Below are 71130 nucleotides of genomic sequence, written 5' to 3' on the forward strand. Positions count from 1 at the left end.
AACCTTCTCCTTTGGAGTACAATGCAGCGGGTGCTGTATTTCAGCAGGGCCAAACTGCAGCGGGATGGGTGTCAAGTGCAGTGGGTATTGGGAGTCCACACTGCTGGATTATGAGGAGGGAGGAGTGGAATGCTGCGAGTACAGACTGGAGCCAGGAGGTTGATAAGAGTGTGTTGGCGGCGGGGGAGGGGCACATGGGAAAGAGTTTTGTGACAGCAGCTGCAGGGGAGGGCGGGCACAGAGCTGCTCGGTTTGAAGTGCTAGTATCGCCTGGAGCGTGTCCGCTTGGCGCTCCATAACGTTTAAGAGCTGCTCCGTGGCTTCTTTCTGGTGTGCCACGTTCTCCTTTTGGTCCCTCTTCTCACTTTCCCGCCACTCCTTCAATTCTTTTTCTCAGCCACGGAGTGCATCATAACCTCATGCATGAAGTCCTCCTTAGTTCTTCTTGGACACTTTCTAATTCTGCGCAGCCGTTCTGCTGCCAATAACAAAGAGGGAGGCTGTGCTCCCAAGGTCATCTCTGTGAAGTTTAAATGCAACATTTTACAGAAGCAGTATTGTTTGCAACACAGATAACACTGTTTCAGTGCTTTAAAACACAGCCAGTACTCACAAACCTGTCACTAACTGGCTCACTCCAAGCAAGCACACATGAGCCACAAGACCCCCAAAATGGTGAGTAGCTCCAGGGGCAGGGTAAATCACTGTTCCTGGACCCTGCTGTACACTGGGCACGTGGCTCTTGGGCACTTGGGGAGAGCCAGGTAGGGTGGGCCTGATAATCATTCCTGTTCCCACACTTTCCACAGGAGATGATCATTATGGAAGATATCTCACTGCTGAGGGTGAGCAGGGAATCAAGGGAGGGTCTTCTCCAAGCCTGCAGCTTCCGCCCTGGCCCCTATGCGGCTAGCCTGTGTGCAGCAATGGTCCCCTCACCCATCACGGCAAAGTGGCGCAGGAAAGTTACTGTTAATGGGGCAAGAAACAAAGGAGCTCTGCCGAGGAACCTGCAGCAGTGGATTGCCCAGTATCTCCACGAGAGTTTCCTGGAGATCTCTGAGGGAGATTCCTGTGAAGTGAGGGAGTGTATCAACAGCCTGTTCCACCACTCAGGCTAGGCATGAGGTAGGAGACAAGCCTGCTTCCTCCAACCCTCCTGCCCCCAACAACTGCTTCAGCAATTCCCAAAATCAGATCCACTTACCAGGGGCCTCCTCTCCTGTTTGCGCTTCGCCAACTCCGACTGCTGTGACTGGCTAGGCTCCTCTGGGGTAGAAAAGAGCTCCTGACTGCATGCATCTCTGGCCTCCGAGTCGTCCTCTGCCTCTGGATCCCCATGCCCCTCTTCATCCAAGATTGCCTCCTCCTGGCTCGGTCCACTCTCGACTGGCACACAAGCCAACAAAGTATCCACAAGGGTCTTCGCAGTGGAGGTGGGTTCGCCACCGAGTATCGCGTCCAGCTCTTTGTAGAACCGGCAGCTCGCGGGCGCAGCACTTTAGCAGCGGTTTGCCTCCCGAGCCTTGTGGTAGGCGTTCTGCAGCTCCTTCACTTTGACCCTGCACTGCAATGTGTCCCGGCCATGGCCCCTCTCTATCATGCATCTAGAAATCTGTCTGTAGGTACCATAATTCCTATGGCTGGAGCGCAGCTGGGACTGCACAGCCTCCTCTCCCCAAATGCCGATGAGGTCCAGCAGCTCGGCATTGCTCCAAGCGGGGGATCGCTGCGTGGAGCAGGTATGGCCACCTGGAAAGATGCGCTGAGACCACTGCACACATCGCCGAGCAAACAGGAAAGGGACTTTCAAATTTGCAAAGGAATGTACGGGTTGGGGCTGACAGTTGGTCACCTGAGGGCAGGGCAGTAGAGTTAAAACCGATGGCCAGAGAGGTGAGAACAAGCATTGTGGGACACCTCCCGGAGGCCAATCACAACACTGTAAACGCCACGGTGTCTACACTGGCACTGCAGTGCTGTAGCCCCAGCGCAGAAAGCTCTACGCCTCTCGTCGGGGTGGTTTTTTTAGAACGCTGCATCTGCGCAGTTTCTGTGCACTAAGTGGCTTGGCAGGGTGTACACCTCGGTAGTTACAGCACTCAAAGCTGCTTTACTGCGCACAAACTTGCCAGTGTAGACGGGCCATAGAGAAATCAAAAGAGAAAAGGCCCTTTGGATTCAGACTTCCTGTTTCTTCTGCAGGAGCAGCATTGCACAGCGGGGCATGAAAATTTTGACGACATCTGACTGCTCGCTCACTGAATGCTGGTAGTTCAGTGTATTGTGTGGGTAGGGATATTTCCCCTGACATCTTATGGATTTGAGGATCCTGCCACTTGTCTATTCCTTTATTTAGTGACCTTCTCTGTTAGGCCCACATTCAAAAAAGTGTCCCTCGTCATGGCAGCACTAAAAGCGGGTGCTTATGTCCCATTGGTATCAATGGAACATAAGCACATGCCTGAACTTAAGCATATGCTTTTGTGCTGTCATGAATCAGGCCTTGATTTTTTGTCATCATCCCCCTAAACTCTGCAGAGAGAGAGAGAGTCCAACCTGTAGAGCTGATATTTCTTCCAGATGAGATGGACCATTCATGAATACTGTTCTCATCAGCAAAGGAAGTTGCAGGTTAATTGTGGGTAACATGGATAGATTTGGTGGCTACCACTTCTGGAAATTTTGGCAGCACATTCTCCATGGCATTGACCTAAAAACTTACCTGACTGTCCCACTGGAGAGTTCTCTATCCACATCCTTTCCACCCAGAGTCTTTTTTCTACCTTCCAAAGGGTTAATGCCCTGCTCTCTCGCTCTCTCTCACTCTCCACAAAGCCTCACAACATTTTTCGTGCTGCGTAAGGCTGTAGACAGCAGGGAGCAGCTTCTCTAAGTAACGAGCTACCCACACTGGTTCTGCAGACAGAAGGGACAGCGTTGAGCTCATGTCTGCCACTCTGTTCTGGAATCTGCCCATTCTTGCCAGCACCAACAGGCGGAGGGATGAGCTAATCATTTCCAAGCCCAGTGTCTAAAAGGGGTGGGGGTGTAGGACATGGGAGGGCTAAACAAGTTCATTGAACTGCTTTAGTCTTTATTTTCAGCCCCTGCAGAGACTCTTTCACACCAACCCATTCACATTCAGACCCTGCTGGCAGAAGAACTGGGATGCAGCTTGGACTAGCCACCAAGCGACATCTGGACATAGGTAGTCATATATATGGGCAGAGACAAGTCATTACCCATATAAGGCTTGATTTTCAAGGGTGTTGAGCACCTGCAGCTCCTATTGATGTCAGCTGGAGTTATGACTGCTTGGCTTCTCTGATAATAAGGCCCAAGGTCTATCTGTAGGTTACCAGGTCTCTATCTTCTTTCTTGGAACCTAGACGGCTCTCCCAGATGCCACAATGCTAGGTCCCTTCCATATTACATCCCTCTATGCTTGTAGCCTGGCTTGGAATGAAACTGGTTCATTCCATTGTGCTCTCAACCTGTCTGCCCTACTAACAGGGTAAAACAGCCCTGTCTGAAATGGACTAGCTCTGCCGAAGAGTCTAAGAGGATACACCCTTAAATTAAATACAGTTAAAAATCCTATAATTACAACAATTATTAACGCTATTTACTAGGCCAAGTTCACAGAGCATTGGAAACATAAACATGGAATATACAGAAACCACATCGTTGTAAAGTACCCAATGGATTTGCTTGTGTTTGAGGGAAACTTTGTTACAGAGAAAGAGAGAGATGAAGTTAAAAGATCTTTTGCATGTCTGTTCTGAGGCCTGTAATTAAAAAAATTACACTGGTTAACTGTCTGGCCATCCCTCATGCTTCATTTAAAAGGACATCAGCCTTTCCATGGGTATAGGCTGATGTGACCCATCAGTAACTGATTTGGGCATGAACATACGTGTTACATCACTGCCATTCCATGCTGCCATGCGTGCACACACACATGCGCACATACACAGACATGCACACACACAGAGCTGCCAGTGGTCCAAAGTCCCAGCTTGTGGTTGTATTCTTTCTGTTGTGCTTGGAGCAACTGTATTTACAAGTCTGGAGGCAAGTAATTAAAAGCAAGAACTGATTGTGTTCACCATAAGATAAATTTAGCTGAGCTTCATTGAAACTGCAAGAGCAAGGAGGGCAGTTGTCTGACTCCTCAGAAACCCCTCCTAACTAATTCTCCCCAGTAGGAGCAGACTACATCATCAGGAAGAACTCTTATTGGCTGATCATGCCCTAAGGGTGTGACACTTGTGTGCTGTTTTCACATAACTGCTCCACAGCAAGGCGTAGCTCTGTCTAAATCAAGACCTCTTCACCAAGTCCAGATGGCCCATAAGTATCGCACAGGACCCCTTTTTAGTTCTGGGGCAGTTAACTTATATAGATTCATCCTTCCACTCCCTAACTCCAAATTATTTCCATCTCTTTAAAAGCAAATAAAATTAAGGAAAATAACAGTGAAATTTCTAGCATATGTTAGCAGCAATTTCAAGTGTACCTGCTATAACATCCCTGTGGACTCCGTGCCATTTCCTTATTGGATCTTGTACAACATTCATTCTTTGGACCCTGCACAACCAGCAGCAAAAGAAATGTAACTTTTGCTCCAACACACCTTTCCTTAACAGAGTGTGGCCTCTGCAGTGATGGACACTTCAGAATTAAATAGACAGGTTGCAGGGATCTATTGAGCAAAGGGCCCTATCCAGCTTCCACTTCAGTGGGAATTTTACCATTTACTTCAGTGGGAATAGAACTGGGCCCTGATTTCTCTTTCCCTGGAGCGGGAGGCTATTGGCACTCACCGGGTTAAGAGACACAAGCAAGGTTGATGTCTCATGCTGCAACTAGCGGATGATGCGTGTGAGAATTAGAGGGGAAGGTTGCTGTCCGAGGGGAAGTGTGCTTCAGATTTTTTCAGGGGTCCATTAGTTATTTTTCCTAAAATACAATAAAAACACTCTGCCACTTCCCCAGGTCTAGCCCACTGCTTGGGACCAGCTTGCTTGATATGGTGGTCATAGGTGAAATCCACTCCAATGTAGAGACCGAGGCCTGGCCTAAGTGAAGTCCCACTTCAGCCACGTGTTCCTTACATCCTTTCCCCATGCAACACGGCCACAATAGCAGTCAGCGGGCCGGAGCCACTCCCATTAGAGCGCCCTCTGTGCAGCAATGACAGGTTGTTCTCCAGGAAGTGGAATCCACATCCCTTCCCCTTAATCAGAAACAGCTGGAATTTTCAGCACAAATCCCAGAGGGCATGTGGTGGGATAATCCAGATGAGGTGTGAGAGTCTGGGGGCCTCTGTGAGGCCAAGCCCCTTCGGGGCCTCTGAGATGGAAAGGGTTGATGTTACCGATATGACGCTGTGTTTAGGGAGAGGCAGGCTGTTGCTGTTCTGGTTGTTCTCCTGGGTGGTACTTTTGGATAGGCGTCTTTTTAGGTGATCAAGCAGCAATAAACAGTGATGCACATGTAATACAAACAGACCCCTGTGGTGGGCGGGCGGAATCAAACCTGGGATCTCTAGAGCTTAGTGCATGAGCCTCTACTGCATGAGCTAAAAGCCATATGGCCCTTAGCTAAGGCTGTGTGGCAGACTCATTAATCTCTTTCTCTAAGTGGTCTCGGTTCCACTAGATGGGACAGAACACCACACGCAGGAGGTGTGTGGGTTACACACACAATGCCCTGGGAGTAGTCAGGAGGAGCAGAGAATCCCCTTTGTACTGTGTGGTTTGTCCGGTAGAAGTTGGGTGGGGTTCATCACATAGGGATAGGTGAATCTCAATTGTTCAGAGGTTTGACTCAGATAAGCACCCAAGATGCACATCTAAACGAGCCGGCCCCCCTCCATTGGTTCAGCTGGACAAGAGTCTTGTGAGAGTAAAGATTCCTTCTAACCTATGTTCTATGGTCCTACTAAAGGGAGGGAGTGTGAACTCTACATAGCGCATGGATTCTGTCTGGAAAAGAGACCTGCTTGCAAAGGAAAATTATTTGTTCTTTCATTTTTGGTTGTCTTTGTATTACATTTTTACAAAGTTAACAACTCTTTCTCTCCCCCCACAAAAAAAACTCTTTCCCCTTCCCTGTATCACCCCAACCAACAGCAATATAGTACACAAAACCAATCCTTCAGCTAAGCACAGCATACAAATCCAAACCACTATAATATATAGGTTTCAGAGTAGCAGCCGTGTTAGTCTGTATCCGCAAAAATAACAGGAGTACTTGTGGCACCTTAGAGACTAACAAATTTATTAGAGCATAAGCTTTCGTGGGCTACAACCCACTTCTTCGGATGCATATAGAGTGAACCATATATTGAGGAGATATATATACACACACATACAGAGAGCATGAACAGGTGGGAGTTGTCTTACCAACTCTGAGAGGCCAATTAAGTAAATACTAAAGCAAATACTCACCAGCAACCACACATCACTGAACAAAAACACTGACCCAGGAACCTATCCTTGTAACAAAGCCCGATGCCAACTCTGTCCACATATCTATTCAAGTGACACCATCATAGGGCCTAATCACATCAGCCATACCATCAGTGGCTCGTTCACCTGCACATCTACCAATGTGATATATGCCATCATGTGCCAGCAATGCCCTTCTGCCATGTACATTGGCCAAACCGGACAGTCTCTACGCAAAAGAATTAATGGACACAAATCTGACATCAGGAATCATAATACTCAAAAACCAGTGGGAGAACACTTTAACCTGTCTGGCCATTCTTTGACAGACCTGCGGGTGGCTATCTTAAAACAGAAAAACTTCAAAAACAGACTCCAACGAGAGACTGCTGAGCTGGAATTGATATGCAAACTAGACACAATCAACTCAGGGCTAAATAGGGATTGGGAATGGCTGAGCCATTACAAACATTGAATCTATCTCCCCTTGTAAGTATTTTCACACTTGCTTCTTATCAAACTGTCTGTACTGAGCCATCTTGATTATCACTTCAAAAGTTTTTTTTTTTTTCCCCCCCCTCTTACTTAATTGGCCTCTCAGAGTTGGTAAGACAACTCCCACCTGTTCATGCTCTCTGTATGTGTGTGTATATATATCTCCTCAATATATGATTCACTCTATATGCATCCGAAGAAGTGGGTTGTAGCCCACGAAAGCTTATGCTCTAATAAATTTGTTAGTCTCTAAGGTGCCACAAGTACTCCTGTTATTTTTATAATATATATGCATCCTCAGAGTATTATCTTGACATAGCCTGCTAGACATGTCACACTCTTTATAACATTCACCCCTATTTGATTCTTAACCGATAAAGTGACCTGCATGGAAAATCTGTTAAAATTCAGCATCAACATTTCTCAGTTTGGCTATTGATTGCAAACTAAGTAGGATCAGACCCTTTCTCTGTGTCTGATCCACTAATAAAAACACTTATTCACATAACAGATGACTTACTTGTGAAGGACCCAGTCCTAAAGTATCTACTAAGGGAAAACGTGCATTGAAATCAAAGACGGGCTTTGCTGACATAAAACGTGAGTAAAGATACAGAATCTGGTCCAGAAAGAGAGAAATCCCCAAATTCCAATGATATCCCATAGTCCAAGATTAAAAGGATCTGTAAATCCCAGCCATTTTATACATGTTGATCACGTGTTAGAGAGGAGGAAAGACATTTTTACTCTGCTAACGAGGCATCTAGGTAATGACTTTTAGAGGTGAATAACAAGTTATAATGTAGCAGTTTGTGAAGGATTAAAGGAGGCTAAGAAAGACAAACAACGATTAATCTTAAAGTAATTACTATTTTTGTCTCCGTATAAGTAAAAATTGGTGTTTGTCCATGTCTTCCTGACATACACATAAAGAAATTAGATAGAAATATAAATACTCTTGCTAGAAGGTTACAACGTAACACTACTTTATTTCTTAAACTTTAGAACAATAACATACATAAACCCCAAAACAGAGAGACAAAACAGGCTGCTCCCTAAAAACACTTTACTCCCAACCACTTTACTCTAGGCTGGCTTTCAGCAGAGCAAATGGACTGTGATCACATGCTTCCATACAGAGCCCCTTAGCCTGCAAGCAGAACCAAGAACCCGCCCCCCTCCTCCTCCCCACACACCCAGAGATGGCCCCTACCCTGAAGAGCTTACAATCTAAATGGACAAGACAGTACAAGAGTGGGACTAAAGAAGTATTATTATCCCCATTTCACAGGTGGGGAACTGAGGTGCAGAACAATGAAGTGACTTGCTCACAGTCACACAGAGCAGGGAACTGATCCAGCACTCCTAATTCACAGTCCTGTGTGTTAACCAAAAGACCATCTTCCCTCTCTTATCTTTTTTTTTTTTTAAAAAAAGAAATCACTTACTTAGCTGCCAAGTCCAGAATTCAGTTGTCCTTGTTTCACCCGCATGTCACTGATGAAACTTCCACCTATATGTCCATCACTTTAAGAAGATGTGTTTTCAGGAGTTACAAGGGAACACTCAGTATTTCCAGCGCTTGCGATTTTATTGTGAGTCTTGCAATATTTGGTGTTTTCTTAAAGCCCCAGCTCCTGGAGTCATGATGTTATGTGAAAACCTTGGCTTTCGTTTAAATCAAAGTAAGTTTCTAACCCTTTGGTTGGAGAGAAAAGCTTGCAAATGTGAATCCAAAAGGCTCAATAAACAGAAGGCAAAAAAAAAATTCTTCACAATTTATTTTTTTCTTAGTAATCCCTTGATTTTAAGCCAATCTCCTGATTTTTGGGCCTGACTCATGATTTTTTTTGATGGCTTGGGGTTGGTAATACTGGAACACAAAATCCAGAGCTCAGGACTTGCCAGGTAAGCAAAGGAGAAGCTGATTCTCAGAGCAAATTGCCTGCATATGTAACTCTGTTTATAATTGCTAAGCATGCCCATATCGGACAAGCTGTGGGGTACAAAAAGACATTCTGATCACTAGCTCTGATTGCAGAGAAGAGTAAGAAAAATCCTTTTGAGATGTCTCCATCATAAAAAGGAACAGTTCATCCTAACTAGTTTGGGACATGGCCCTGCAGTCCTCAGTCAACCCACACTGGCTTCCCCTGAATGTCTGATGCAGAAAAAGGCTGCCTAACTCAGCTTGGCCATTTGAAAATATTGGAAACCTGAGTGCTTCAGAGTTGTTTGGAAGGTAACAGTTGTTTTAAAGATGCTCAGTTAATTTCCCAGGGTATTAAATCAACTCTTAAGTGCAATAACGAGCCTAGTTCACAATGACTTTTAAATGTCCCGGTCTGTGTTTTCTAACAGCAAAACAAATTCTTTCGCTCCCCTTCTGTATCATCAAAGTTGGCCCTTGCTTAGGCTGCGTTTATACTACAGATTTCTGCTGGCATAGCTACATCAGTCCTTGTGCAAAGGGTTCTGATCACTGACTGTGCTGGCAGAAGTCCCTTGTGTAGATGCAGCTATATTAGTTGTGCTTTTAGCATTATAGGTTGTTTTGCTTATTGGGGGCAGTTTTATTATATAGAACTAAGTGCAGCTTTGCCAGTATAGCAGCGTTCACACTAGGAGCGCTTTGCCAGTGTAGTATACCAGTACTCCTATACTGGCAGAGCACTCCTAGTGTAGACATGGCCTTAGAAGTCTCATTAGAAGTGTTAGCTCCCAGTGAGAGGCTAGAATAATGACAAGTATTTCCAAACACTATTGAGAAAAACACTCTATTCTACAAGCAGTTTCACTGATGATTTCTGTAGAACTTTACAGACAAAGGCTCTCCTCAGGTTGAGTGAAAGTGGCACAGTTGGGTCCTTGCTACTTACCTAGCTACAAAGTCTAAGGTCACTGGAGTTTTCCTTGAATGATTTGGGATCTTTGCAATCCCTTAAGTTTTATTGTATAAAAGCTTTCATCTTGACTGAATGAGAGATGAAGGGGTAACTGAGCACAAACCCCTTTTGCCGGGCTTTTCAGTAAATCCCATATTTTGCACATGCAACTGCATGCATGTGCATTCTCAATTTTCAGCTGTCAGATTGCTCCAGTGAAAATATTCCAGTGTATTTGCCCATGTGCTTGCACCTAAGTACATGCGCTTGTGCCTGCCCTCTCTCCGGGTCTGTACGCAGATGATTAGCCCGAGCCAGTGCCCAGGCCACAACATCCATTTTGCTGTTTGTAGTGCACTAACTCGAGCCGAGCTAATACATGTCTGTCTATCCGGGTCGGGAGGCTCCCTCCCTGATGCATTGGAGACAGACCCTTCTAGACCTCAACCAGTTCAGCTTCTGTTGCATTTCTAGTACTAACTTCTACTGCAGTTAGAGGAACCATGATCACCAGCAGAAGATTAGACATTAGACGCTGCAGCACCTTGGAGTTAAAGGGAGGGATGGGCAGATAAAAATTACTCAGACTTCCTATACTTTTATATAACTTTTTCTTTTAAAAAAAAATCTTTTAATCTTCACTTTTCTCAGCCTCTCTGGGTTCTGACCATACAGGAAAGTTGTGGAAATCTGGCACAAAATCTCACCCTATTTGTTAGTCCAGTTTAGCATTCTAGATGTTTTAATAGGAATCCAAACTTCTGGATGCTTATTTGCATGGAATCTTGGAGCATTTATTCCCACCCCTCCCAAATTATTGGTTAAAACCTTTGCAAATTTCATGGACTTCCAATTGAAATGAAATTGGTGAACTTCTGTTCCGTTTAAATTCTTCCATGTGAGTGGAAACAACTAGTCAGGAAAAAACGTGTCTTTTTGGATGTGGTGGTTTTAATTTGAGATCCTTTATTGTTTCATTTTCAAAAACCAAGTGATGCAATACAAATTAATTTTAAAAGCAGAAATTAATTAGGGTCTATTAAAACTTAGCTCACTATAACTCATTTGTCTATCTTGGGCCTGATTCTCCTCTTCCTCAGTGGTGTAAATCAGGAGTGACTCCAATTAAGTCAATGGAGCTACACTAGTGTAAACAGAAGGGAAATCAGGTTGCGTGTTCTCAAACTTGACCATATTTGACAGAAAAGGTCTAGATAGGTAAATAAATCACTGTAAATAGATGGATTCTCAGTGGATGGGTTTTTAGAAGTGCACAGCACTGGGCTAACTTCTTCTCTCTTTGAAGACAGAGCAGATTTAGACCAACACTGAGTGCTTTTGAAAATCCCACCCTAATACTGAAGGATGGGCTTGTGATCCAGGTGCTGGACGAGGACCCAGGAGATCTAGATCCAATTCCAGGCTCTGCCACAACCTTACTATGTGACCTTGAGTAATCTGTCTGCATCCCATGTTTGTGGGAGGAGGCCTGTGGCCGAGCGATGACTCACTGGCACGGCGCCTCCTGCTGGTCTTCCTGGGAATTAGCGCTTTCCCCTGCAATTTGGGCCTCCCTACCCTGGGGAACCCCCAACCCTTTATCCCCACCTTGCCTCAGTGGCTACTGCTAGTCACCATCTAGCCCCTGCTCACTGGGGCAGACTGCAGTCTGTAAACCTCTCATCATCGACAAGGGGAGTTAGGACCTGCTGCCTTTGCCTATCTCTGGGCTGTCCCTCTGCAGCCCTAGTACTCTTTTGTGGGCCTGTAACTCGGTCTGCAGCCTGGGGCCTTGCTAGGCTGGAGCTCCCCAGCTCCTTCTGCCCTTCCCCAGCACTGCTGCACCCTAGGTACCCTCCTCAGCTTCCCAGGCAGCCAGGTCCTTCTCTCTCTCTAAGAGACTGGAGAGAGAGTCTCTCTGTCCTTCTGGCCCACCGCCCTCTTATAAGGGCCAGCTGGGCCCTGATTGCACTGGCTGCAGCTGTGGCTGCTTTCCCAATCAGACCGGCCTTTCCCCTGCCACAACCCTCTCCCAGGGCTGTTTTAAGCCCTTCAGGGCAGGCGCGGGGTAACCACCCCACTACAAGGCCAATACTTCCCCATGGTGTTATATAGGTTCATGGGTGCAGGTGAGGCTCCCAGAAGCTGTGATGATGAGGCCAACATAGACCCACCGACATTCCTGGTAGTGTTTACAGGCCAGATTTCTGCCAGCTGCTGCTCCTACATTGTGCATCATTATCTCGCTCTCACTTGTTCCTCCATTTGCCAGGTCTTCCTTGCCTAAGATGACGCAGCAGATGCGGGACATTCAGCTGGCCCAGGCCAGGAAGCCACCAGGACCCTCCTCCCCGAATGCCGCCAAGAGGCTTTACCGCAATCTCTCGGGGAAGTTCCGTGTTAACTACACTTCATTTGATGAGGGCAGCTTGCCAGGGAGGAGTGAGAAGGAGAAGCTACGCAAGACCTATCTTGTGAGTGCTCTGGGCTTGCGGGTGTTCATACCAAAACGCAGCCCTGTGGTAAAGCTGGGTGTACTCCGGTGTGACTCCATTGGTGGCAGAGACGAGCGGAGGTGGGTGGGCAGATCCCTGCCTATACCCCATCCTTCGTGCACACACCCCAGCAACAGAGCTGGCTGGATGTCGGGGGGGGGGGGGGGGGAGTGAGCCACAGTAAATTCTGTCCCTCCTGGAGCAGGTGAATCCAGTCCTGAATGGTTCCTCAGGATAGGGTCATTTGCACTTTCTTAAAACAAAGGATTAGTATTGTCAGCTCTTGGGGCAGGGACTGTCATTTGGTTCTGTTTGTACAGCGCCTAGCGCAGTAGGGTCCCAGTCCACAGCTGGGGCTCCTCGAGGCTACAGTAATACAAACCAATCAGTACAGGCCTAGGTGCCTGACAAATCTACTGGCATTCTGTACACTGTGTTAGGCATGGAACAGCTGTGGATAACGAGCCCCTTTGCCTAAGGGTGTTGTGAGTCAAGGATCAGCCCCTCTGGTAGAGACTGGCAATAGACCCCATTCCATACCTACTGCCCTTTCAGAGCCTGTTTTGTGGATAGGCGTGAGGCTCGGCACTCCATCCACCTGGCGCTAAATACACTGAGAACCCCGTGTAATGACTTGGAATAGAGCCTGGCCAAATCTCAGTGAGGAAAGCGGGGTGAGGCTGCAATGCCCAGCACCCCGGGCTCAGTGGGCCCCATTTCTTGTGTCATTGCAGTTTCAGAGCAATGCGGCTCTCTTTGAAGCTGTTGAGCTGCAGGATTTGGACAGAGTGCAGGAGCTGCTAAAACAGTACAGCCCAGAGGAGCTGGACCTTAACACCCCAAACAGCGAAGGGCTGCTGCCGCTGGATATCGCCATCATGACCAACAATGCCCCCATTGCCAGGATGCTGCTGCAGGCCGGAGCCAAGGAGAGTCCACACTGTAAGTCACCATTACAGGGTATTTTTCTCACCCCCTCCTGCTCTGCTGTGTCTCACGTGCTCTGTCTTAGATGCTAATGGAGCTCCGCTTACCGTAGCATCTAGGCACCCTAGTGCCTGGGCCAGTGTCTTCCTCTTTGAGAGTCCACTCTGCTCCACTGACCCAAAGGAAGAAGGCAGCGAGGACCTGGGGAAGGCTGACAGGAGGAGGCTTGTAGTGCAAGGAGTGGTGCAAAGGGAGACATGTGAGATCCTGAGGGTTAGCGGGAAGGTGGATGCATTGGGGTGACACAAGTCCCCAAACCCAGTGGCCTGATCTAAAACTAGGAGGGAACCAGACAGCAGGAGAGCTCAGGAGAGATTTCTGTAAGGCCTTCCTGTGGAATGGACAGCCACGGGCTGCAGGACAGGCTGAGCTGGGAGCATGTGTGTTTCTAAAGAGAGCACAGTAGGATAGGTAGGTGATGGCATTGGGGGAGGCCAAAGGAGGAGGCCTATGTGCCTCTTCTGTCATAGGTGATTGCCCTCCTGAGACTGGCAGCATGTGTTTCCTGAGGGAGGGGCAAGTGAATGTCTCTTTGCAGTGCCACTCCCAGAGCTTGCCACTTGCTACCCTTTGCTGGCCTCAAGGCACATTCAGCTGCTTGGTGAGGTGGAAGGGGACTGCTCTGTACAGCAGAGGGTGGGAAGATGGAGCTAGGAGATTATCCCAGCGTCTCCTGGACCTCTTGTGATCTCACAGTCTCTGCCAGATAAAGGAGCTGGTGGGTAAAGACCTCCTGTGTTGTTTGCTCAGCATAGAGGTGTGGGGATTGAGTGTCCCGTAAAGAGCCATGAACGGTTTGTCCAGTGCCATGGGAGAACGAGGTTCCCCTGTTTAAATGAAGTTGCTTAGTTTAATCTGTACAAGGGGGTGCCCTGTTAAGCATTTATCACTCTGCCTTCAGGGATAGAGGAATATTCTGTCCCCCAGCAACGAGGCTGTGCTGTATTGGGGACTGGGCTGGGAGTGGGCCCATTCAGACAGCATGTAGTGGGGATAGCTGGCAGAAGAGCAGACAGAGACCAGGAGTTCAGACAGGCGGGCTCCTTTGCCTCCAGTGGAGTCAGGAAAGCCTGCAGGCTCCCCTGGGAAGGGTGGACATGGCTTAGAGCAGCTGTGAATATCAGAAGGTATCATCCCATGTAGAAAGCCAAATCACTCTCACAGATGGGAGGGTTGAAGGCAGGTTGTGCTGCAGCTTGTTGACTCATCTGCTTGGCTTGATGGAGGTCTCATTTCATACAACGGCCTCTGTTCTGAGCAGGAGGAAATACCAGCTAGCGGCAGGGAAGGGGGTTGGCTTCATGTTTTAAGGGGATAATAGAAGAATGATCACAGTTGCTTTCTGCAGACAAACAGCACGACTTCCACTTTTCCTGGACTGTGGGGTATTCCAGAGCAGGCACATTGCATAGTGGTGGGTGAATCTCAGAAGGGTCAGAGACCATAGTCAGTCCTGATCAGCACCCAGCCATTCAGACGCTGATCCCAGTTCTCCAAGCCAGCTGAGTTTGAGTAATAGGGCCAGGGGAGCTGGTGGGAACAGGCTGTCTCAAGGGTGCTCACCCTGCCACTTGCCCTGGGAAGTGGCCAAGTGCCTGGGAATAGACAGCAACCCTTTACTCTCCAGAAAGCTTTAGTTTGGAGCCATAGGCCAGCTCCTGCAGCCTGCGGGAAGGACATGAGCGCTAGTCTGGGACACTACACCGAGGGGTGGGGACGGGGAGGCAGCCTGGCCAGTAGATCTGTGACTACATGGATCTCCTGGCTGGAGGGGCAGCACAGGGATCACCTCCTAAAGCCCTGTTCAAAGCCCACTCACTCCAGCTGTGTGAATGGGAGTGAGGATTTGAACCCAGGTAGCTCTGGGGCATTGGTCATGGCCATTGCCGATGACGCTGCCTGGAGGATGTGAATCAGGCCAAGTAGTTGATGGACATATCACAGTGTAGATAAGGGAGGAGCACAGGGCGCAGCGTAGAATCAAAGATGTGTTGGGGGCTTGCATGCAGTGGGCTGGACCTAACTGCCCTGTCTTCTTTCCCTCTCACTTCCCTGCCCCTGGCAGTCATGAGCCTGGAGAGCCGCACCTTGCATCTGGCGACGCTGGTGCGGGAGGCAGAGCAGCGAGTCAACGAGTTCACCGCACAGGTGGCAAATGAGACGCCCAACACTGACTGCTCAGAGAAGGAGAAGCAGCTGAAGTCCTGGGAGTGGCGCTACCGGCTTTACAAGCGCATGAAAGCTGGTTTTGAGCATGCCTGTGAGTGCCCCATGGGCCTGCACGGGGTGGGGATGACAAGCACCAGCACAAGGAGCAGGAGGGAAGTGGTGCATGGCTGGGGAGTGGGACTCTGGGAAGAAGGTTGCACGGAGCTGGGGGGATTGCCATGGGAGCTGCAGATTGATACTCTCCCGGATAGTCACAGCAGAGTGCACTCCGCCCTGAGCCTCCCCATGACTGGACACTTCTGTACCTACCCCTGTCCTTTCTGTTCCCAGGTGCGCCGGACCCACCCGCTAATGTGCACCTGTCTGTGGCCAGCAGCAGTTCTGTGCAGGTTACCTTCGGGGAGCCCCTAAGTATCAACTCAGCCGTTGTCACCAAATACAAAGGTGAGGCCATGGGAGAGCCGCGCGCCCGTGGCCCCTACAGGACGCCAGAACAGGGCAGGCCCAATGCTCCCGTGCTCAGGGGTAGAAGGCAGCATGGTCTGATAGTTAGGGCACCAGGCTAGGAGTCAGGAGAGCTGGGTTTTATTCCCAGCTCTGCCAGTGACTTTCAGTGACCTGGGGTGAGTCATTTTCCCCTCCCCATCTGTACAGTGATAGTGGTATTAAAGTGCTTGGGAACTATAGATGGAAAGAGCACCTGTGATATCCGAGCCTGTGTGATTTCACTGCGGACCAGTGATCTCTGCTATGGCTTGAGGCAAGGGGTTTTTTGCCTCCCTCCCCGCTTCTTCAACACAACTGTTGATAAGGAATAAAAATCCACAGGGTAGTCGCGTGGCAGCCTGGTTATTGCTGAATGATCCAGTCACTACTAACTGACACCGGACACTGGGCATTAATGGGCATTAATGTCCATAGGAATAACGTTTGTAATGACATTATTAAGCTTGTGTGAGGGAATCTCAAATTCCAACTCAGGATGGGCCCCTAGCAAAACCCTGGTCCAATAACCCTGGAAACGTCAGGAAGTTTGTCTGTATATTTGAACTTTGCAGCTGGCCCGAACCTACTCCGGGCTGAACCAGGATTCGTACACACCCAGACAGAGGAGAAGTTTGGGTCTGGAGCTGAACTTTGCAACCCTGTCTCTTCCTCGGGTTGATCTCTGGATCCCACAGGAACAAGGCCCATTTGGCGCTAGCACCTGCTCCTGCAGAGGGATTTCCGATCCCTCCTTTTCAATCTGGTGTGTCCTCTAATATCTTTGGCTTTCACAAGAGTTTTCTTTTACCAGGCACCACCAAATCCTGATGTTTAATCTACTTTATCTGTTCCTCCTCTATGCCTTTCTCTTGCCTTTGTCTGATCCATGTGTCTTTCTTTTTATCTCTGGGCTCGTCTGTCTGTCTGTCCATTTAGCCTGTCTGTCTCCTCTCCATCTCTTTCCCCAAATGCTCTATGCTCAGTCTCTGCTATGTCCAGAAATACAGTCGAGCCCGCGGGAGTGCCTGTATTGTGCCAAATGCCTGGGGGCTCTCCAGGCAGTTGGTTTCCGATCCATATCATACCTTCTCCCGTTCACTCCACTGTTCCTTTTCTCAGACATCTCTGCAGCATACGCAGCTGGCCTGGCTGTATCTAGTTCTTTGATTTCATAGTCAATCCCCCTACAGCAGCTGTACCGTCCATGGCAGCCTGGCACTGTAAGCTAGCCCAGTCCGCCTGCCAAGCGCTACATCCCTCTCCTTGTTCACGAATGCCTCCCAATGACTGACAAGGCCGTGGGGCTCTCTTTGTTTGCAGTTGAGTGGAGCTGTTCCCCAACCTTCTCCCCTCCCCTCGGGGAGGTGGTGATCGACAAACTAAAGAACCTGCACTTCACCATCCGGGGGCTCATGTCGGTAAGTGAGCGCGGCGCCACATCCCTTCACTCTGAGCCATGGCAACGAGGCCATGTGAGGGGTAAAGAGGGGTGACAGGCCGCAGGCAGAGCTGCCCTGCCCAGATGGGGGCAGTACTAGAGTCATCTGAGGGGAGCTGAGCAAGGCCGCAGCCTGTTCTTTAGCTGGCATCGCCCTCTCCAGGATTACTCCCCACAGGGGCCTGGCTCCACTCAGGTGAATTTCAGCCTGAATGAGTCCCTGCACAAAACCTCATATGTGTCCTCTCCAGGTATTACCCATACTGTGCTGTGTGGGCATGGCACCACGTTGGGAGCCACAGAGCCCCCTTCAGCTCCAAGCAGCCATGTGGTGAGTGCGTTCCCCCGGGGTTCTGTATTACAGGTGCCATATTTAGTCAGTCTGGGGCAAAATTTTCCAAAGAGAGGCAAGGTGTCTTCCACCCGCAGTTTTGAATTATGAGTTCACATGTGGGTACTTGCCTCTCTGGCTCCCCAAAAACATGGCTGCCAGTTGTACCCGCAAATAAGGTACTGAGCCTTTGCTCTTTTGCACAAATACCCATGGTGCTTTTCTCCAATAGACAAGACAAAGGAGAAGGAGCCTTAAAAAGCCAAGAGACCGAACAGCCCAGCCCCGTACGCCACTATGCATATTTGAACACATATGTATGCAGTGATCTTCCCTACCTGACACTACTAGCTAGCTGCAGGGCACAGGGTTAATGGAAGAGGCGTGTGCAGGACTCCTTGTTAGTGCTAGGGAATGGTTCTGGACTGAGAGCCTAGCACTAGATTCAGTGCAGGATCTATACCAGTGTAAGGCACAGGCCCCTGGGGGTGGAAAGGTCACTGGGGGAAGAGGTCATGGCAGTGCAAAACTGCTGCCACTTCCATTGCAGCTAGAGGGCTGTTGGGAGTGGAGACAGTGAGCAGCACTGTCCAGGAAGGGGGCAGCCAGAAGGCACGCTGGTTCCGATTTTCCTCTGGGCAGCCATGCAGCCACATTTGTTGCAGATCCTGGGGACAGTACTCCAATGAGCCCCTCAGCCCTAGTGCCATGCAGGACTCCTGCTCTTTGTCATGCTGCTAGCAGTTTGGGGAAGTGACCCAGCTCTCCCCAAACCACCCCCTGGGAGGGGATGGCTTATCCCTGTTCACAGGCAGGATGGGATCCACCAGTTTACCCTTATGGGTGGCATCTTCCATATAACCCCTAGACCCCATGAAATGATAAATACTCAGGGGACTGGAGAGGCATCTGTCTTCCATGTCATGGCCTGGGCTACTTTGCATGGTGAGGGAATGGGGAGGAGGGAATTCCCAGGCATGCAGGATCCCCAAGCAGGAAGGAAAATAGGTTCATTCACTAAGCCTCTAATTTATCCCCTGTCTCCCACCCTGCTCCTGTCTCTACCCAGGCTCCTGCTAGCCAGCAAATCATGGGCCGATTCCTCAGCCACCTGCAAAGATCAGACTCTTTCACCAACTCCTTAGCTCATTGGCTCTCAACCTTTCCAAACTACTGTACCCCTTTCAGGAAGAGGATTTGTCTTGCGTACCCCCAAGTTTCACCTCACTTAAAAACTACTTGCTTACAAAATCAAACATAAAAATACAAACGTGTCACAGCACACTATTAATGACAAATTGCTTATGTTCTCATTTTTACCATATAATTATAAAAGAAATTGATTGGAATACAAATATTGTACGTACATTTCAGTGTATAGTCTATAGAGAAGTATAAATAAGTCATTGTCTGTATGAAATTTTAGTTTGTACTGACTTTGCTAGTGCTTTTTATGTAGCCTGTTGTAAAACTAGGCAAATATCTAGAGGAGTTGCTGCACCCCCTGGAAGACTTCTGTGAACCTCCAGGAGTACACATACCCCTGCCTTGAGAACCACGCCCTTAGCTAACTGGGGACAAGAACCAGCCTCCGGTTCCATCTCTGAGAGCTTACCAAGGTCATGGGCTGGTTTGGGCCAATGCCTCTGAAACCCTCAGGGCCCATGTTGCCTGTCAGCCGTCTCCTTCCCAGGGTGTTATGGAGCAGTTCAGAAAGCAAACACGGGAGCTATGGCTCTGAGAAGTGCGGCTCAGTGACAAACTTGAAACATGGCAGCTGAGTCAGAGATGTAGCTTTTAAGCCAATGTGCCAAGTCTCTCCCACAAACCCCAGCCTGAGTGCGATGGTCTTATCTTGAGGAAGAGGGTGAGGAAGTGAAAAGGCCATTGGAGACTCCTCATCAGGGGGGCAGAGAGATCATGAGAGACACTCCTGCAGTGAATGGATGGAGTTACTGTCTTGGTGTAAGACAGTTTTATAGTGGGAGGGGAGTTTGAGCAGGAGGAGCTAGACGTTAAAGCTAGACACAGAAGTTCACTGTAATGCTATGTCTACGCTCATGGCGGCATGTAGTGTACAGGCACTGTGTGTAGTTACACACCACAGAGAAAGGCTCTGGTTGCTGGGGAGGCCGTGGGGAAGGGCTCTGGCGGCTGGGGAGGCCGTGGGATACTGCACTGCTAAAAATAGCAGTGTGGCAGGGGAGGCATTGCTTGGGCATGTGGAGAGCATGTAGGATACATATCCTAGCGTTCAGGTTCATAGGGCGCTCTGCTCTACTCACCTAAGCTGTGCCTCACCATGTACTGTTTACACCTGTGCTAGCTGGTGCCTGTACTCTACACTCCACTGCAAGTGTAGACGTACCCTAAATCACTCACAGTCTGGCATAATTGATCATCTCTGCTCCATACAGCTCCTAGGCTTGAGTAGCAAAGGAAGCTGCAGATCAGGGTTGGGGTGCATTAGCAGAGTCAGGTGGGGGCTCTGGGTTGGGATAGTGGGGGTGCTGCAGGGAAAGATTGAGTGTGATTGAATGAGCTGTGTGAGAGGTGCAGGACTAAAGAGCTGGGTCAGGATCAAAACGCATTGTCAGAGCTGTGTGTGGGCCTGGGACAGGAGGAAGGAAGGAGTGTTGTAGGTAGTGATGGGAAAGTCTTCAACAGAGCTGCAGGGCAGTGTAGGACTAGAAAGGGAGGCAGTGCTGTGAGTCAGGGTGGATGGCCAGTGATGGAGCTGCAATACAAATGGGATGTTACAGGTCAGAGTGGAAGGGCAGTAACACAGGGGGCCAAAGGAGTTTAGGGGCTTTGGAAAATCCCACAAGGTGCCTAGCCACATCTTTAGGCACCTAAAATCTGGCCCACTGTGCCCAGCTCTAACCAGAGCCACCATCGTCTGTTTCATGAGCACTGAAAGCTTTGGTCCGTCCATCCATCTCCCAAAAAACCCAAAAGCTCTCAATCGACAAACTCATGGCATGAGCTGTAGGTCACTGTCTGTTCTGCAGCTGCTTCTGCTTGAGCACGGATGACTGCGGGCTATGTCGTTCATTTGGCCCATCACCTCCCAGCTTGTGGCACTTTCCTCTGTGTAGCAGGAGCAGGGGGTGGATAATGCCATGGAGACGCTCCAGGGGAAGGAAGGCTGCAGGGAACCCTCCTAATTTACAAGTGCTGGGAGCAGTGGGATGCTATGTGTCTGTGAGACTTTCCAGTCATATTTACTGCCGCTTACTTCCCCATCCCCTGCAGGGCACGGCCTACTATGTCCAGGTGTCGGCCTACAACATGAAGGGCTGGGGACCCCCGCAAGCCTCAGTGCCACCTTTTGCTATCCCCTCCAGTAAGTACAAGCGTGGGGGACTGCTTATGGGGGCTGCTGCCTGCCTTGTGTGAACTGGCTTGGACTTCTGAGGGTGGTCGTGGATGTTACAGGCCTGACTCCAATTTATAGCAAGGCCACTTGGCACCACTCTGGCAGGCAAAAAGGGCCTGAAAGTGGGAGTAAATGACTTCTACTCACTTTAAGGCCCCTTTACACTTTCTAAGCAGTGTAAAGCAGCTTTATGGTGAATCAAAAGTAGAGATATCTATCTACGTCTAGATCTTGAGATGTATGTGTAATGATGTATATGGAAATAATGTAGAGAACTAGATCCAGTTGTAGATCTGTGTGTATAATAATATAGAGAGATTTGGATGTAGATGTATAATGTGTGTATAAATATATGTTGATCTATATATAAATCTAGATGTAGCTCTGTTTATAGAACATATGTATAAATAATAAATGGATCTACATTCTGCTATGTGTGTATAATAATGGGTGTATACATGTACAGTAATGTGTATAAATAGTATAGATAGTGCGTCTGATTACCATTTACACTGAAATGGCTGTGCGCTGTTCTGGCAGTGAGTATAAATTACATTTAGACTTACTTTAAAGCCTCTTTACAGTGCAGGAGCAGTGTAAAGCTGCCTTATCATAATGAGAATCAGGTTGTGCGTGTGTGTGTGCGTGTGTTTGCATTATATGTGTGCATATCGATATAGCAGGTATGTATAAATCCAGTTGAAGTTAAACAGACTATTTGTTTATTTTTCTCTTCTTTAATATTACTCCCCTGTATACAAATCCCTCTCGTTCCCAATGTAATATAGCCAGGCACCTCCCTGGGTGTTTTTAAAGCTCCTAAAAATAGTGCCAACTCCCAGCCAAAGTTAACAGAGCTGAACTTTCCATGGAAAACAGCAGTGTGCCAGACAGGGGGATTTAAACCAATTTAACGTACAGCTAATGTAAAAGACCGGTCAGCCCTGGTTCCCCCTTGCTCAGTAGCTCTGCCACCTTGTAACCAGCTGGAGCTGGCCAGAGGGATTATTTATTTATTTGTCTAGGTGCGTTGTGCTATCAGCACTGACTGGTCTCAGGAAGCTTCAGCTCCAGGGAAGTCCTGGAGGAAGACACTGGAAAGATTTTTAAACGAACAGTGAAGAGCAGCAACAGACACGACCTTGTTCTTTACCTTGATTTGTCATCTCCTCCTGCTGGCCACAGCTGTTAAAGTCCAGCCACTCGCAGTTACTGTTGGGTGGGTGGATGGCACAGGGGTGCTAACCATGGCCAGTGTCTCTCCAAAACCCGAACTGACCCAGAGAGAGAGAGAGAGAGAGACAGGGCGAGATGGGGAGCGAAAGAGAGATCTGTGCTGTCTCTGAAGAATGACCCAAGATCAGTCTCCAAAGCCTACTTGCTGCCACGGTACAGTGCAGGTTTTGCATGGCCATCACAAAATGGGCTCCCAGCTCCAACATCTGCCTGTCCCATCTATTCATAAGAGAAAGGAACATCTGTGTTATTGTTCCACTGAATCTTGGCTCCCCTCTTCTATAGTCTGTAGCTTTAAAAAATATCGGTCCTGATCCTCCACGGGTGTCAATGTGCACGGCTCCAGTGAAGACAACAGAGCTGCATCCGTTTGCATACTCTGGGGATCTGGCCCAATATTCCATGCAAGGCATGTTGTTTCTCCTGCCCAGTGAGCCACCCTGGTGACTTCTGTTTTTCAATGCCTCCCAGCTAGCGTCACTAACTGAGCTCCCAGGGTTGCTCACTTCATCCCATCCATCTCAGGAAAGCATAGCCATGAGAGGCCTGTGGGCAAGAGAAAAGAAGACAAATAAGGCTTTCTCACAGACTCCGTAGACCCCCTACCCCATTACATGACTACGGTAGTTTGCTCCTGCCTATGGAGTGGGCAGATGAGGCAGCCATGAGGTAAAGAGCCATGTAGCATGTGTGACTTAATGGAGACCTGGCATTGGAGGGTGGGATAGAAAATAGAAGGAAACAGCTGTTCCTGAACATTAACTGTGAAGCTGGAAGGGGGTAGCTGAGGCTCCATCAGCCTGAGGCAGCTTCAGCACTGGTCAAACCTACACTGGGGTAATAGTCACCCTCCTTCCCCATAGACTGGCGGGAATATGATGGGAGAGCACCAAGGCGAAGGGGACAAGCCGAAGCCTTAGATCACCTTCTCAGCCAGGTGAAGACTGTGCATCAGCATTGTGTCTGCCATGGTGAGTCTGGGTCTGCAGGCCGATGCAAAGCTTACGGTTTCTACAGCACAGGCTAGGGTAGCACGTGAGCCAACCCCTACTAGCTAGGAGGAGTTGCTCCTAGGGATGAAGTCAGACTAGATAGGCACAGGATGGGTAGTTCTGGTAGCTGAGTTTTAACACTAGAATCAATACAGCTTGTCCCTCCCTACAGCATGTTCCTTTGCACATGACAGTGCTGTTCTTGGTGGGATGGTGCCCGTTCAGAAGACGTTAGATGGCTTTGGGGTGGGCTTGCCCCCCTCCACTTGCATTGCTGCTTAGCAGAGGGAGCTACTGGGAACCACTGGTACATTGCTGGTATCAGCAGGGTCAGAGGAATGGGGAGACAAAGCCATTGCCAGTGTCCTGTCTGAAAAGACGTGAAGGAGGCAGCCAGTGAAAGCATGAGGGAGGAAATTTCAACCAGGTTCTCTTTCATGGTGAGGAACATCCAAAGGCTCTGGGCTGACTGAGATCTGCACCCCAGTCCTGGTGTGTCACAGAGGCTCCTTTGAAATCACTGGTATTGCTGGCTTCCAGAACAGCCTTTCTTGCTGTACCTCTGCATTTCTGCTCTGAGTTCTGGAACTGCAGAAGTCTCACAAGCATGTAGCAAGTTAGCAGAGAAGTGGGGCTGGTATCAGGCTATAGAGCCTTTCACCTACAGGTCACTGGGTCAAACCCAACCCTGGGGCCATGTGGGGAAGCTTGCACCACCCATGCACCATACCTGGTCTCTGATTAAAGACAGAACTGTCACCCCAGCACCATTTACTGGCACTAAGCATTTCCAGGGTCAGCATGCTGTGGTGGTGGGCACTGTACAAATAGCGCCCCCACATCCCGATTTGTTCTCTATGCTGCCTTGTTCTCCAGAGTCCTGCAAGAACCAGCCCCAGAGCAGGAAGCACTCGGTCTCCAAAAGCCTGAAGCACCTTTTCCACCCTGGCAGCAAGTTCTTAAAGACTCTGAAAAGGTAAGTGCGGGTGAAAGGGCGGGGCGACCCTATCCTCGGGGTGTCCCTAAACCTCTGCATGCCGGAAGCTGGTACTGAACGACAGCGAATGGAACACGCAGTAAATTGCCTGGTTCTGTTCACTCGAGCTGAAGCATCTGGCACTGACCACTGTCAGACGACGCAGTGCTGGGCTAGATGGACCATTGGTCTGACCTAGTATGGCCGCTCTTACGTTCTAATGTCTGGGAGCATGTCTCCCATTGTAGACTCATACCACACTGTCATGGCGTAAAGCGGCCTGGACTTGGCTTCCTGCATGTGGTAAAAACAGCAGCAAAACTTAATGAAAACCTGGGTTTCAATAGAAAAAGCTGTTTCTGCTCTTGGAGGAGATGGGCTCGTCCTCAGGGATGAGCCAGTCAGCAAGGGGAGCTGGCTGCTGGCTTGCCCTCAGCACCGGGGACAGTGGAGCTCTGAGGGACTGCAGAAAACACAGTCATTTAGGAAATCTCTCCCCTTGCTCTTACACACGCCTTCCCTGCCTTCCTGCATCTCGTAATCCCTGCTTCTGGGCTCCCGTGTGCACTCTGGGAGAAAGACACCTTTGGAAAATAACCTACCCCCCAGCGATAACGGGCTTTCCCCCAAAATCTGTCTCCTCTCTCCCCACAGGGGCCTGTATCTCACCTCCATCTTCTACAAAGACGACAACATCCTGGTGACGCACGAGGATCAGATCCCTGTGGTGGAGATAGATGACACCTACTCCTGTCTACTCATGCAGGACTTCCTCTGGTTCACCAAGGTAACACATGTGGCTACTCTGTCCTGCATGCTATGGCCTTAGCACCTGTGATTGCAAGCCACCTTTCCTACGCCGCCACCATACAGGCACTGGTGAAATTAGGCCTCAGGGCAGTGCACCGTCCAGTTAAGTGCTTTGCTGCGGGATTCTTTTAACAAGATCAAGGAAAGACACAGATTTTACCCGTCAGTGTCTGAAGCCAGCCTTGTTCCATTTCTATTGCTGAGTAGATGTAGTAGCCCCATAATGATTAACTACTGCAGTTCTTTCACCCTCAGCTAACTGGATCCAGGTTTGTCCTAAGGGCTGAGGTTTAGCTGGGCTAAGAACAGTTGCACCATGTCAGTGGCAGCCTAGGCGGATGAAATTAGTGAGTGCTACTTCTGTGACTTACACCAAGGATTCAGACCACCGCACATCTGGAAGCTCCTGGGCTTCCCGATGTTTCCTCTGGGCATTTCTCTGTGATGCTACCCTCATGTACTCTACACAGCATGGCTATAGAATGCCATGGAGAGCTCATTGCAGTGAGACACTGGCAGAGCCAGCATGAATCAAGCTGTACACTAGTGCCAACCTCCAATTGGCAGCCACTGGCACCAGTTGGGGCAATGGAGCTCAGTGGCACATGCGATTTCCAGGACTGTAGCTCGTCCCACTTTCTGTACTAATGGAGAAACCTCCCGGAAGATGCTTCCACACAGCCCAAGCCTGACGACGTGCCTGAAGCTTTTAATGGAGAAGAAACATAACATATCCGCTTGCAGTGGCCGCATAGACCCCCCCTTTTGTGTGCCTATTGTGTGCCACCCATCTACGCTGCTGCGGATTTGTACCATCTTTCTCTGAAGGGATATTCTGCCTCTTTGTCAGCAGCCTTGTGTCTGTCTGTGTCACTGCTGCTTTTTGCTGCAGTAGCAGCGTTGAAGGACCAGCGTTGTCACTTCTGTAGGATCATGCAGAACCAGGCATACAGGATACCACTGTAGTGCAGCGTGTTCTGGAGGCAGCACTGAAGTGGTGGAAAGGGACACTGCCAAGTAGTTCAAGCCCAGCATTTGATCTCCCATATCTTAAAATGGTTCTAATCTGTTGAGGAGCACCCTTTAGGATGTCCCAGATGTAGGTTTAAAAAGGCCTCGATTGCAAAGATGTTAAAATGCACGGACAAAATTTATGGGACCTACACAAATCCAGTGTTTTATTTTTGCTGTTGTACTCTGAAGCTATCCCTCGTCTCTGAGCTGTGCTGACATTACTGGGGGTTGAACAGGTCTCCTGGGTGATGGGTGTGGTGTAAAATCCTAGGTGGGGGCATGTTGTTGATGGTTCTGCTCCGTACACTGCAGGTTGCCTGCATGTGGGATGAGATCATGTGGCTGCGTCAGTGTCTCACCGTCTCCCAGTCATCCTGCTCCTGCATCCTGCAGACGCGCTTCAAGATACTGCTGGCCATCTCACAAATGCAGGTGAGAGGAGGTGCATGAGAAAGAAGCAGTGGGCCCAACAGCCCCATTATGTGGGTATCTCTTATCGAGACAGACTCGCTGTACCAATCCAGTAATGTCAGCAGGGGGACATTCTGACCTGGGAATCCTACTGCAGTATTACATGGAAATGATGTCATGAGACACACCCAGTCACTCCCTACCCTACTTAGCGAAACACAAGGACCTAGGGTGTGATAGACTACCTTTTGGGAGATACAAGTTGGACTAGGGCCCTACCAAATTCACGGCCATGAAATCTGGTCTCCGCTGGTGAAATCTAGTCTTTTGTGTGCTTTTACCCTATACTATACAGATTTCACCGGGGAGACCAGCATTTCTGAAATTGGGGGTCCTGACACAAAAGGGAGTTGCAGGGATGTCACAAGGTTATTTTAGGGGGGTTGTGGTATTGCCATTCTTACTTCTGTGCTGCCTTCAGAGGTGGGCGGCTGGAGAGCGGCTGCAGGCAGTACTGCTACCCCTTACTTCTGCACTGCTGCTGGCGGCGGCACTGCCTTCAGAGCTGGGCAGCTGGAGAGCAGCGGCTGCAGGCCGGGAGCCCAGCTCTGAAGGCAGAACTGCCGCCAGCAGCAATGCAGAAGTAAGGATGGCATGGTATGGTATTGCCACCCTTACTTCTGCACTGCTGCCTTCAGAGCTGGGCGGCCGGACAGTGGCGGCTGCTGACTGAGGGTCCAGCTCTGCAGGCAGCAGAACAGAAGTAAGTGTGGCAATACAATACCCTGCCATCCTTGCTTCTGCGCTGCTGCTGGTGGCGGCTCTGTATTCAGAGCTGGACTCCTAGCCTGCAGCCGCTGCTCTCCAGCTGCCCAGCTCTGAAGGCAGTGCCGCCGCCAGCAGCAGTGCAGAAGTAAGGGGTAGCAGTACTGCAACCCACCCTACAATAACCTTGCGACCCCCACCCTCCCAAAACTCCTTTTTAGGTCAGAACCTCTAAAATTATAACACCGTGAAATTTCAGATTTAAATAGCTGAAATCATGAAATTTATTATTTTTAAAAGCCTATGACCATAAAATTGACCAAAATAGACCATGAATTTGGTAGGGCCCTAATGATAACCCCGGGTTTTAGACCGCCACTCTTACCAGCACCCTTGACCACTATCACTTTCTTTATCCTCTCGGAGTCTGCCAGGCTAAATGCTGCAGCTGAGGGGTGTAGGGTGGTATATGAAGAGGTCCTCCATGCATGCCCCTGGCCAAGACTGGATAGACAAAGGATGCCCTTCATAACCCACCACTCCTGCAGAGCCAGGTCAGTCAGTGTTGCCCCATAACGAGTCTCCTATCTATGTCTCTGTCTATGAAGGGGCTGCTAGGAATCCAGGACTTGGGACAGGTCTTCTTTGAGCCAATCAAAGACAAGCAGGGCAACATCTTGATAGTGACACTGAAGGAGGTGAAAACCAACCAGACTTTTGAGAGCGTCCGCTGGGTCCCCCTTTCCAAGCTGCAGACAAGCCGCAAGTCCGTCTCCTCTCCAGAAGAGCCCACCTCTCTGGATATGCTGCTGATGACAATGCAGGTGGCCATTCTCATGCCAAAGGAGGGCTTGGAGGGGGGAGAGGGATCATGGGAAGTTTTAAGAGAATAAGGCTCAGGAGCCGATCTGGGCTCTGTCTCTCCTGAGCAGTCTGTGGCGAGTCCCCTCAATGTAGTATTTAGTTCTCCGTATTCTTGTTTACCTTTTTTTATTCCAGTTGCTCTTTTTGCTTCCCTGGGCTGTTTCTTTCTCCAGCCCGTTAGCAAACCTCTGCAAAGAATTTCCCCTTCCCTGATGGTCTGGCCTTACCTTTGTCTTTGCACCCTCTGATTCTTGTACTGCAGCCTCTCTCCTTTCTCTTTCCTTCAGACATGTGTCTGTCTCAACAAGATCTCCTCAAGCACCTGTACAAGGGGCTGTTGAGGCTGCTGACACAAAGCCATTGTCAATGCCAGCTAGGATGAGCAGCTGGCAAACCACAAAAAGTTTGGTTGCGAGGCTCTTGAATCTCAGGAGATTGCAACATGGGGCTGGCAATCTGACAACAGGCTCTTTTGTGTGGTTGCCAGTCCTTCCAGTTCTCTGCTGTTGGGGTGCTGGTCCTGGCTGGAGACTGGAAGTGCAGATGAAATGACTGAACAGAACTCATTCAACACGTGGTTGAGGCTGAGGCCTGGTTTGGTTCTTATTTTATCCAGGTCTGTTCACCCCTCTCTGCCTACGACTCCAAAAGGGCAAGTTTCCTCAGAGCCATCCCTGACAGCCCCAGTCCTGCCATTGTCCATCTGCCGCTTCTGTATAGAGGTAGAGAGGATGAGGGAGAGTCCTGGCATGTGGAATGCTTTATGTTGACGTCTTCTTTCTCCTCAGGACAAGCTGGCTTACCACCAGAGAAGCAGCCAAGCCCTCGCCCCAGGCCTCTACCTGGCCTATCTGAAGCTCTGCAGTGCAGTAGACCAGATCCGAGTGCTGGTGCCTGAACAGTTACCCAATATCCTTTGCCATGTGAAAATACGGACCAATCCCAACATCTCCAGGTGAGCATGCAGAGCAGCTGAAGTCCTGAGTGGCTTAGCTTGGCCAACCAAGATCATTTCTGAAATCCAGACCCCAAAATCCCACCTTTACTACCTGCCTCTCCCACACTATCATCCCTGCCGTTAGCTTTACATTCTGCTCCAAACCCAGTCCATTGCTGCCTGGGACATGCAAGGCACCAGCTGCTCTGTGAGCTATAATTGAACCATGACCTAGTGCTATCCCCTGTAGCCGAGATTTAAACCAGGGCCCTGTGCTCTTCCCTCTTGCTCTTTCACCAGTCGAGACTGTTATGAGGAGCTGCTGGCTACTGTTCAGATGCCTCCCCAAAGGAAGGTGAAGCTCAGGCTGCATTTCAGGGATGAATGCCATGGCTCACAGTACATACCTGCTAATGCATGCTCACTGACACGTGGCTGTGGACAGTCCTGAATGATGGTGAGTCTCTGGTTTCTCTCTGTGATTGTCTCTCCTTCTCCAGGGAGGAGTGGGAGTGGCTACAGAACCTGGCCAATTTGGAGGAACCAAGTCCCACTGAGCCAGAGTCTGAGACTTCCCAGAACCCCTGGTATCAGGAGCTCCAAGGGGCCATTAAGGAGCTGGTGAACCTGGTCAACATCCCCCTGCGAGAGGTACTGGTAGAAATGGGAGCTGAGGGGTGTGGGCGGAATGGCGGGAGCTGGGGTCCGCACAGCCGGCTGGCTTGTGCCGTGGCAAACCAGCCACCTCAGCCTCTGGAGGCGGGATTGGCCCCTTTGTGGTTAAAGTGTTCATTGTATTCCCTCGCCCCACAAACTGAATTGAGTTTGTGGGGCTCCCTGGCTACAAGCATGTCTCTGTCCCTGCCCCAGAGACAGAGCTGGGAGCCACTCTCCGAGTTCGGCACCTCCTAAGTAACTGCCCTTGGACCTAAAACAAAACAGTTGTGTTTTCATTGGCAGTAGCACCTGGCTCTGCCTGAGGTGACTTGTTTCAGCTCACCGCAGTGACGGGACACCTCTTCCAGCTAACCTCTGGTGGGAGCTGGACTCACTGGGGCACAATGAGAATTGATCCCTTTCCCCCCATTCAATGTCCAACCCAGGGTCCTGATACAGCAAGGTCCATAGGCAGGTGAGCATTCCTAATGCTTAACATTAGGTATGTGCATAAATACCTTGCTGGATTGGGGCTGAGGTCACTGCAGGGATGGGTGGAGGGTCTCTCTCTCTCTCTTGGATTTTGCTTTAAGGAAGTCGACTTGTATCAGCAGCATAGAGGCTATCAGAGGAGGTGAGGTGTCCAAGCTATCCCAGAACAAAGAGGATTTGGGATGATAATACAGCATAACAAAGCAATGGAGCCTGGCACCTGGGGAGTAAATGATGGATGCTAATTATCTCCCCGTCAGTGGGGAGCTCCATTGGGAGCCTTTGACATATGGGAAGTGGTGATGCTCAAAGCATGCTCAGTGTGCAAGGGAGCGCTCTGCCATCAGCCACGCTTTGAGACATTCCTGCCTAAAACCAAGAGGGGCGATGACTTTGCGCTGCTCTGGTTACACTGGCGGAAATAACTCATTGTTCCTGCTTTTCTCTTTGAATGCTGCAGGCTAAAGATTTCCGTCTGTACAGTCAGGAGGTGCTAGACTTCGGGGGACAAGTCTCCTTTCTCCTGCTGCTTCCTCCATCTGATGACGTCTGCACTGCCCCGGGCCAGAACAGCCCCTACACCCCTCGCTCTGGCTTTCTCACGCTGCCTCTCCAGATCTTTGAGCTAGGTGAGAACATCAGCAGAGGCAGCCCAACCATCCCTGCCTCCTGTGTCCTCTAATCTTGGATCTGACTGTGACCTGCATGGTACTGCTCCAGAACACCTCCCTCTTGCCCTTCTCCTGCCTTCCTTCCCCACGAGACCCTTCACAACCCTTTGGGCCCTGCAGTGATAGGCAGTACCTTCCCCCTGCTTAGGGGCACATTCCCCTGCCCTAACAAAGCCAGCGGGGAGGAGTTAGTCTTCCAGTGATTTAGAGAGTCACCTCAGTGCTGAGCACCACCACAGTCAGTGCAGGAGCAATCCCACCTTAGGGAGGGCTTTTGGAGTTCCTGGAAGAGGAGCTTTTAGAGTCTGGTGGGATGCAGGTCCCCCAGGGAAGGAGGATGTGCAGGAGGGGTTCTCAAAGCTTCTCAGGTACCAGGGAGTGGGTGGGAACTCACATTGTTGTGGGTTTTGTGGTTGTCTTGCCTGTCCTTGATAACAGGACTGCTGACCCGGTCCCCATGGAGAGGTGGGTATCTTCTCCCATGTCGCGGTGATCCACCTTGTCCTCTCCTGTGTGGTGGAAGGGGAAAGTCTCCTGCTGTCCTTGTTAAGTGGGATTGTCCTGTAGTGTCTGCAGGAGCCAGGGGCTCCAGGGGAGAAAGCAGGACTGTGGCTCCAGAGAAGCAAGGCGCTGGGTTAGCTGCTGTAGGTACAAAGCCTGCTTTTGCCACACAGCTTGCTGATGAGGGCAGACTGAAATGGCTCAGTCTGCTGGGTCCACTCAGAGCTTACAAGAACGAGCCTTTTGCTTTTGTATGTGATGCTGCTGACTGAGGTCTTTCCAGCTGCCTGGATTGCTGACCACACTAGCTTGTTCACCCCCCAGCTCTTCAGAGAGCAGCGTGATAGATGCTAGCAGAACACTGACGGTGGCTGCTACACCCTGCCATTCATTGCTTCTCTCTGGTATCCCAGCTCAGCCCCCATCATGCACTCTCTGCATTCTTCTGGGCAGCCACCAGGGGGAGAGAACAATGGCTGCCCCTCGTTACAGCTCAGATACACCTGTGAGGAGGGCCACTCCCTCCATCCCATTCCAGCCATCTCCATAGAGGATGTCACTTCCCTGAGATAATGCTAAATCCAGTACTGGGACCTGGGCTAGCACTGCACCATGGGAGCTGTTGCAGAGTTAGCGGTGGTAACAAAAGAAGGGCCTTTGTCCATACTCATTCAGTCCTGCTTTCCCCAACTGTGGGTTTCACCCTCAGTAATGGAGAACACCCTCCCCTCCTGTAGTTTGGGCAGAATTCAGCCTTCCCATGTGTACAGTCCTGTCCTCAGAGTCCTTGATGCATCTCGCCGGGTTCAGTCTGTTCACACAGCATCAGCCATTCCCACCTCGCAGTGCCCCACCCGCCATCGCCTGACCTTCCCCTCTCACCTTTTGCTTTTCCAGTTCACTTCTTCACGTATGACCGAGAGTTCATCAGCCAGTATTGCCAGGTGTCTGCGCTCCTGGAGCTGGAGTCTCTCCTTTCCCAGCAGAGCCTCAGGGAAGCCTTCTCAGATGCTGAGCTCTCCACAGCTAAGCAGAGGCACCAGCAGGTTCAGGACTACATACAGGTATGTGACAGCAGAGGGATGTAGTGAGTGGGGCCTGCTCAGGGCTGGGCTACCATGCCAGCATTCTGTGCACCCTGTATGGGTTGTCCAGAGGCTCCCATGTCCATCATCAGATTACCCACTTTAGGTTGGTATGATCTGGCATGGATCTCCCTCTGCCAGCTGTGCATCATCTACAGCTCACAGGCCTAGAACCTCAAAGGTATTTAGGCTCCTAACTCCCATTGGAATCAATGGGCATTAGGAGTCTGAAACCTTTGAGGCTCTGGGCCATTTCCATTGTAGTTATCAGCTCTGCTGTCCTGCATTGAAGTACCTTTATAGTGCTTCGCTGACCTAGCAGTGATGGTCTGCAGGGGAAGTGGCAGCAGCAGGCGCTCTGTCAAGCCACCCCGCTCTGATGCAATGCTCCCATTAACAATGCTAATGGCAAGCCTGAAACCTGCCCTGATGGGACTAGCTTTGGAAGTGCATGCTGGGTATGCAAATGCAAAGAGCACGCCATACCTTTGCTTCCAGCATTTCCATGGCCACAGCAAGGAGCTCTTGCAAATGGGACAGGCTGTGCAGAGACTACTAGATGAGCGTGGTAGCATGTTGCTGTGCTTAGGGCACCATGCTGGGAGCTAAGAGAGCTGAGTTCTGTTACTGGCTCTGTTGCTGACCTGGTTCCCGAGCACCATCACTGCTCTGCGCTGCAGTTTCCTCTTTCAACAGGGGAGAGGAAGGATAGTCCAGTGGTTAGGGTACTGACATGGAAGATCTGGGTTCAATTCCCTGGTCTGCCACAGATGTCCTGTGTGATCACAGGCTGGTCATTTAGCTGCTCTGTGCCTCGGTTCCCCTCTGTACAACCAGGATAACAGCCCTTCCCTACCCCTGGGGCGTTGTGAGGGTAAATACAATAAAGATTGTGAGGCGCTCAGATGCCTGGGATGGGGGCCAGCTCGGTACCTGAGATGCATAGATAGATAGATAGATTCTCACCCAACCTTTACAAAGTGCTTTTAGATCAGCAGATAAAACACCTTACAGAATTGCTACGTGCTGTTATATCCAAGGGATTCTGGGGCTCATGAGACAGCAGTGCCATCCCCTGGGAAAAGACTCCCCTCGGGGATGTTCCTGGCACCGTTATCCCAGTACCAGGCCCCTGTGCACTCAGGGACGTGTGACCTTGCCTGTGGTTGTTTGAGGCCAGGGAGAGACCTGTTTTTTTTTTTTAATGGGTTCTTTATCTTTTGCCCTGGCAGCAAATGGAGGAGATCTGGCGTGAGATGCGCTGGATGATGGATGCCTTGCAGCATGCCCGGTACAAGCAGCCATCTTGTGGCGTACCTCTCACCTGGTTCCTCAATGAATCCAGCGGTGCAATGAAAGAGAAAACACAGTCCACGTCATCGCATCTGGACTACCTCCCCTCACCCACCCCATCTCCAGAAACCAGCCGCAAGCTCAACTCTGGTAAGGGATCCTGGCGCGTTATGTGGTGCCTAGTCAGTTCATGTGTATCATACAACTGGGAATGTTGCAGCTGCTTGTAAATATTCTGTGAATGAAATCTGACTGGTGAGCTTTCAAAGTCCAATGGGTCTGGCATTCTCAGATCCTTCATGGAAACCTGTCAGGTTAGAGTGGAAGGTTTTGCTACCCAGATTCCATCTGATGCTTGCATTAAGGCTATGAATAGAAAATGACTCTGTAATTATGGTATCTAATTATTCCACATATGCTCAATATGCTTTATTATCCTTTATTATTATTATTATTATTATTATGGTTCCTAGACGGCTCATTTATGGATCTGGGCTCCATTGTGCTAGGCACACACACAAAAAAGACAGGCTCTGCCCCAAGCAGCTGATCATCTAAGTACAATTTCAATAGCTTTCATACTCAGTTGGCTCAGCTCACAAGTCATAACAGGTGCCTCTAAGTAACAGCACTGCAGATTCCACCTGGGATCTGGAAAATAAATCTAGGTGCATCCTGTCTCTAGTACCATCACCAGTGATAAAGGTTCGAGGAGCTGTGCTGGGGACCCACATAGCAATTGGCTGCCTGGAATCAGAACGTAGCCAACAGCTGAGTTAATGAATCAGGGGCAGGCTAGAATCCAGATCACTCTGCTGGCTTGGCATATTTCTCTGACTCCGTGCATAGGGCTCTGAAAAGCAAGAGGCAGAAGACAGCTGCAAAGCCAGGGTGGCATTTACATAGCTGAATGAGTACCATGAGCCCCATGTTAAGTAGGCACTGCCCCTGTGAATGAACGAGCAGCACTGGGAAGGAGGAATCAAAGATGGGCCTTGAGAACTCAGACACAGTGGTTTCGTGGTCTGAGGGTCATTTGCTAGAAGTCAAGGAGGAGGGTGGAATGTTCACTCAGGAAGCATCATTTTTCTGCAGCTCTCATGCTGAGTGAACAGATCCATCTCCAGCTGTGCAGTGTAGGGGAAATGGACCAGGAGCTGGAACAATGCTAACAGTGGGGAGCGTGGAGGACTGAAGCCACCTGGTAAATGTCACATTCTGGTTTTTCAAACTGATATTTAGTGGCTCAGATTTTAATTTTGGACACGGGCTTTCACCAGTAAATGTCAATAAAAGCTGGAAATCAGAAGCCCAGAGGATAAAGCTATTTCTTGCCTTCAGATTCATAGATTTGCTCACTTTTGACCCTTGCAGACAGACATTGACTGAATCAACGTACCCAGGTAGAGACACAAATATCTCAGCCCGCGGTAGGGGGGTGATGCCTTCTGGCTTTTGCTGCCTGGACTCCAAATCATGCTCAGACAGCTTCACTGGCCTTTTGCATTGACTCAGAGAAATGGTGACCCTCCTCTTCCTTTTCACTCCCAGCAGATTCCCACGGGATCTCGGATGAGGAGGGCTCGTCGGAGGTGTTCCTGGCTACAGACAGCGACTATGATTCCAGCAGGGCCCAAAGCCCCAAGGAGCTGGACCTGGTTTACTCCTTGGGGCCTGAGTGCTGTGGCAGAAAAATTGCCCGAACCTTGAGGGACAGTGCCCCTGATGTCCTGCAGAGCCATGAACTCAAAGCCCCACCGCTGCTCCCAGAGGAACCCCAGCCACCCCCAGAGCTGTATGACAGCGACTTTGTCCTCCCTAGCCGGCAGATTGAGCTCCTCCGCATCACAGAGAAGCGTCAGGCCTACTGCGTCCGCACTAGCAGCTTGGATTTCCCCAAGCCCCTCTTCCAGGTGGCCAGGAAGTCCTGTCCTGGCTCCGTCGATAGCTCCCCGACAGAAACCAGGACGACGGGCCAGTGCAGCTTGCTCAGGCTGGACACTGGCTCAGCTTTCAGCCCCGAGCACAGCCAGGCTGTTGAAAGCTCTGAGCCTGTCTTCCGGACACGCTCAGTGGAGTGGACTCGCACCTTCCAGGAGCCACCGGAGCTGGGATACATAGCGAACCGAGGGAAGAAGCCAGGCTCAGCCACCTTACGGGTCTGTCCTCAGTATGAAACCGGACTGTCCAACGAGACCAGCGTTAAGGTATCACCGTGCCCCCAGGGCAGCTGGAAAGTCTGCTCCAAACAGCAACAATAAAGCCCAGCTTTGACGATGTAAATAGGGCTTGGGGGAACACTCGATGAGGGGGCTCTTTGCCCCTAGGCCTGAGAATACTGCCTCTGTCCAACCTTCCCACTGAAGCTTTTCTCCTTAATATTTTCTGCTATTGCCGCTGCCATCAGCGCTGCTCCACAGTGCAGCATGGCCACTGACGTCCCAGCAGGCCAAGATGACAGGAGCTGGCACCCACTGTGTCGGCAGCAGTACCCCACCTTCACTGCGCCAGTGCGGCTGATTTGGTGCTAGAGATGGCAGGAGAGTTAAGGAGCAAAGGCCAGGTAGACAGGCCTGTGCCGTTCCCAATGTGTGTGGCCTTGCCAGAAGCTGGGGTTGATGGAGATGCTGGCCGGTGCAGAAACCCTGTGTCCAGGGAGCTCATTTTGATAGGGGCATGCGTCTTCCCTCCCTCCCTCCCCTCCTCTAATGTTTCACCACTCCATAGTCCACACCCTCCTTTCTGGGCCACTAGAGAGTTGTTTCATTCGACAGTTAGATGCAATGCAACATGTTCTCTTGGGTCACCATTCCCACAGCGTATCCTGGGTCAACATCCCTTGCAGTGATCCCATGGCTTATCCTGGGTCACCGTCTCCTTCCCCAGCATTCCCGCTCTTTATCCTGGGTCACCGTCCCCTCACCCAGCCTTCCAGCTCTTTATCCTGGGTCTCCTCCCCTCACCCAGTTGATCCTGTGTAGCTAGCCCCTCCCTTCCCTCAGCCTCCAGGGCCGAGTAGCTGTGCTATCAGCAGGGGGCCCCTGTGTGGGGAGAAGGAAGAAGGGTCTTCTCCTCTCTTGCTTCGAAGAAGTTGGCAACTAGTCTGCTCTTGCTCACGGAAGTGGGACCACTCTCCCTTCACTGTAAGGACGGTTTCCTCCCAATCTTTGAATCCCGCTCCAAATGACCCTTTCTGGCTTTCTCCATCAACTGACTTCAGCCTGCCGTATCCCTCTGCCCTCCCATGCACAGGCTTACTCCACTCCTCCAGCCTCAGTCTCTCCCAAGTCTGAGCGGGGAAGGGTTGTGTTCTGGCCCTCGCTCTGGCCCTTCTCTGGCACGGGCTTCCTTCCTCCCTTCAAGACATGGAGCCTCTTTCCCTGTGCAAGTGTCTCTTTCACGCTTCTGGGAAAGCGATGGGTCTGACAGAGCAGCCTCTGCCGCTCCTGCCCTTGTAACTGCAGAGAAGGACAGCACTGATGTCTGCAGGTTTTTCTGGCCCTCGAGCGAGGGCAGATAACGAGTGCTCTCTATTTATCTAGCAGGGACTTTACAAGCAGAGGATAATGTGACTCTTCAAGTTTATTTTTCATTTTAAAAGTTACCATCACTTTCTGTGCAAACTGAGCCTGCCCCTGGGGGTCTGCCCAGTTGCCTGGTATGGCTTTTGGTGGTGCAAACGCAGGACGTGCCTGCTTTAAAGCATTTTCTGCTGTCCCCAAGGATGCCAGGCTAAAAACACAGGGCTGGGTGCTCAGCTGCACAAGGTAGCTTAGCCCCACTGGCTGGCTGAGGAGCTGCACCGCACCACACTGCGGGGTGTTGCGCATAGCTCTCATGAGTGTGCCAAAGGAAACGGGAGCTTGGCCCCCCGTGGTGATGGGAATAGCTGCCCGCTTCAAACCTTCAGGACCGGCCCGTGCCTCTGACAGGGTAGGTCTGCACTTGGAGCTGGAGAGGTCATGTCCAGCACGAGGTGACGTACTCATGCTATCTCTGATCCAGCTGGTGCACTAACACTACAGGGTCACCCCCAAAGTGGCTGCCCCGTGTCCATCACCATCCAAGACAGTAAGCACGTACTGGAGGTGGTTAGCCCCTCCCACTGCTCTCGCCACCATGGCTACCCTCAGTGCTTAGCGCACTAGCTAGATCAGAGCTAGCATGGGCATGTCTCCTCGAGCTGGCCATGACACCGCCAACTCGCAGTGTAGACATACCCACAGTAGTTGACAGCCCCAAGCTGAGAGAAGGTTAGCTGCTTGTCAGTGATTTAAAATTCAGAGGGCAGTCCCCAACAGACTGTCATAAGGACAAGGAAGGACAGAATTAGCCCCCAGCTAGGGCCCTGATCCTGCACATGCTTCACATTGTGTCCAAGCGTTTGCAGGATTGGGGCTAGGTCCCTAAGTCCTTTCATTTGCAAGGGATCTGCCCAAGATGCACTGGTTCATGCCTGCGGGCTTGTGACACCTCCCGATTCTCTTATTCCCCGCTGACCATCTGTCTCTCTGCCCCCTCTTTCCACAGCTGCACGTCACCACCAAGATGTCAGCAGAAGAGGTGGTGAAGCTGGTGGTGCTGGAGATGAATGAGGTCTCCCGGAATGTGCTGGGCAACGTGGATGCCTTCTGCTACAGCGAGGATCAGCTGGATCACTTTGGACTAGTGTTCGTGTCAGACGACACCGAGCAGTGGCTGCCTGACGACTTCTTACCCCTCTCTCTCCACAACGCCTGGCCTGAGGGGCGGTTCTATGTCCGAATCAAAGAGACATCCCCTCTTTTGTTCCAGTATGGGCCAGCAACCACAGTATGAAAGGAGGGGAGTGGACAGGGTAAACTAGAGGAACTCAACTTCCACTGAGCAAACAGCTCGTCTCCAATGCTTCCTTCCTACTCAGACACCCTCTCATCAGACATCCCCAGGGTGGAATAGGATCACACTAGGCTGTGTATTACTTGTTTGTGTTTTGTTTTGTTTTTAACCAAAGACACATCAAGACTTGGTTTTTATGACTGCAAGAGATGAGGGTGGAGCACAGGAGACCTCACAGCCTTGGGGGGAGCAGTAGCTGGAATAGGATTTTTGAAAGTCAATATTTTGTGGGGAGGGAGGAAGAGTGAGTAGAAAAAAATCACAAAGAAGCAGCAGCAACAATACATTATTTTCCCTCTCCCTCGTACAATCTAAATTTGGGATTTACTGAAGGATAAGCCAGAGATTTCCAGGCGGCGTGGGGAGTGTGGATGGGGGAAGGAGGCAACTTGCAAAGATGTTGCAGAGAAGATTGTTTTGTTAACTGTCCTTGTTTCTATACCTGGAGAAACACTTTATTGCACACAGTTCTTGGAACAAAATGATTTTTTCCCCTTTAAAAAAAAAGTGCAAGAAACACTGGAGCTGTGTGAAAGCCGGACATCCTTTTTACTTCTTTTAAAGGCAAAAGGAAACCGCACACATGCGTGCACACATACATATTGACACTCACTGATGTTGCCAATATAGGTTTGCTACAGAGCATTTCCCACAATGCATTTAGCACTGCTGTTAGGTTTTGTTTCTTTTGGTTACCGTTTTATTCTGGTGATTGTGATTGGCCTCTCTTGTATGTCCAATAGCATGATGTTTTGTTAGCGACTAGGTCTCTTGTTAACTAAGGTTGTTTTTTGAACTCCTGTGGTCCATAGTAAAGATGGCTGTGTTGCTGAGAATGTATCACATTTTTCCTTCTTGTGGCCTGATGCATAGTGCACATTTTCATAGCCTATGTTACTGGGATGAGGTTCTGAATTTAAACTCTGGACTTTCCACAGCCTGCAGACTGTTTAAAGGGACACTGTCAACTTAGGTGAGGCCTACATTATGTGTGTGTGTGTGTGTAGGAACAAAATATGAATAGAAATGTTTGGGTTTTTGTTGTTCTGTAATTCAATGGAAGGAGGTTTGGCATGGGAATTAAACAATTGTCTGGACCATTGGAAACCCACAAACAAGAGCATTGTGGTAGGGCTGGAGGATCAGAGAAGGAAAACAACTGTAAACTTACAGTGAAACTGATTCATCTAGTTTCAAGGCCCAAGCTGAGTGACAGCAACAGGAAAACAGAACTTAAAGGGTGAAGAGTAAGTTAGATGTTAAAACTATTTGTTTGCAGTAATCAAAGGTGTAATTAGTAACAGGATAAGATTAATATTATTTCTATGTTGACAGTGCCCCTCTCTTCCCCTCTCTATTTTCCCGTAGTTTAGGCCCAGATTCTGTAATGCTCCATTGGACTCCATGCAGACACAGGCATCACCCCACATTTCAGGATTGGTGCCTTAATGGTAATACATGCTGCCGTTCTGAGGGCTAGCTGCTGCCATCTCTGTTTAAATGTTCTTTCGAATAGCTTTTTTGGGTAAAGCCAACAGTACTTCATACAGGAAGATGAGAAGTACATTGCAATGCAAGCCCTTCACCACCAAACATCACAGTCATGTTCCAAGGTGAAGGGTTGGCTCAGATCCTCAGCTGCTGTAAATAGATGGAGCTCCACTGTAGTCAGCCAAGAAGCCATCCCAGAGACATTGATGGTATTTTAAAGACAATCTACAAATGAAAATAAAAAAAGGCATATGCCCGTTTTCTTTTTCCTTTGCAGACAACTTTCAGCAGGTTAAAACTGGTCCCAGTTTTCCAGCCCGAAGAAGAAGTAGGATTATTAATCTCAGAGTTTTTCTTTGAGTAGAGTCCCTTATGGGTGCTCCACTTCAGGTGTGTATGTGCCACATGCTCCTTTGATCACAGATTTTTGGTAGCAGTGCCCATTGGATCCATGCATGCACCTGCACCTCTTCATGTCCCATACTGAGGATATATAGGGCTGCGCAGGCAAATCACCTTCGGTTTCTTCTCACGTGTGAAGTCCTGCAGAGGGAACTCCAAACCAAAGGAGTAGCTCATGGAGAATCCACAGGGACAAATGTCTCGAAGAATTCTAGTTACTGCTGAAGGTGTTTTTCCATACCTAACAGTTTGTCCATACCTAAGTATCTACTGAAAATGTCCTCGGAATTTTACATCAGCCAAGTCCTCCATCTTCCATTGTTTTTCCTGAAACCCCATCAAACAGAACCAAGTCTTTTAAAAAGTCTCCCAGGCTGTTCATCTCAATTGCTGACAGGTCCAAAATCTTCACCCAGAGACTCTCTAGGGGGATTTCTGGACGTGTTATTTCTTGTTATGAATCTGCCAATACACAACCTTGTCCTAAAGTGCCAGTCCATTGCACAAACTTGCTATCTATCTCTATGGCATTACTTAAATGTGCCCCATGCTGAGATCTGCACTGTCAATATGTACCTCTTCCAAACCCTGTGTAGTAGTTCATTCCTCTAGATCAGATGCTGCCCTTGGGAATGGAGTCGTGTCTTCAGTACTGGACTCCGCTCCAGTTCTCCCTCCTCCTGATGAGGATACTGCTGGGAAGTCACCTGCAGCGGAGCTCCCATAGGGATGCTACTCAAAGAAGGAGGAGGGGTTACTCACGCTATGCAGTAACTGGAGTTCTTTGAGATGTGGGAGCTCCACTACCCATCGTCTGCTTCAGAGTTTGCTCTGTGGGACTTGGCAGATGAGAAGGAATTGAGGGCGGTTCTTCCGTGCAGCCCTATATACCCTCGTGCAGCCCTATATACCCTTGCTGCTGGGCATGAGGATGTGTAGGGCACAGGGTGAACAGGCACTGCTACCAAAACTCTGATCAAAGCCACATGGGGCGCACCTGGAGTGAAGCCCCCGAGGGGACATCCATCTCAAAGAGCTCCAGGTACTGCACAAGCAGAGTGACCTCTCCATGTCACGTTACTAGCAGATAATCCTGGTCAAATAAACACACTGCAGCTCCATTTCAGAAAGCAGTGGCCACTTTGCAGAGTAGCACTTGGAACACAGGTAGTGCTTTCCCTATCCAAAGTCCATCACGTCCACTATCCAGTGATCCTCAGAGCCCTGAGAGGCAGGCGAAGAAGTGAGGAACAGAGCTGTTAAGTGTCGTTCCCACAGTCACAGAGGAAGTGAGTGTCAAAGCAGGGATTATAACTTGGGGCATTCATGAATCCCAGGTCTGTGCTCTGACCATTTGTCCCTGCTACCTTCTTATTTTACATTAGAAAAAACCCTCTCTCTGATTGTGTAGTTGTGCAGAAAAACATTCTGCTGGGAAAGTCTAACCAGGTCTAGGCAATACCTGCCTTCCAGGGGCTGCTGGGAGCATTAACTTGTGGACATTTGCAGAGTGCTGCGGATTCTGCAATTGGGAGAAGGAGGAGGATGGTTCTCATCAATGCTTTAAACTGGTTATCTCTGCCGGTGACTCTTTTATGTTCATTTTCATCCTTGCCGCCATGCCCAGAAGCCATGGAACTGGGCTCTGCACAGACATATGTAAATATATAAATACATCAACGGATCCCTTCAAAGCCAGCCAAGTGCTTCAGTTCAGGAGGCGCCTGCCTAAGAGCAAGGAGCGAGGCTTGTATCAGCCCCCAGTTCTCCCATGAACTCAGAGCTTGACCGGTGATGTCATTAAAGCAGGCCCCATGTGATGTGTTGATCTTGGGCAGAAGAAGGGGGCGGGTGCTGTCATTGGAGGAGAATTAACAGCACCCGCCCCAATAGGTTTTCTTATGCTCAGTGCTAATGACGCTGGTGACAGCACTTTGGCAAAGGAGCCATCTCAATGGGCACCAGCCTGGCACTTGCTGTCTGACTGTGCCAACTAGAGCTCATTCACCAAGGTGCATGAGACACTGGCAGGTGTAGAAACGTTCTGCTGTGACACACACACACACGTGCACACACACACCGGAGCCTAGTGCAGGGAGAGGGGGTTGCTATTTGGCTTTTATAGCATTTTTTCCCCTTGGATGTTTGTTAAGTCAAGAGCAAGAGCCCAGAAGGGTTTTCTGGTGCCATTATCTGCACATGTGCACACACTTCTCTCTTGGTCTCTCCCCCCACAACTCTCACCCCTCCCACACAGCCAGAACCCCTTCTTTCCCATGCCCACCCTCTCTAGCAGTCTTAGTCAGGGCTGGGTTAGCAGAGGGCCACTCTGTAACAAGATCAAATAACAGGAAAGAAAACTGGTGACGAATGCACACACAGCCTTCCCCTCCCAGCTGGAGCAGTCTATATGCAGGAAGGCCTAAATCTTTGCAGTTGTGCCCAGGATTCAGACATCAGCCCCGCTTTGAGCTGGCAGAGCATTCTGGGTATCGACAGAGCCAGCATCCCCCTCTGCACCTTATTCTTCATACCCAGCTAGAAACAAGGGCCTACGGTTAGGGCACATCTGCAAGCTTCAAGCTGTGTGCACCCCTGGAATAGGCAGTGCCACCTGTTAGCTGTGAAAGCCTGGAAGCAAAGAGGGAGGGGCACCCATGTTACATGACATGTGCCTAATTAAAATCTCCACCATGTGGAAGATGTAACAGCTCTTAGCAGTGTGTCTCGGCGGGGAACCAAAGTGCTAGGAGAACTTGATACAAGACACTGAAATCCATGGGAAAACTTACTATGCAACCACCGTCATTCTCCTGCTGATTGTAACCCAGTGACACAGCCGAATGGGAACTGTTTCTATCATCTCTGGGATCCCAAAATGAGGCCAGCTTTCAGCTGGGGGAGGGGCCTGGGTGCCACCAACTAGGGCAGCATTGCCAGCTGTGATTCATTACAAATCCATTTTGCCCCGTGGGTGGAGGCTCCTGGGGTGCCTTACAAGGGCTATGGATGCCTGTTTCCTAGGTGCAGAGGAACACGGAGACTGCACCCCAAAATTAGCTGCACTTAGGGAGGCACTGGTTTGTTGTCAATGTCACTTCAGTCAGCAGCAAGCTTTAGAAGCCACTCAGTGCATTGACTTGTCATACTGTGAGGTCCAGAATGTGAGCCTCAACTATACCAGTATTTGCAGCAGGCCCTCAATAACCAGAATTTCCTCCTTCATCATTCCACCCACATGTGGACCTTGATGGCCCGGGGCATGGCTGGTGTAAATTGGTGTAACTCCATTGAAGAGAATGGTGCTCTGTTGCTTTACACCAGCTGAAGATCTGGCCCTGTGAGTTTTTTGCTCAGACTGTAGATTCAGTGTTCACCCTTTTAGGGAATAAATGACCTACAGTGGAGCCTGAGCTGTTGAGGTCAGAACAAAACTTTTCCCACATTCCCCCTCCCATCTGAGGTCCTGGCTTATTCCATTGAAGAGAGAGGGATTTTGTTGATCTCAGATTTGGAACTCCCCAAAGTCTGACAGTGTTTAGATCTGAGGTTCAGGTTTGGTCCCTGCATTGTGGCATTTCTCTCTCTTGGGTACCTCTGGTTTGCGATCTCCGTCCCGAAGCTCTGGTGAGTTGGGAAAGAACCAGATTTGCCCTCCTATAAAAAAACCTTGGGGAACTGCCATGAGTTTAACTCTGGGAAGATGCTATGGGCCTGATCCAATGCCAGTTGAAGTCAATGGAAGTCTTCCTTCAAAAGGCTTTATGTGGCAGAGGGAGGGATATATCAGCCATTAATGTACAGTGGAAGTTCCAGGACTGCTATTACATGGACAATTATGACGTTAATTATGGAACTAGCCCCTGTAGGAACTCTATGCAATTACATGGTATTGTTTACCCAGTAACTTATAAATAGCAGTGCATGCAATTGAAAGATGGTATTGATCCAATTAATGTTTTATGAATTAAGGGGTTGCCAGGTGCTCACATTTCTGTTCTGTGCACAATGCCCACTGAGAATGGACTATGCAGAGTGGCCTCTCTGAGCAAAAAGGTACTTGCTTGGTAAAGCAGATTTCACCCAAATGCTCACGCTGACATACACTGGCTCCCGGGAAAGCCACAGCCAATGTGGAATAAAGCTGGCGAATGCAAACATTAGAGCTGAGATTTTAATCTCCCCACCACATAGAAACTTGTTGAGCAGCCCAATTTTGGCACCACTGAAGATGTTTCAAAACTCCAGATTTCAATTACATCAGGATTGGCCCAAGTTTCTCAAAGCAACCTTAACTCTCACCCTTCTTGAACATATATACATTCTAATACTTACAAATTCTGGCCCCAAGTCAAGTCAGTGAAACTTAAGCACATGCTTAAAGTGAAGCACATACCAAAGAGTTTTGCTGACTCAGGCTTCAGAGAGTTTCTTTTGAAGTACAAACAGATTTGTCCTGAAGGAGTTTGATTTGCTCTATAAATTAAAGTAACCATAATGATAAAATTTTGGTTTTTGTACCACTTCTAAGCTATGAGTGCCACAAAAGCGCATGGGACAGTGAATGGACTGTGCATATCAGAAGCTTAAGGCAGCTTTGCAGAAGGACGACACTTCAGAAACCTGATGAGAGCTGCACATGTGACTCTGCTGCTCATTGCCTGGAAATGCTTAGCCAAGTACACACTTTTCATCTGAGACAGTTGCAGGAAAATCCCAGACTGGAATCTCCTGCCAAACTTGCAGTAGATCTGAACATCCCTGCCTTGGAGATGGGGTTTGCTGTTGCTGAACTAGATTTGAGTGCTGCTCTTTTAGCTAGTCAAATATCCCTTTTCCTCCTGAGGTGCATCCACACCTCAACAGACCGCTCTGCAAAGGCAAATGTCACTATGGTTGTAGGCATTTGCAAGACGCCCATCCTGTAGAATCAGGCGATTTGATGCACTATGCACAATGACAATAGGAAATTCAATATCCTGCCATGCCGTTTACTTTGCTAGATCCAACTTCAAATAATTTGTGTAAGTCACAAGCAAAATGTGTTGGGAGGCCTCAGCAGAGTCCCTGGAAATCAGCATCAAAAGTCCCCTCCCACTGGCACAGGGAGCAGGCTAGCAAGGGCTGATTTAGGCCAGGGTACAGCCTTTGGGGGAGTCCAGGATTAGAACAGTCACAAATGAAAAGTGAGGTTCAACAGCAGAGCTGAGTGAGGGCTCCAGACTAGAATAGCAGAGGATGCTGCAGGCAGGGCTAAGGATCGTTGCGGGAGAGTTTAGTGGCAGAAGCTTGCTGAGAATACATCTACACAGCAAGCAGGATCCCATGGCAGCAAGTCTCAGATCACAGGCCTTGCAGGGCTCACACTATTGCACTAAAACCAGCTGTGTAGATGTTGGGGATGGGGCTGGAACCCAAGCTCTGAAGCCCACCCCCATCCCTCATCTTCAGAGCCTGAGCTCCCCCCCAAGATGGTGCACCTCTATTTTTAGTGCTGTAGCACAAGCCGGAGGCTGTAGAGCTGGGCTCTAAGACTTGCTGGCATGGGATCCTGCTTGCTGTGCAGATGTACCCTCAGTGCCTGCTGCCCTATTCCTGGCTCTAGAGTGCTGGTCCTTTGCCTCACTGTGTGTCTGGGGTAGGAAACTCTGCAGGTCACTCGATGGGATCTCGCATGTACCACTGTGGCTTAGATCAAGGGCAGCACTTTAACGTACACTGGATTTTCACACTGCCCAGGACCGGCTCCAGGCACCAGCGCAGCAAGCTGGTGCTTGGGGCGGCCCATGGAAGGGGGCGGCACGTCCATGTCTTCGGCGGCAATTCGGCAGCGGGTCCCTCAGTCCCTCTCGGAGGGAAGGATCGGCCGCCGAATTGCCGCCGAAGAATGAAGCGGCACGGTAGAGCAGCCGCCGAAGTGCCACCAATCGCGGCTTTTTTGTTGTTGTTGTTAATTTTTTTTCCTCTTCGCCGCTTGGGGCGGCAAAAATGCTGGAGCCGGCCCTGACCCTGCCCGTGCATTTTGCTCTCCAATTACACCCAAACTAGATGCTAGTATCTACTAAATTTATCTGAAAGGGTCTAACTAAACTAAATAAAACATTCCTGGGGTTGTGTTGTGTGGACTAGCTGCAGTTACAGATTTGTGTGTGTCAGTGTTGCATGTACATTACTGGACACTAGGGGAAATGCTTATGAAGACTGAACATGGCCTATACGCATAGGTGCAATCAATTCTAACCCATTTACAGGTGCGATCAGGGAGCCAGATGTTAGAATTCTATCAGCTGTACCTGCAGTTTGGCACTGGCCATTGATTGTAGGCATGAAATTAGAAACCAGTGTGAAAACAATGGCAGGTCTTTGCATGCAGGCGTTTGGCCTGGGGGAGTGCTCCTAGGATGTGTGTGCAGTGTGCATGGGAGTGCAGGGGTGAGTGGGTGTTGGGTGGAAGAAGGGGGGCAGTGAATGCATGCACAGCGAGGGTCTGACTTTCAGTGCACTGAGCACCCACCGTTCCCACCGACAACCAGCCTCTTGGTGTGTAAGGGACTCACAGGTGGCATAACAGTAGCTGTGGCAGAGCTGATAGAGATGGAATAGCTGCAGCATAGGGGCTCCTGCAGGGTAGTCATGGCAAGGGAGTATGGCTCATGGAGGTGGAACAGAAGGATGCCATGTGGATGGGAGCTGCAAGCGTCCCATCAGAAGTTCTGCTGTGGCAGGTGGTGACTATCTTGTAATACACAACAACTCTCGTGCCTTGTGCCAGCTGATCAACAGCAGCGGCTTCTGAAGTGAAGATCACATGCTGCATTTCACTCGGATGCATCCCTGGACTCCCAGGGTCTGTCTAAGGGATCCATCGCTAGAGGCACTAGTTCCTGCTCTGTGCTTCATCAGAGCTTGCGGGGATCATGTTTTCACCTGGGTGAAGCACATGTTTGTCTTACCAAATCTGGGTTACCTTGCCTGCCAAAGAGAGCTGACTACAGATAAGAACACATACAGAGCTGGTGCAGAGGTTTGAATTCCACCAAGGAATTTTAAAAGGAAAACATGTCTTTCTAGATCAGCTTTGGTGCTTTTTTCAGAACAGGCAAGGACCCAGAATTCATCTGTTTAGGGTTTGTCTGTTTGGTATGCTCCAGACGCCAAGTGAACCTGGAGAAGAAATCTCACCTGCAGGAGAGAGTGAGCCCTTTGCAATCAAGTTTGAAGACTGTTACTTAGATTGTCAGCTCTTTAGGGCAGGCACCATCTTTTGGTTCTGTGTTTGTGCAGCCCGTGGGCGCCTGGTCCCTCTGCAGGATCCCTAGGTGCTCTGAATAGAAACAAATGAATAATCTTGGAGCAGTGCAGGGAAGGCCAGGATTGACTGAGGGAGCATGGAGCCTGCGAGAGCAGAGCTGAGATGCTACCGGAGGAGTGGTGTCGGGGGAAGACTGTGCTTTAGGTAAGATTCTCCTTGGAAACCCCAGATGAGCAATTTTTGCCTTCTTCCCAAAGCCCTTTCCATCTCTTCTCCCCCTCCCCCCCCCCCAACAACACTCCAGGCCCCACACTCCACTAGGAGCACTCGAGGCTGTCAGTGACATCAACAGGCGATGTGCTATTGACTCCAGGGTTTGGCCCTTGAGCTGCTGCTCAAGGGGTGGCTTTCTGGCAACTAGGTCATGTGGCTTCCCTATGAAGCACGTGTGCTGAAGTCCACTTGGCCATGGTTGTCCCCCTGCTTTTCATCCCATGATGGACTGGGGGACCCAGGAAGAGCCCTCTCTCTCATTCCCTCCATGCACAGGCAGCTCTGCCATTTCCATGTCCTGCTGGTGCAACACTATCCAGCCCCTTTTGAAGTTGTCACCACTTGTGGGTGACTTCATGGAGCTGAACTCTGTTGTTCCATCATGCTCCAGCTTTGGCTGCCTTTGATCTTGGCGTTTAATGAAGGCATTAATTGATAGCACCTGGGGGAGGAATTTGAACTGTCTTGAGCTGTCTCCCAGCCCCTCAGATCCCAGAGCCATCATCTCCCATCAAAAACAAAACAGAAGGAGATTTATTACAAAATAAATCATGTTTTTGTAGGTGGAGGTTTTTTAATATATCTTCTGCAACTCTGTTAGTTCATGTTACTGTCAACACGGCGCTGAAGAGGTCACCCGTTCCGTCAAATGCTGAGCAAAGTAAACCTGCATCAGCAGTGGAAGTTGAGGTTCTGGCCCCAGACATGTCCCATATAACATTACCCACCCATAGTGGTTGGGGAGTTGGCCGTTTTTCATCTTCCAACATCTCCATTCTTGGTGGCCATGGATTGCTGGAGGCACCATACTCTTTAACCCAGACATGCCCTTGTCATAACTATAAAGGGAAGGGTAACAGCTCTCCTGTGTACAGTACTATAAAACCCCTCCTGGCCAGAGACTCCAAAATCCTTTTACCTGTAAAGGGTTAAGAAGCTCGGGTAACCTGGCTGACACCTGACCCAAAGGACCAATAAGGGGACAAGATACTTTCAAATCTTGGGGGGGGAAATGCTTTTGTTTGTGCTCTTTGTTTTGGTTGTGGTTCGCTCTTGGGACTGAGAGGGACTAGACATCAATCCAGGTTCTCCACATCTTTCTAAACAAGTCTCTCATATTTCAAACTTGTAAGTAAACAGCCAGGCAAGGCGTGTTAGTTTTTATCTTTGTTTTCTCAACTTGTAAATGTACCTTTTACTAGAGTGTTTATCTCTGTTTGCTGTATTTTGAACCTGAGGCTAGAGGGGATCCTCTGAGCTCTTTAAGTTTGATTACCCTGTAAAGTTATTTTCCATACTGATTTTACAGAGATGATTTTTACCTTTTTCTTTAATTAAAAGCCTTCTTTTTAAGAACCTGATAGATTTTTCCTTGTTTTTAGATCCGAGGGGGTTGGATCTGTATTCACCAGGAGTTGGTGAAAGGAAGGAGGGGGGATGGTTAATTTCTCCTTGTTTTAAGATCCCAGGGGGGTTGGAACTGTATTCACCAGGAGTTGGTGGAAGGAAGGAGGGGGGATGGTTAATTTCTCCTTGTTTTAAGATCCAAGGGGTTTGGATCTGTATTCACCAGGGAATTGGTGAATGTCTCTCAAGGCTACCCAGGGAAGGGAATTAGCTTTGGGATGGTGGCAGCGGACCAGATCTAAGCTGGTAGTTAAGCTTAGAAGTTTTCATGCAGGCCCCCACATTTGTACCCTAAAGTTCAAAGTGGGGAAGCAGCCTTGACATGGTGGCAGAGCGGTGGGAATCATTTTAAACCCAAAAGCCAGTAAGATTTTTTTTTCCTTCTAGCTGCTTGGAAAGCAGAGCTGAAGGTAGATGCATATCTTATCTCTCCTTGCCTGAAGGCAGAGGTGTTAAGTTTTTTTAACAAGGGCCTTTGTTAAGAGAAGGGTTCAATTAATGAGCAAACAACTGGTAAAAGGAATTTACAAGCTGAATTGTTTTTTTTTCTTTTTACATCCTCGGGAGTAGCTAGTTAGAAAGTCTCTGTTAACTCAGCAGCAGCCTGAGCTGAGTGCATCCCAGTTTCAGTCAACTGCAGAGGGGTGTGACCCAGCACAAGAAAACAGGAAAATGACTACAAAAGAAGAAAAAGCCAAAGAGGAGGCCCACAAGAGAGAGATGGAGCTGAGAGAAAGAGAAGAGAAAGCCAAAGAGGAGGCCCACAAGAGAGCTATGGAGCTGAAAGAAAAAGACGAAAAAGCCAAAGAGGAGGCCCACAAGAGAGCTATGGAGCTGGAGAAAGCCAAAGAGGAGGCCCACAAGAGAGCTATGGAGCTGAAAGAAAAAGAGATGGAGGAGAGAGAAAGAGAAAGGAAGCATGAACTGGAAGTAGCAAGGGCTAGGCCGGATACAACAGCCAATCCTAACAACCCCTCACCAGGTACCACTTCCCATCCCAGAAAATTCCCCACCTACAAGGCAGGCGATGATACTGAGGCCTTCTTAGAAAATTTTGAAAGGGCCTGCCTTGGATACAGCCTCACTGCAGACCAGTACATGGTAGAGCTGAGGCCGCAGCTCAGTGGACCCTTAGCAGAGGTGGCGGCTGAAATGCCTAAGGAACACATGAACAGTTATGAACTTTATAAAAACAAGGCCAGAATCAGAATGGGGCTAACACCTGAGCATGCCCGTCGGCGGTTCAGAGCCCTAAGGTGGAAACCCGATGTGTCATTTACCCGACATGCCTACCACATTGGGAAAAATTGGGATGCCTGGATATCAGGAGCAAATGTTAAATCTACGGAAGAGTTGCCCTTCCTAATGCAAATGGAGCAGTTTTTAGAGGGTGTTCCTGAGGAAATAGAAAGGTACATCCTAGATGGGAAGCCCAAAACTGTAACCGAGGCGGGGGAGATTGGAGCCAAATGGGTGGAGGTGGCAGAAAAGAAAAAAACTAGTAGCAGTTGGAGCGAATATCAGAAGGGGCAACCCGAAACCAAACCTTACCACCGGGGACAACCCAAGGCCCCACCCACATCCCAAGGGAAACCCCAGACGCCTTCTCACCCCACCACACCAGTCTCCACCAACCAACATCGCCCCGGTGATACCTTAGCAGGGCGATGTTTTAAATGTAATGAACTGGGACATATAAAGGCTCACTGCCCCAAGAACCCCAACCGATTACAGTTCATTACACCACAATCACACCAAAGATCCCCAGACCCAGATGCCTCTCTCATACCCTCGGAGCGAAGGGAAACCTTGAGAGTGGGCGGAAAGAAGGTTATCGCTTTGAGAGACACTGGGGCACAAGTGTCAACTATCCACCAATCCCTAGTGGACCCCAAACTCATCAACCCGGAGGCTCCAGTGACAATTCAACCCTTCGTGTCACATTCGGTAACCTTGCCTACAGCCAAGTTGCATGTCCAGTACAAGGGCTGGTCAGGAATGTGGACTTTTGCAGTCTATGACAATTATCCCATCCCCATGCTGCTGGGGGAAGACTTGGCCAACCATGTGAAGCTAGCCAAGAGGGTGGGAATAGTCACCCGCAGCCAGGCTAAGCAAGCTTTCACCCCCATCCCTGTTCCTGAGCCATCCACCAGGGCCCCGTCTGTGTTACCAGAGACCCAACCAAAGGGGGTGGAACCGGATCCCCTGCCAACGACTGCAACAGCCGTAGTGGATCCAATCCCAGAGACCCAGCCAAAGCCAGTCCCAGAACCGGAACTGGCAACGCAGCCAGCACCAGAACCATTGCCAGCACTGAGTCCAGCGCTTGCAAACCCGTCTACAACTCCAATGCCAGAGGGCACCAGCGAGCCTGAACTGGCGGAAGCAGTAGATAACGCCACCCAAGAGGCTCAGCCAGAGCCGGAAATACCACATAGTGCACCAGCGGACAGCGGTTCACAGTCAATGGAAACAGCCCCAGCACCTGCATCGCTTCCAGAGGGGCCAAGCCCCAGTCCACAGTCCAAGGAGGAACTGATGTCTCCAGCATCAAGGGAACAGTTCCAGGCCGAGCAGGAAGCAGATGACAGCCTTCAGAAAGCTTGGGCGGCGGCACGGAGCACCCCACCGCCTCTCAGCTCTTCTAACCGATCCCGGTTTGTTGTAGAACAAGGACTTTTATACAAGGAGACTCTTTCTGGTGGGCACCAGGAAGACTGGCATCCTCAAAGACAGTTGGTAGTTCCCACTAAATATCGGGTAAAGCTCTTGAGCTTAGCCCATGATCATCCCAGTGGCCATTCTGGGGTGAACAGAACCAAAGACCGGTTGGGGAAGTCCTTCCACTGGGAGGGAATGGGCAAGGACGTTGCTAATTATGTCCGGTCTTGTGAGGTGTGCCAACGAGTGGGAAAGCCCCAAGACCAGGTTAAAGCCCCTCTCCAGCCACTACCCATAATTGAAGTCCCATTTCAGCGAGTAGCTGTGGATATTCTGGGTCCTTTCCCAAAGAAGACACACAGAGGAAAGCAGTACATACTGACTTCCATGGATTTTGCTACCCGATGGCTGGAAGCAGTACCCTTAAGCAACACCAGGGCTAAAAGTGTGTGCCAGGCATTAGCAGACATTTTTGCCAGGGTAGGGTGGCCCTCCGACATCCTTACAGATTCGGGAACTAATTTCCTGGCAGGGACCATGAAAAACCTGTGGGAAGCTCATGGGGTGAATCACTTGGTTGCCACCCCTTATCACCATCAAACCAATGGCCTGGTGGAGAGGTTTAATGGAACTTTGGGGGCCATGATACGTAAATTCGTAAATGAACACTCCAATGATTGGGACCTAGTGTTGCAGCAGTTGCTTTTTGCCTACAGGCCTGTACCACATCCCAGTTTAGGATTTTCACCATTTGAACTTGTGTATGGCCGCGAGGTTAAGGGGCCATTACAGTTGGTGAAGCAGCAATGGGAGGGGTTTACGCCTTCTCCAGGAACTAACATTCTAGACTTTGTAAGCAACCTACAAAGTACCCTCCGACACTCTTTAGCCCTTGCTAAAGAAAACCTAAAGGATGCTCAGGAAGAGCAAAAGGCCTGGTATGATAAACATTCCAGAGAACGGTCTTTCAAAGTAGGAGACCAAGTCATGGTCTTAAAGGCGCTCCAGGCCCATAAAATGGAAGCATCGTGAGAAGGACCATTCACGGTCCAGGAGCGCCTAGGAGCTGTTAACTATCTCATAGCCTCCCCCACCTCCCACATAAAGCCTAAGGTATACCATGTTAATTCTCTTAAGCCCTTTTATTCCAGAGAATTAAACGTTTGCCAGTTTACAGCCCAGGAAACAGATGACGCGGAGTGGCCTGAAGGTGTCTACTACGAAGAAAAAAAGGATGGTGGCGTGGAAGAGGTGAACCTCTCCACGACCCTTGGACGTCTGCAGCGACAGCAGATCAAGGAGCTGTGCACAAGCTTTGCACCAATTTTCTCAGCCAATCCAGGACGGACCGAACGGGCATACCACTCCATTGACACAGGTAATGCTCACCCAATTAGAACCCCACCCTACCGGGAGTCACCTCTTGCCCAAACTGCTATACAAAGGGAGATCCAGGACATGCTACAGATGGGTATAATCCGCCCCTCTAACAGTGCATGGGCATCTCCAGTGGTTCTAGTTCCCAAACCAGATGGGGAAATACGCTTTTGCGTGGACTACCGTAAGCTAAATGCTGTAACTCGTCCTGACAACTATCCAATGCCACGCACAGATGAGCTATTGGAAAAATTGGGACATGCCCAATTCATCTCTACTTTAGACTTAACCAAAGGGTACTGGCAAGTACCACTAGATGAACCCGCTAAGGAAAGGTCAGCCTTCGTCACCCAGGCAGGGGTGTATGAATTCAATGTACTCCCTTTCGGGTTGCGAAATGCACCCGCCACCTTCCAAAGACTTGTAGATGGTCTCCTAGCGGGATTGGGAGAATCTGCAGTTGCCTACCTCGATGATGTGGCCATTTTTTCTGATTCATGGACAGAACACCTGGAGCACCTGGAAAAAGTCTTCGAGCGCATCCGGCAGGCAGGACTAACTGTTAAGGCTAAAAAGTGTCAAATAGGCCAAAACAGTGACGTACCTGGGGCACCAGGTGGGTCAAGGAACTATAAATCCCCTACAGGCCAAAGTGGATGCTATCCAAAAGTGGCCGGTTCCAAAGTCAAAGAAACAGATCCAATCCTTCTTAGGCTTGGCCGGATATTATAGGCGATTTGTATCACACTACAGCCAAATCGCCGCCCCGCTGACAGACCTAACCAGAAAGAATCAGCCAAATGCAGTTCAGTGGACTGATGAGTGTCAAAAGGCCTTTAAACAGTTTAAGGCGACACTCATGTCTGACCCTGTGCTAAGGGCCCCAGACTTTGACAAACTGTTCCTAGTAACCACAGATGCGTCCGAGCGGGGCGTGGAAGCAGTTTTAATGCAGGAAGGACCGGATCAAGAATTCCATCGTGTCGTGTTTCTCAGCAAGAAACTGTCTGAGAGGGAAAGCCACTGGTCAATCAGCGAAAAGGAATGCTACGCCATTGTGTACGCGCTGGAAAAGCTACGCCCATATGTTTGGGGACGGCGTTTCCAACTACAAACAGACCATGCTGCGCTACAGTGGCTTCATACCGCCAAGGGGAATAACAAAAAACTTCTTCGGTGGAGTTTAGCTCTCCAAGATTTTGATTTTGAAATACAACACATTTCAGGAGCTTCTAACAAAGTGGCTGATGCACTCTCCCGGGAAAGTTTCCCAGAGTCAACTGGTTAAAAATTGTTCTTGGAATGGAACATATTGTTAGTTTTTATATAATCAGTAGTATGTCTAAAGGTACATGTGTCTTATTAACTCTGTTTTCTCCTAGAGCTCCAGGAAGAAATCACAGCCAGTGTGGAACCGGACGTCCAACACTATCTGTGATTTGGGGGGCGTGTCATAACTATAAAGGGAAGGGTAACAGCTCTCCTGTGTACAGTACTATAAAACCCCTCCTGGCCAGAGACTCCAAAATCCTTTTACCTGTAAAGGGTTAAGAAGCTCGGGTAACCTGGCTGACACCTGACCCAAAGGACCAATAAGGGGACAAGATACTTTCAAATCTTGGGGGGGGGAAAGGCTTTTGTTTGTGCTCTTTGTTTTGGTTGTGGTTCGCTCTTGGGACTGAGAGGGACCAGACATCAATCCAGGTTCTCCACATCTTTCTAAACAAGTCTCTCATATTTCAAACTTGTAAGTAAACAGCCAGGCAAGGCGTGTTAGTTTTTATCTTTGTTTTCTCAACTTGTAAATGTACCTTTTACTAAAGCGTTTATCTCTGTTTGCTGTATTTTGAACCTGAGGCTAGAGGGGATCCTCTGAGCTCTTTAAGTTTGATTACCCTGTAAAGTTATTTTCCATACTGATTTTACAGAGATGATTTTTACCTTTTTCTTTAATTAAAAGCCTTCTTTTTAAGAACCTGATTGATTTTTCCTTGTTTTTAGATCCGAGGGGGTTGGATCTGTATTCACCAGGAGTTGGTGAAAGGAAGGAGGGGGGATGGTTAATTTCTCCTTGTTTTAAGATCCCAGGGGGGTTGGAACTGTATTCACCAGGAGTTGGTGGAAGGAAGGAGGGGGGATGGTTAATTTCTCCTTGTTTTAAGATCCAAGGGGTTTGGATCTGTATTCACCAGGGAATTGGTGAATGTCTCTCAAGGCTACCCAGGGAAGGGAATTAGCTTTGGGATGGTGGCAGCGGACCAGATCTAAGCTGGTAGTTAAGCTTAGAAGTTTTCATGCAGGCCCCCACATTTGTACCCTAAAGTTCGAAGTGGGGAAGCAGCCTTGACAGCCCTAACTCCCCACGACCCCAACATGGCTTTAGGGACCTCAATGTCCTTCATAACCTAGACATCCTGAGAGCTGTAGGGTCCCCCGCTGCCCCTGGCGGCTGGGAACTGTGGGGGCCCAAGCTCCCAGCTGCAGAGGGAGGCAGGGATGCCCAGCAGGCAGCTCCAAGACAGGGTGGAGCCAGGGGTGCCTGGAGCTCTAAGGCGGTGGGGAGACCCCAAACTCCTGGGCACTGCAGGCAGTGAGGCTCCCAGGAAGTCCCAGCCTCTGCAGGCGCCCCAGAGCACAGAGCCACCATGAGCACCCTAGAGCACGGAGCTGCCACAGAGCTGCCAGGGTACCCCAGAGTTCAGAGCTGCCACAGGCAGCCAGGTACCCCGGAGCTCAGAGCTGCCGCAGGCGGCCAGGATGCCCTGAGCTTGGAGCCACCGCGGGCAGTGTGGGGACCCTGCATCACTGATCCAGGCCCCCTGGGTGATGTGGGGAGACTGCAGCTCCCCATTTTGTCATGCATATTTTTAGTAAAAGTCACAGATAGGTCACGGGCTTCTGTGAATTTTTCTTTATTGCCCGTGACCTGTCTGTGACTTTTACTAAAAATATGAGTGACAGAATCTTAGCCTTAACTCTGGCCAATCTAGCTGTCTCCCAGCAGGGCACTGTTTCTTTCCATCAGTCTCTGGGGGGGATGTTTTGCTGCTCTTTGCTTACCAGGATTTACTCCAGCTGCCAGCATCCCTGTCATAACTATAAAGGGAAGGGTAACAGCTCTCCTGTGTACAGTACTATAAAATCCCTCCTGGCCAGAGACTCCAAAATCCTTTTACCAGTACAGGGTTAAGAAGCTCGGGTAACCTGGCTGACACCTGACCCAAAGGACCAATAAGGGGACAAGATACTTTCAAATCTTGGGGGGGGGGGGGAAGGCTTTTGTTTGTGCTCTTTGTTTAGGGGTTGTTCGCTCTTGGGACTGAGTGGGACCAGACATCAATCCAGGTTCTCCCCATCTTTCTAAACAAGTCTCTCATATTTCAAACTTGTAAGTAAAAAGCCAGGCAAGGCGTCTTAGTATTACTTTGTTTTCTCAACTTGTAAATGTACCTTTTACTAGAGTGTTTATCTTTGTTTGCTGTACTTTGAACCTGAGACTAGAGGGGGGTCCTCCAAGCTCTTTAAGTTTGATTACCCTGTAAAGTTATTTTCCATACTGATTTTACAGAGATTATTTTTACCTTTTTCTTTAATTAAAAGCCTTCTTTTTAAGAACCTGATTGATTTTCCCTTGTTTTTAGATCCAAGGGAGTTGGATCTGTATTCACCAGGAGTTGGTGAAAGGAAGGAGGGGGGAAGGGTCAATTTCTCCTTGTTTTAAGATCCAAGGGGTTTGGATCTGTATTCACCAGGAGTTGGTGAAAGGAAGGAGGGGGGAAGGGTCAATTTCTCCTTGTTTTAAGATCCAAGGGGTTTGGATCTGTATTCACCAGGGAATTGGTGAAAGGTTTCTCAAAGCTTCCCAGGGAAGGGAATTAGCTTGTGGGAATGGTGGCAGCGGACCAGATCTAAGCTGGTAGTTAAGCTTAGAAGTCCTCATGCAGGCCCCCACACTTGTACCCTAAAGTTCAAAGTGGGGATACAGCCTTGACAATCCCAGCTAGGCATCAGGGGTGCTATGCTTCCACAGCTGGACATGATCTATCCCCCAGCAGCTCATGCTGGTGATGAGGTTGCTGTGCTGGGGGCACTGGCCATCCTAGATAAAACCAAAGAACCTCATTTTGGTCAACAAACATGTTGACTCCAAGGTCTCTTCTGTGTTGTCCTTTGTAAAGCAACACACAATATCTGCTCTCTGCCTGTGCTACCACCAGTGTCTCTTTCACCAAACGAGGTGTTCAGTTTGGGTCATGTCTAGGCTGTAGGCGTTTGAGGTCTGCTGGCAATTTAGCTGGGGCTCATAGATAGTTTGTGACACTGCGGAATGGTGGTTTGGGGTAACCGAAAGATCTCCCAGATTACATATGCTCGCGCTGGGATTGCCAGGGGCCCTCATTGTACTAAGAGACACAGAGTGTGACTTGCTAATTGTTCCCAATGAGCTAACAGAGGAGATGTATTGATGGCCTTGGAGAGTGCCTTGGAGGAGCTATGCTAAGTCCCAATGCAGGTAGGGACGGAACCTCAGTCATGTTATTAGGGATACGACGCACCATGGGAGACGCCAGGGACTGAGTTCTCCATTGCCCTAGCACTTAAACTGAGCCGTCCTGGGATCAGAGGTAAGGTCTCATGGATCAGTAACTGGTTAAAAGACAAGAGGAACTTGTTCCCAGGGGTTGGTGGTGAAGGCCAAAAGTATAATTGGGTTCAAAAATGAATTAGATACGTTCATGGTAGCTAGGTCCATTAATGGCTATTAGTAGGATGGGCAGGATGGTGTCCCTAGCCTCAGTTTTGCCAGAAGCTGGGAATGGGCAACAGGGGATGGATCATTTGATAATTACCTGTGCTGTTCATTCTCCCTGGGGCACCTGGCATGGGCCACTCTTGGCAGACAGGATACTGGGCTAGATGGACCTTTGGTCTGACCCAGTATGGCCGTTGTTATGTTGTTAGCACATTTGTCACTTCCCATGTGTCTGTCTGGGTGGTTCTTGCCCACATGCTCAGGGTCTAACTGATCGCCATGTTTGGGATCGGGAAGGAATTTTCCCCAAGGTCAGAGACCCTGGGGGGGTTTTCACCTTCCTCTGCAGCGTTGGGAATGGGTCACTTGCTGGTTTGAACTAGTGTAAATGGGGGATTCTCTATAACTTGAAGTCTTTAAGCCATTATTTGAGGACATCAGTAACTCAGTCAGAGGTTAGGGGCCTATTACAGGAATGGGTAGGTGAGGTTCTGTGGCCTGTGATGGGCAGGAGGACAGACTAGGTGATCACAATGGTCCCTTCTGGCCTTAAAGTCTCTGCGTCTATGATTGTGGGCTCTGGGTGCCTAGAATATGGTACCCAAGAGGGTTTTTGTTTCTGCGCCTCCATCCCCACAGCCTTTCCATGCTTTCTGTGGTCCTGTCATTGGCCGTTGCTGTGCAGTACATTTGTAGGTACATCCTACTGAAGGCCAGTCTGCTGTCTCCAGAGAGTTCTCCGTTGCCTGCCCCGACTTTGCAAGAGGCAGAGCTACGTACTCTCCCTTTACTCCTGGGATTCTGCAACCCGAACCCTTCTCTTTTCCCAGTTGCTGCAGTCAGGACTCAAAGGCAGGAATCCTGGGGCTTCCCATCTTCCCCGCTCCCTGGGGGAAAACCAGCTTGGGATGCGATTTCTCTCTCCTCTATTGGGTGCCTGAGGCATTACACCTTTAGCGACTGGGATTCAGGACTCCCCGATTCCTGAAGGGCTACCGAAGGACCTGCCGGTATGGAGAGCTCATGCAGTGTAGGCTGGGATGCCCTGAAGTCATTACTCCTCTCCAAGGGGAAAATATTCATGTAAATGGGCCAGACAGTGAGCTGATTAAATCAGGATAGCGCCATTGTTGTCAATGGAGCTCTGCCGATTTCCACCAGCTGAGGATCTGGACCCATATTCATAAGACGTTTTCCCTACTTATTTGAATTTTATGCACAGAAGGAAGTGGATGGATATACCCTGTGGCTCTCAGCGTCAGCTTTGGACCCGGTCAGGAGTAACCTAGTCATCCTCCCGTGGCTGTTCAGTGGCCATGCTGCAATAGGTGGGTGGGTCTCTGTCCTAGCACAGCTGGCCTCCTTGCTGGCAGACTCTACAGAGGGACCAAGCACTAAGGCGGCCCTAGAGACTGAACTCCCTTCTCCCCTGAGCAGTGGTCCCTCCAAGTCACAGGTGACATATGTCAGCAGGGCAAGGTGAGGAAGCTTGCACTCCCAGAACCCAGGCTGTGTCTGCTCCGTGGATAGCTATAGACCTCTTCTAGACCTCCTTCCCTCGGTTTGCTAGCAATTCACTTCTGAGTGAAATACAAGATGTTGGACTATCTAGGAAGCCCTGCACGACCTGTCTCAGAGGCCACCTTCCCTGCGCTTCTCATAGCACCTGTATTGAGCAGGAGCAAGTGAGCAAACTGTCCCAAGGGGCCAGAGGGCAGTAGCTGCTGAAACTGGCAGCTTGCAGCTGAAATTAGCAAGAGCGAGTGTCACACTCACTTTAAAGGCGTTTTCTCTTTAATTAATGTAACAATCAGGGTGGGTGAGATTCACCCATGGGCCAAGCACCAATATATGCTCCATGTAAGTCCTACTTAAAGTTCAATGGTGCATAGGCCTCGTGCCAGCTCTCTGACGGGGTGAATTTCATTCAGGAGCACAAATTGGCTCAGCACTCACCCTTGTGGTTATGCCAAACTCCTGCCTGCACAGAAACTTTGTCACACAGCCTGCTGTTCATTTCCTGGCAGGATCCTCGCCTGGTGTACTGATGACTTCAGTGAAGTGCTTCTGACAGACCAGCTAAAGCTCTGGCCCTTAGAATTTAAAAATCACCTAAAACACATCTCTGCTTACTTCCGAGTCTGCAAAGAAAAGTGCTTGAAGGACAACACGTTTGGAACAACCGAAATGTTATGAAGATGAACAGTGAAAGTTTATTCTGAGCCCAATATTTTGGTCTGAGCAGCTGGGCCAATGAGAAAGAGAAGTTAAGTTAATATTGCTGATAGCTGGATCCAATTTAGAAAGCGCTTGGCGGAGACAATCATCAGGGAAGAAGACAAATAGATTTCAGTCAATTAAATGTAATTGTTCCATCTGAATATTATTTATCTTCTTCCCTGGTGATTGTCTCCATCGAGTGCCTTATAAATTGGATCCAGCTATCAGCAATAGCAGCTGACTTCCACTGGAGATGGGCTTGGAAGGGCAAGGGGCTTAGAGCCGCATGTTGCTTTAGATTTATCACCTTTGAGCAGCTTTTTAACAGACTTGAAAGCTTCCAGCATGCTTTTCAGCATTCTTCTTCCACAGCCAGGCTTGGCACCCTTGGGGCAGAGCCAACAAAGCCCAATGGGAATTTGGGGCAGGTTTTTATAGAAGAGGCACTGAAAATATTTAGAATCGCCCTCATTTTTCTGGGTGAGGAATTGTTTGTGAAGGGGGGGAAGCCCCTGAGGTTGAAATTTGATGAGAGCTGATCCCCAAGAGCCCTGGAATTCATAGAGGGGCCACTGTGTTACATAGATCCCCTACTGCACTGTGTGCATGGGGAGTTGGCAGGGGTAGGAGTTCTCTTTGGTCCTTGGGAGTTCACCTCTAGGGCACTTTGGCTTCCTGCCAGAAATCCATCTGAGCCCAACTCAAGCCAGTTCTAGAGCGCGGTGCAAGAGCTGTCTCTCTGGTCCAGTGTTTTACTAATGCAGGCACTGGGATCACCTTTGCAATTAGTGCCCTGAGCATGGCCTCTCATCCCTGGGGTTGCTGCAGGAAATCAGTTGGCAGCACAGCAGAGCCATGTCCAAAGGCCTTAGGCCCAGATGTTTACAGATGTTTAGGGCTGCTGTGTTGTGTTGCAATGATTGAGTGACTTAGGAACCTCAATCTCCTATTGGAAATAGATTTAGGCACTTTGGATCCCAAACCCCACTGAGAGTCAAGGATGAGTAGAGTCCTAAGTGCCTAAATCCCCTTTGAAAATGAGATTTAGGCATCCTCAAGCAAAAAGGATGGAGCTCGGCTGTTTTCAGTGGTGGCAGATGACAGAACAAGGAGCAATGGTCTCAAGTTGCAGTGGGGGAGTTCTAGGTTGGATATTAGGAAACACTATTTCACTAGGAGGGTGGTGAAGCACTGGAATGGGTTACCTAGGGAGGTGGTGGAATCTCCATCCATAGAGATTTTTAAGGCCTGGCTTGACAAGCTCCCCAGTTGTTATGACTGTTTGATGTTTATTATAGTAATCCAAGAGGCCCCAATTCAGAGAAGCAAGAACTGGGTCTTATTGGGGGGCTGGTATAAAGTTCCCATTTCTAGCTCTGTGAACAGTGGGATATCAGACCCCACACTGGTCAGGATCATGTGTCTGAATGCTGGCCAGCCTGGGGCTCAGCACAGGGTCATGCTGGGAGAGTTTTCACATTGAAACCTTTCTCTAGGAGGTAGTTTTTTAAATGCTGGCTCTTTGATGTTGTGCAGATGTTAGAACAATAAATATACATGGCTCTTTTCATCAGCAGATTTCAAAGCGTATCACAATCTTTATTGTATTTATCCTCACAAACCCCCTGTAAGGCAGAGCAGTGCTATTAGCCTCATTGTACAGATGGCAAACTGAGGCACTGAGAGGCTAAGTGACTTGCCCGTGGTCACACAAGAAGCCTCTGGGAGATCAGGAAATTGAACCCAGCTCCTAGGCCAGGGCCCTAACCACTGGACCATCCTTTCAAGATGTTCCTAAGGAGAGGGATTAGTGGACAGAGCGCAGATGAGGCTTGAAAGGGTGTGAAAAATGCAATTTCTCACATGGCTATCACTACTACAAATGAGGCATGTGCCTGTGCGTGTGTACAGTATGATTGTACATGTGACTGTGCAAATATAAAATCCTAGCTAGCTCGATTGTATATAATATTCCATGGGGGATGGATGCCCTCCCTCATTTAATATGTTGCAAATGTGATATAAATCCAGAATGATTATATCCATTTCTCCCAGCTCCGTCCCCCTCCCCCTGCCTCTCCCATCAACTGGGAATGGCCCAGATGGCTGGGGGGGAAAGAATAGCTATTTTTAAAAAACAACAACAACAAAACCCAACCCTGTTATTTCTGCATTTTTTCTGCCTGAGGACACTTCCTTCCTTCCAGGAGAAATCACTCCAGTGCCGGCGCGTTAACCACCTCCCAGCCATCTGCTCCATCAAAGGGGCTAGTCCTCCCCCTAAGCTCCAGTGTGCCCCCTCCTGGCTCTGCAGTTAATTAATAAACACTGTTCTCTTTCAATCAAACTGGAGAGAAAAACCTATAACATGCGGGAGCCATGCTGGGGAGTAGGGGGAGTGGAGTGCTGCTGGACAAGTTACCGTGCAGTTGAGGGGGCAGATCAGGGCAGGGCACTCCACTCTTGGGCATGTGTTGCTTCCTGTTGGGTAAGGAGCAGCATCCAGCCTGGCTAGATGGCCTGCTATCTGCAACATACTCACTCGCTGTCCAAAATGCCTGCTCATGCTTGCCAGAAGACCATGGCTCCTTGGGATTGCAACACCCTGCTAGGACACACCACCTCATTGATTCTAAGGCCAAAGACCATTGTGATGAGCTAGTCTGACCTCCTGCACAGCTCAGGCCCCAGAATCTCACCCACACACTCCTGTAGTAGACTCACGATGGCGATGCTAACCCATTGGGGGTCCTAAACTGGAATATTTCTCCCCCCAACACATAATAAAAAGCAAATAGAGGACCCTAAGCATTGCTTAGTCTGCTTATGCCTAGTGCTGGCTCTACCCATAACCTCCAGCTGAGTTACTGATGTCCTCATATCATGGTTTAAAGACTTCTGGTTACAGAGAATCCCCCATTTACTCTAGTTTAAACTTGCAAGTGATCCAGGCCCCACGCTGCAGAGGAAGGTGGAAAACCCCCAGGGTCTCTCCCAATCTGACCTGGGGTTAAATTCCTTCATGATCCCAAATATGAAGATCAGTTAGACCCTGAGCACGTGGGCAAGAGCCCCCAGCCAGACACCTGGGAAAGAATTATCTGTAGCAACTCAGAGCCCTCCCCATCTAGTGTCCCACCTCTGGCTATTGGAGATATTTCTGCTAGCAGTTGCAGATCCCCATGAGTTTACCAAGCTCAGTCTTGAAACAAGTTAGGGTTTTTGCCCCCACTGCTCCCCTTGGAAGGATGTTTCAGAACTTCACCCCTCTGATGGTTAGGAACCTTTGTCTAATCTGCAGCAGCCCCTTGAGTGCGGGGCTAGAGGAAGAGAGAGATCGTCTGCTGCGATGGACACGGCTCCTTACATCCCATTACTCATTCTCTGCCCAGCTCAGCAACGTGAGGAACTGGACCTTAAAGAGGCACTGGACGAACCGGCGGGAAGCAGGTAACAGGCAGATTCTGCATGAAGCAGACTCCTTGGCTCTCAGCGATTGCAATGTGTTGAAGACTGCAAGCAGCAAAGCACTTGGGGCCAGTTTGCCCAAGATATTTAGGTTCCTATAGATGGGCACTAGGTGCCTCACCTGCTCAGGCATGTTTTAAAATCCTACTAGGAGCCTAAAGCCCTTTGACAATCTGGCCCTTGCTCAGAAGGACCCGTTGGGCTAGAATCTGCCCATTCTACCTGGGCCCTACCATGCCTGGCTGCAGAGCCCAGCTGGTACTGGCAAGATGGCACTCTCACCTCTAGGCAAGGCTCTGACTCAGGACACATTGTAATTTGTACCGCAGGAACAATTGAAACAGGAGTTTCCTCGGGCTGGCCCCTCCAGCCCGGTTCTACAAAGACTGAGGGGAAAGGCCCCAGCTGCCTTGTTTTTTGCTGTGGTAACATCATTTGGGGAGGCTGCGAGCTAGGGCATTCTTGTGGCTATCAGCCTGCAGAATGTGAGCATCAGAGAAGACCCATTGTGTATGGAATTTGGGGTTGGGGGAGGGTAAAACCAATTTTTACTTCCTAATTCAGCCATAGTTTGCCTACAAAAAATCAAGTGGAGACCCAACTCCAGGCAGGTGCTAGACAGGAAGAAAAAGAGGCTGAGGATGGAAAGAGATGGGAGACCTAGAAGTTGTATCTTGTGTCCTGGTAACGGACCCTTTGCACTGCTCTGGTGGTGCTACAAAACAGCCCATTCCAGGCAGCTGTGGATCCCCTGGTATGGCAGGCCGTTGAGGTATGTGGCTGGGGAAGGGGGCGTATCTAGACCTTGCCCCAACGAGCCCCAGGTGGTGCAACAGCCCCTTGAGAACCATGAGCGCAAGCCACTGCAACCCTGAGGCTGTTCTACCATGCCACAGGGGCTAACTCTGTTCCTGGCTGGCCCCAGGTTTGGTCCTGGGGTGTTTGGCCCCCTTCGTCCTCACCCTGGGTCACATGGCCAAACCCAAATCTCCTGGCCAATACATTAGAAATAAATGGCTGTATCTTTGCAGTAGAACCATCAACAGCAGTATTATTAGTCACACAGACGTGTGGGCCTGTGTGGATGCGCATGTGTGGCCCTCAGTGTGTGTGTCTGGGCATGGGCCCATGTGGATGAGCTCTGTGTGTGTGTCTATGGGTTCATGGGCCTAAAATGTGGGGGGAGGGGTAGTGGGGTGTGGGCAGTGCATGTGCGCATGTACTGAAATTTGCCTAAGGTAGCAAAATGCCTAGGGCTGGTCCTGTCCCCCATCCACCCACCCACCCACGTGTCTCTCCCCCTGTCCCCAGTGAGGGGTAGAAGCTGTCAAAGAGGCCAGCGGCTGCCCACAGACGGCCTCATCTTAGTTCTCCCCTTCCTCCCAGGGGGAGCCTGAGGTGCCTCCTGGGGCATGGGAAGGCAGCTGAAAGGGGGGCTCCTGAGGCTGCCAAAGCTGTCATCATGGGGAACCCCAAACCTCACTTATGTCAAGTGAGCTGGCTGCGTGGAGTAGGAGGGAACACAAAGGATATTCCCCCTGCCCTGCCCTGCCCCAGGCTCCCGCGGAGCTCTAACAAATGTGCATGTGAGGAGTGTAGGGTGCAGGGCAGGACTGGGGAGCATTAGAAGAGCTGGAGGGAAGCCCAGCCCTGGAATAGCTGGGAGGGAGGTGAGGAAGAGGGCGGGCTGCAGGGCAGGACTGAGGTGCACTGGCAGAGCTGGCTGGGGGCTTACCCTGGAACAGTGGAGGGCTGCAGGGCAGGACTGAGGTGCATTGGCAGACCTGGGTGGGGACTGTGGGTCCAGCCTGGAACAGCAGGGGAGGGGCTGCAGGGCAGGACTGAGGTCATTAGCAGACCTGGGTGGGGACTGGGGGTTCAGCCTGGAACAGTGGGGGAGGGGCTGCAGGGCAGGACTGAGGTGCATTAGCAGACCTGGGTGGGGACTGCGGGTCCAGCCTGGAACAGCAGGGGAGGGGCTGCAGGGCAGGACTGAGGTCATTAGCAGACCTGGGTGGGGACTGGGGGTTCAGCCTGGAACAGTGGGGGAGGGGCTGCAGGGCAGGACTGAGGTGCATTAGCAGACCTGGGTGGGGACTGCGGGTCCAGCCTGGAACAGTGGGGGAGGGGCTGCAGGGCAGGACTGAGGTGCATTGGCATAGCCTGCATAGCCTGCACAACAGCTGCCTGCACTGTGGTTGGCTCTAAACACAGTGTTGACAGTCCCTCATTTTTATGGGAACTAAATTTACCCAGACACAGGCAAAATCAAAAAAAGGGGGGGGGGGGAGATAAAATAAATTGCATTTGTAAAGGCATCTTGCGTCTCTGCGGGCTAGGTTACCAGGGAGGGGAGGAGCCGTCACCTAAAGGGAGCTCTGATGGGACTTACTGTGGCCTCCTTTACCATCCCCTCACCCCCGCTCAGGAGCTCAGTGTGTTTGCACCGGGTTGCTTCAGGAATATTTGACATCCAAGGCGCCAAAGAAATGGACCCGCCCTGTGGAAAATAAAAGCCCGTTTTCCATAGATTGGTTACAGGGGATATTTGCTAGAAATGCCAATGCTGGGAACTGGCCTAGGCAAAGTAATGCAGGTTCCATGCGGAACGGGCCATAGGCTGCCTAACGATTTTACCTTCCTTCCTGTTAACAGGTTTGTAAAGTTCATGCCTCTCAGTTTGGGTTGGTCTGGGGAGAAAAGCGAATCTATCAACAGATGTTTGGATGGATTTTTGTTTCAATTAAAGAAAAAAATCCCTCAGAGCTGCCCTGCACAGGCCACGAGCAACCCTACTATGATCCCAAACCCAGAGCAGGGGTGCCCAGGGGGGCCAGCGCACGTCTGGGTTACTGAGCGTCAGGGTTCCCAGGGCTTGTTGTGGAGGGAAGAGAAAAGACCCTGAACTACACCATGGCCTTTTAGAATAGGCAGGGGCTGAGTCAGCTACAATGCAGGTCACATTCAAAGAGTTGTGACTTCACCAGCAGGCCTGGGAAGACCAGCAAGCTGCAGAGAGCCTGCGTGTATGTGAGAGAGTGAGATTTCTTCATTGCCTTAAGGGGACCAATAAGCCTGTGGCAGGGGCATGGCTAGTGTATCTGCAGCAATGTGCCTCCAGCTCCCGCACCCCACACCAAGTGAGAACTGAGTGGGGAGAGAGTGACTAGTCCCTTGGTTCTGTGCTGCATCACACTTATTTACTCAGACTTTGGGCACAGTGACAGGGTTCATCCTAAAGCAGTTGTCCCCAAACTGGGGGGCCAAGGAGGAACATCTGGGGGGGCACATCGGTTCCCAGGCCAGCCCCCATTAGAGGGTGGGGAGGGAGCGCCACCCCGGCCCCCTCTGCCCCCAGCTCTGCTCTGGCCCAGCCCCTTAGGGTGACCAGACATCCCGATAAAATCGGGACCGTCCCGATATTTTGGTGTCTGTCCTGATATCCGCCAGCAGGTTTTTTTTTGCTCAGCCGACAGGACTTGGCTTTTTTTTTTTTATGCTCTGCTGGCGGGCCCCGCCCCCCCCCCCCCCCCCATGTGTCCCGATATTTTCTTCCCCTCATCTGGTCACTCTACAGCCCCTAGCCACAGCTGCAGCTCCGGCTCCGCTCCCGACCTTTACTCTACGATCCCGGCCTCACACCTGGTCTCTGGCTACAGCCCCTGGCCCAGGCACGGCTCCACTCCTGGCCCAGGCGGGGGAACACAGTCTAATAGTGGTAAGGGGAGGCAGGAGAGGAAAAGTTTGGGACCACTGGCCTACAGTCATTTTCACGTGAGTCAGGCCCCAGCCCTGAGCTAATGTGCAAGAAGTTAGAAACGTGTCCCATCACGATTTCACTTCTTTGTATCGAAAAATCCAAACCAACCACTTTAAACGGATGCGTTTAAAAAAATATAAACAAATATTGTAGCTGAAGTTTATGTCGGGCCTACTTATTAACAATGTTTCCAGCTCTTAGGCTCCCTGCCCTGGCTCTGCAGCAGCAGTAAATGTATGCTATCCCCAGAGCTGTGAGCTTAGGGGATGCCTGCACTGAACAGAGGGGAACGCCAAGTTCAGATCCAGCTTGGTTAGAACTGCTGAGGGACATAGGGACAGTGGCTGTCCTGCAGACAAAGCTACTGCCCCGGCAAAGAGCGGCTACACTGCGTACGTTACAGCGGCACTGGCTGTAGCAGCACAGCTGTGCCACTGTAAGGTACACAGTGTAGACATAGCCCTAGCCACAGTTGGCAGTCTTCAGCTGTGCTGTAAGTCACATGCTGGGTGTGACTGGCCCTGCCGTGGCATTCAGCGGGTGTGTACAATGAGTGTAATTCACACCAGTCTAGGACTCTAGCGGGATTCAGGGCAGCTCCTGGAAGATGCAGGTGTGACTCGTGATGAAGTCAATAGGAAGGACTCCTAGTACTGCTGCACATGGCTGGACTGGGCTCAGCACTGCAGTGAAAGTTAGTATGTCTGTGCGCACTAGGGTGACCAGACAGCAAATGTGAAAAATCTGGACAGGGGGTGGGAGGGTAATAGGAGCCTATATAAGAAAAAGACCCAAAAATCGGGACTGTCCCTATAAAATCGGGACATCTGGTCACCCTAGTGCGCACACACTGTTACAGACCATTCGCTGCTATTCCTGCTGCGCACACAGCTGCCAGCACGCTGACTCACAAATGCTTTCAAGGTGTCACGTACCGTACACCCCTTTTCTGACCAGTTTCTACACACCCTGGAGGCTCACCCCATTTGTTTACATCACTCCCAAACTCAGCCCAGAGTCTGCTGAAGAATTTGCATCCATTTACCCCAGGCATTTAGAATGAATCTGGCCTATCCAGTGAACTTATACAACCAGGAAAAGAACTAAAACCACCCTTTGGCTAAAGACGTGCTCCACTCCTAGAGCGAATGCAGGCAGTATGGCACTGGGTACAAGCGGTGCTGGGTTTGGAAGCCTTCCCCTTCATTTGCCCCACCCCATAATGCAGGGGTGTGATAAGAGAAGACTCCAGCTCTTGCCATATTTGGTGTCTTTTTTTCAAGCCCAAGCACTTGGAGTCATGTGACAATCAGTGAGAGACTGAGCTTTCATTTAAAAAAAAAAAGTCAACCATTTAGCCCTCCTGGTTGTTGAGAAAAGCTTGAAAATATGACCCCAGTGTGACCTAAAAGAGCAGAAATCACACCAAGAACCCTAAATGTATGTGTATATTTGTTAAATCTCATGATTTTTGAGTCAGGATGATGATTTTTGGGGGTGTGAATCATGCTGTTTTTTTTTTTTTTTTTTTGAATGCTTGGGAACAGTGCAATGACTTTAATAGGCCTGATTCTCTTTTACACTAGGGCCCCTTTACACTACTCTGGCTGTGCAAAGAGCATGTTACTTTTACACCCACGGTATGGCCCTTGTATATTGCATAAGTAGTGTGAAGGGGCCATGGTGTAAATTTGAATCAGTCTCGTAGAGAGATAGTGGTGTAGGGACAGGAGCTTTTCCCCACCCACACAGCCTGAGCTTGAGTCAAAATACACGGGATGGAACCTGCCTTGCTGGTCACCGCAGGTGTCTGTGTCCACCCGGGCCCCGTTCACACACATTCTCCGCCCAAGAGGTGGGAGGTATGCAGAGGCTGGAGGCAGCAGGCACGCTCCTTGGCGGGACATCAAAGCTGGCTCCATTGTGTGTGTGTGTGTTTGTTCCCCACCCCTTAGTATGATTGCTCTGATAGATGTGACATCATCCCGAGACAACTCGGAGGGCCCAGGCCCCGCCATTGTCCTGTGCTGGTGTGGGGCTACGTCCGTCTCCTAGGAACTAGGGGCTGATATTCGCAAGCATGCTTTCATCTCGCTGACCTGCCCGGCTGGTGAGAGGATGCGTTCCAAGGCACCAGCCTGGGGAGACAGCACCAGCGTGCAGCAGAAGGGACCCGAGTGAGAGACAGACGCGCAGACATGGTTAAAAGGTCTCCTGCACCCCCACCCCTGGGGGGGAGCACTCACCAACTACACCCATCTGTTGCTTTTCATTAAAGGGACCTTGCTCCCTTTTTTTTCTTTAGTTGCTTGTTTGGTCTTCCCCAAACACCCCAACAGAAAGGAAAATCAAAGAGCTCCTGGCTGGGAGCAGGCATTTGTACTGGGGATGGGTGCAAGCGGCAGAGGTGTCTCGGGGGAGGCAGGGTCTTTGGATGCTGGGGTCTAGGACCCATGGAGTGATCCAATGAGAAGACGGGGCCTGATATGGCTCTCACACACTGTGTCTGCCCTGGGGACTGCAGAGCCAGACTATAGGAGACTGCGGTGGAGGGGGAAGGGAGAAGACGGTCAAGCAGTTTGGAGGAGCCTCCTGGTTTTTCCAGGCACCCAGAAGTTTGGATCTGGGGCCCATTTAGCCTTTGTTCAACCTGGGGCAGCCTTAGGCATGACCCCATGGGCATCTCTGTGGCCTCACAATCTTCCGCTCGGGTAATAGGATGGGAGAGGAGCTGCTGGATCCTCCCCAGCAGCAAGGACAGATAGGAAGGCAATTCCCAGCCTGACCCTAAATCTTCTCCCCCGAAATCAGAGGCCAAATCCTGTAAATCAGCTATGTACACCAGCTGAGGCCCTGCCCCCTTCATACGTCCAATGTGGAGAGGCCCCCTTCTTCCTGCTGCACGGAGGAGGAGTGTGTGTGTGTTGTGATAGGGAATGTGTCATACATGTGGGAGGAATGTGGGCTAGTGGTTAAGGTACAGGCCAGGGAGGCAGGAGACAGGGTTTGTTCCTGGCTCTGGTGCAGATGCCCTGGGTGACCCTGGGCATGGCTCTGAGGGCAGGCCAGCCTGAGGCATCAGCGTTTACACCTGCTGCCATCCCTGCACATGCAGAGCAGAATTTGGATGTCTAAATCCCCAGTTGCATGCACAGTCATTGTAACTGCCCACACAAAGGTAGGTGTGCTAAATCGCACATAGCCGAGGGCCTGGGCCACTGAAAATTTGGCCCTTAATCTCTGTATGCCTCAGTTTTCTGATCTGTAAAGTAGGGATACTGATACTGACCCAGCAAATGGGCTGTCGTGAATTTTAAAGTATGGAGTGCTTTGAGATCCTCGGAAGGAGCTAGGAAAG

The 71130-nt window shown here is 49.9% G+C and overlaps 1 protein-coding gene across 1 annotated transcript; it reads left to right on the top strand.

The window, feature by feature from the left end:
* The first annotated feature begins 12126 nt into the window (after nt 1-12126).
* Nucleotides 12127-38645, top strand: LOC135884621 (ankyrin repeat and fibronectin type-III domain-containing protein 1-like). Its single transcript, XM_065412043.1, has 18 exons — nt 12127-12312; nt 13068-13275; nt 15386-15580; nt 15820-15933; nt 17296-17393; nt 21000-21090; nt 23223-23330; nt 24228-24327; nt 24982-25114; nt 26464-26583; nt 27936-28151; nt 28980-29146; nt 29629-29779; nt 30738-30906; nt 32347-32513; nt 33767-33977; nt 35379-36034; nt 38358-38645. The coding sequence occupies exons 1-18, from the start codon at nt 12127-12129 to the stop codon at nt 38643-38645; spliced, it is 3378 nt and encodes a 1125-aa protein (XP_065268115.1).
* The last annotated feature ends 32485 nt before the right edge of the window (nt 38646-71130 follow it).

Source organism: Emys orbicularis, chromosome 10, assembly GCF_028017835.1.
Source record: "Emys orbicularis isolate rEmyOrb1 chromosome 10, rEmyOrb1.hap1, whole genome shotgun sequence".
NCBI lineage: Eukaryota > Metazoa > Chordata > Testudines > Emydidae > Emys > Emys orbicularis.

What these genes read in the sequence shown, in the direction of transcription:
- LOC135884621 (XM_065412043.1), top strand. Translation starts at nt 12,127, where the DNA reads ATGACGCAGCAGATGCGGGACATTCAGCTGGCCCAGGCCAGGAAGCCA. An exon ending in AGCTACGCAAGACCTATCTT is followed by an intron (nt 12,313 to 13,067) that starts GTGAGTGCTCTG and finishes GTGTCATTGCAG; the next exon opens with TTTCAGAGCAATGCGGCTCT. An exon ending in CCAACGAGACCAGCGTTAAG is followed by an intron (nt 36,035 to 38,357) that starts GTATCACCGTGC and finishes CTCTTTCCACAG; the next exon opens with CTGCACGTCACCACCAAGAT.